Here is a 72,089-nt window from a genome sequence, read left to right on the forward strand (position 1 = left end):
ACACAAGTATAATGCTCACACAGGTTTTCCATACACTTTCATCCCTAGTACATACATATACTTTTCTTACAGATTTTACAGTATAAAAACATTAGAAAACATAGTAAAAGAACATTGTTGTCGACGCGTTTCGGTGCTTAGTCGGATAAGACACCTTCTTCAGGACTAATGATTAAAACTTCATAAATCTAAAAGAAACATATTTGACATAAATTAATACAAAATATTTGAGGATTTGTTCTTTTTACACACAGAAACATATTTATCTCACTATGTACAGGGTCATGGCTATTAGTGGTCAAAGTCTCTTACTTTTCACGCTTTTTGATTTGCTATACCAGTCTTGATCCTGGAGCGAAAATATCCTTTAGTTTGAGTATCCTCCGTTTGTACAATCTAGAGGAACTAAGGTAACAAAAACATTCCATGTTACATACTACTCTTTGTGTGGTGCGTATATTAATGAATTAAATATGGAAATGCTTACTTGGTAACAACGTGGTATACCGGGAGTATAGATGGACATTCCTCAAGGCGCCTACTTTTTGTATAGGTCGGCTTGGGTCATACGGGGGCCTTCTTGTCGGTCTATTGCTTGTTTTAGGCAAACTTCACATCTATAGATAAAAAGTAGCAACAAAGAATTTTGCCATGTTGAATATATGGTAAGTGTGTAACTGCTATAGTCTGATACTATCCAGCCCGTGTTGTAAACAGGCGCGTATCTATAAGGAGGTTGTTACACATGAGTTTGGACTGGGTTTTGTAAAGCATTGACTTTGACTAGTGCTCCTTTTTAACAAAACCTTTATTTCATCAAGTTTGTTTAAAATTCTGGATACAGCCATAGTCTTAATAGACAGTAGGGGGCAGAGAGTTGGGTATAGCTTGGTACAAAACACAGAAATGTAACCTGGTGTTAATGGGCAACATCTTACCTAGATTAAAAATTCTGCACACAATCTGCCTGGTCTCCCTGGTCTCCAGAGTCAGTATGGAGCATGGGCACGTATTCAATATAGTGCTGCTCAGGTCCTGTTGGAGCAATATTAATACGCCTTTAGATTGAGTCGGTAGTTTTTCTGAGCTTGCCGCCCAGCCAGGTTTAAATGCGGTGGAGTGCTATATTGCTAAAGCTCTCTGGGGCTGCATTAACATGACCTTGTGACAATTAGGCTTGTGAATGAGCACACCAATCTAACAAAATTAGAGAAAATAGTGCTCTGCTTCAATGTGGCCACATAGTATTAAAACCATTATATTTTAAGGTAGATTAGGGAGGGGGACAGAAGTCCCTTTTAGCTGGGTCGCTAGCGTGAAAATTCGATTCCATATGGACAAATTGTCTCTCACCTCAATATAGTCTTGTGCGCGCGGTCTGCCTGGTCTCCCCGGTCTCCAGAGTCAGTATGGACAGTGGAGCACGGGGGCAGGATTTATACCCGCGCGAATTGGAGTAAACAGGTTGATAGATTGCACCTGTGTCCCGTTTGATCACGGGCGTGTTCCGCGCCATTTTGGTAGTTTTTCTCGGGCCGATCTAACTGCCTCGACATAGGTGTAGGACTTTATTTAGATGCCGTTCTGTTGCCGAGGCAACGTTTTAGGACACAATAACGTTATCCCGTCAGTTCGTATGTTACGTTATACTGCCTCGACATAGGTGTAGGACTTTGTTTAGATGCCATTCTGTTGCCGAGGCAACGTTTTAGGGCACAATAGCGTAGTCCAGGCAGTTCGTATGTCCCTTTTACCGTTGTGCCAGGATTATATTTTATACCTGGTACACAAAAAGTTGAAGGGGCAAAGTGCCACCGGGTTCTGTAGTTGCAGTCTTCAAATTCGCAAGTCTCATTTCGAGTACACCTTTTGTTTCAGTTTTAAGGGGTCGCGCCATTTTTGTAGTTTACAGCAGATCTCTGCTTGTTTGGAGACTACATTCAGTTTCGGGCGGTTTTTGGTATGTTTGCGTGCGCCGCCGCTAACAGTCGGCTGCGATTTTTATATAGGTGACTGTCTCTATGCATTGATCGTTTGTTAAATGCCGTAAAACTTGTTGCCTTAAATTGTTTTCTTCAGGACTTTTAGGAACAGCACATGTTGAATACTCTTCAATGAAACTCATCACTGTTTCATCCGAATCTGATCCAAATTTGGGTGCATCTTTAATCCACAACAACATATGTATATGAGGAGCACCTCTCGCTTGATACTCCTTTCACCAAAGAAATCCAAAACCTCTCCAAGAGGAGGATTTTTTTTATTGGTAATAACAGACATCATAGCTTCAAATCTATGATTGAAATATCTGCATACATTCACTGGATCCAAAGAACACAGTTCTCCTGGTGTTTTCAATTCTATATTTTGTATATTAGCATTTGCCTCGCGTAGAAATTCAAGTAAGTCGTCCCATGCATACTCAGCACAGCTAAGAGTGAGGAACCATGTAGGAGTTCCTAAGTTTCTTAGCATACATTTCAATTCCCCATGACGACGGTACCAATACTGGGTTGTACCACGCTGACATGCCATGAGATTGATTAGATGAGATTCCAAAATATTATCTTGCAGATTGACTTTTTCCATAAAGTCCCTTGCCGAAACATTTTGCAGATGTGCTCCACTTTTCAGTATATGATTTACTGCATATGAAAGTCCAGACACGTCACTTTCATACAGTAGATGAAACAAATATGGAGTGCATTGACGAAACCTTGAATCTTCAGCATATAATCTTAAAGTCCGGTATACAGAAGCAGGAATTTGAACTGGTCGATCGTCATATCGTCCACCTCGACCTGTTGGAAATAGCTGTGGAAAACAACGAGCTTCCAAACTTTCTTTCCATACACTAATGGGACTTCCTTTTGCTGCTTTCATTTGAAACAAGTCAATAGCATTCCCCATTACTTCTTTGGAATGCAAAGGATGAACAGTGTAATGTTCATATATTTCTTCACCTCTAGACACATCAACTTTTTCAATTTGGCCGACTGAACACTCACTGTCTTCCTCTGCAACTATTTCCTCTGCTTCAACACATACATGTTTGTAGTACTCATTGTTTTTGACCAAATACAACGTTGCCTTTTTGACTTTCCTAACATCCACTAAATCTTGCCAGATTTTCTTACTCTTTGTCGGAACCCCATTAAATAGAATAACTAAAGGTTCCTCTTCCACTTTTTCTACACCAATTATATCAATATTTTTCTTGAAATCTAGAGGCAAATAAACAACTCTTCCCTTTAATCCTCTCAGTAAATCTGAAGGAGGCAATTTCCCTGTCTTAGGCTCCATGCAAACAATTGCCTGAAAAGGATGGACACGTTGAATTAAAATAGATTTAAATGTATTTAAATCCATCAATTCAGAAGGAATGTCTACCAACTCCAGATTATTATAAACAGCTCTAGCAGGCATTCTGTTTTCATTTAATTTATTATAACAATATTTACAAATACACTGATCAAAACTCAAATCAAAAGAATTCTCCACCAACGCAAAATTCCTCCATTCACTATTATTTTCCATTTCACTTTTTGCATATAAATCAACTAACCTAGTCTGAATCTTATAATGAGTCCATCGACAACACACACAAGTAAAATTAGGCCTTTCACTTGATTTCAACTGAAACTTTCTAATTTCCTGGTCAAACTTTTCTGTACTTGAAATCTGTACATTGTCTTCCACATTATCTTGTATTACTGTGTCAATTTCTACACTGTCCTCTTTTTCACAAAAATAACAAATCTCAATTTCTTCACAAATCTTCTTCACATCTAATTCAGTTCCATGCAAAAGAGCACTGTTTAACTGTTTAAGCTTAAGCGCTGGACTTTTTGCAAAATACAACCTTCTTACTAATTTCCTCATTTTGTTATGATGCACTGCTAACATCCTAAAATGATGAAAAACACTCTGACATACTTTTCTAGAAAGACAAGCCAATGAATGTCCATGCAAACCTGTGTTTTCTCTCACTCTGCAAGGATCTAAGTCTTGCAATATCTTCATTTTTTGTTTGAGACTTTTCTTACTATATGTACGTAAGAAATTACGAAGCACATCGATAGAATCCTGTCGCACACTACAAATACTACTACATTTCCAATTGTACACTTGCCCCTTAGTACGTCTTCCTAAAACTTCATCACTTAATACCTCTTCTACATCTCTAGACACAAGTTTCTCTTTTTCAATCGGACAACCATGTTTCACCTCATATGCTCGACCACTGGTGTCAACTGCATGCACTAAATCATTCTCCTGGAAGTAACTCTCCTCATTAAAAAATGGCTCACAACTTGAACTATGCATCCATTCTCCAGAAACACTTTACAAAAATTAGTTCGATTAATTACTCTTTTGAATCTACTGTTTGATTTGAAAACATCAATTGTCTTGTTAAGTGTCCTAATTCTATTGATTACTAAAATAAATAATTTGTTCTTAACTTCAAAAGCTTGATCAACAATCTTCTCTACATTTTTCTTTTTCTTATAAAAAGCAGCTCTCTGTGTACCTTTCTTAATATTTTTTAATAAATTTAAAACTACCCTATTGTGAAACATTCGTTTACGTATGTCCCTAAATTAATTTTGCCTTCTATTCCTATAAATATTATTGTCTCCTGCTGCAGTAGTAAGATTTTGGGGGGACCTCTCCTTTCTCTTCAAATTTGCTGTCTCCTTCTGTAAATTCACATATACATTTTCATTTTTTTTAATCTATAAATATTCCGAAGAAAGGACTTCGTTGTCTTACCAGGAGCTTTTTTGGCATTTTTTGTAGTATTTTTTGTAGGACACTGCTTTAATTCCGTTGCTCTTTTTTTTTTTTGCATAGCATCTTTCCTTCTCCTCTGGCTTGTGGGCATTTTGCCTTAATATTGAAATGTTGATTTAAATCTGCGGTAAAAAAAAAAACACATTATAGACCACTATTATCAAATGTAAATGTAAATGTATTGCGATTTATATAGCGCACGTATCACCCGAAGGCATCAAGGCGCTTGCCTTGGGGACCCAATAAACAATATAAACACTATAATACTTATACATATAACCTTATCTCTGTTTTTTAAATGTTATTCTAAAGAAATATTTTGAGCACATGAATTGGTTTTACATTATTGACAAGGATTAGATAGTACCATTGATTCGCCCCAAAAGCGTTTTTTGAATAACATTTTACCAACACAGCGCAGGTCCTATGTACAAGCATTCAATTTCACTACTGAAACCTCACTGTTTCACAAAAAACAAATCCTCTATCTTGCAAATGTTAATAGCATGCATTATCAAAAAGCAAGACACAAACCAACAGCAAAGAAACTCAGGGCCTTATTTATGAAAGCCTTGCGCCACCGGTGCGTCATTTTTTTCCCATGTTAAAAGTGACGTACCTGCGGCAGAAGGCAATCAAAAATAAGGCCCAAATGTAAATACCATTGATTTGCTCCCAAAATCGTTTTTTGAATAACATTTTACCAATACAGCGCAGGTCCTATGTACAAGCATTCAATTTAGCTACAGAAACCTCACTGTTTCACAAAATACAAATCCTCTATCTTGCAAATGTTAATAGCAAGTGTTATCAAAAAGCAACACACAAACCAACAGCAAAGAAACTCAAGGCCTTATTTATGAAAGCCTTGCGCCACCGGTACGTCATTTTTTTCCCATGTTAAAAGTGACGCACCTGCGGCACAAGGCAATCAAAATAAGGCCCAAATGTAAATACAATTGATGTGCACCCAAAATTGCCCAAATGTAAATACCATTGATTTGCCCCCAAAATCGTTTTTTGAATAACATTTTACCAACACAGCGCAGGTCCTATGTACAAGCATTCAATTTCACTACTGAAACCTCACTGTTTCACAAAATACAAATCCTCTATCTTGCAAATGTTAATAGCAAGAATTATCAAAAAGCAACACACAAACCAACACCAAAGAAATACAGGGCCTTATTTATAAAGGCCTTGCGCGACCGGTGTGTCATTTCTTTCCCATGTTACAATTGATGCACCTGCAGCACAAGGCAATCATAAATAAGGCCCAAATGTAAATACCATTTTTTTTGCCCCCAAAATCGTTTTTTGAATAACATTTTACCAACACAGCGCAGGTCCTATGTACAAGCATTCAATTTCACTAGTGAAACCTCACTGTTTCACAAAATACAAATCCTCTATCTTGCAAATGTTAATAGCAAGAATTATCAAAAAGCAACACACAAACCAACAGCAAAGAAACTCAGGGCCTTATTTTTGAAAGCCTTGCGCCACCGGTGCTTCATTTTTTTCCCATGTTAAAAGTGACGCACCTGCGGCACAAGGCAATTAAAAATAAGGCCCAAATGTAAATACCATTGATTTGCCCACAAAATCGTTTTTTGAATAACATTTTACCAACACAGCGCAGGTCCTATGTACAAGCATTCAATTTCACTACTGAAACCTTACTGTTTCACAAAATACAAATCCTCTATCTTGCATATTTTAATATCAAGCATTTCCAAAAAACATACCACAAACCAACAAGAAAGAATCTCAATCTGCTTCCTAATTTGAATTAACACAGGTGACTTAATTCTAAAACATTCAAATATATTTCTTTACAGAGGCAGACACTATTAATTGCTTCTCAAAAAAATAAATGCCATTCTTTTACCCCAAAATCATTTTTTAAATAACTTTTTACAAAGACAGCACAAGTCCTATGTACAAGCATTCAATTTTACTACTGAAACGACACTATCTACTTCCAAATCTTCTCCATAGAGCAAATAAGTCTCTATCTAAATTAAATAAATCATTACTTACCATTACAAATGCTTTTGGAGATTAAGAACAGTGTCAGACACACACACCAATTTTTCTTTAGCAGAGCAAAAGGTATGCATTCAATACACTGAAACCAAGACTGGCACAGAAAAGCTCTAATTCAACACACATATGCCTCATTTCAACCAATCAAAACTCTTCCCTCACTATTTTCAAACCAACACCCTCCCCCCTCTGAGACCTTTCTACCTGTTACCATAGCAACTCCCTCCTAATTGAACTCTCAGGTTCAAAAGTTTATTCTACAATGTTGCAAATTAAGTCAGTAAGGATATTTGAGCTCTCAAAACACCAGCTTATCCAGGGCATTATTGCTTTAATTGACTTTTTCTTAACCATTCAAATTGCTTCTTTCACACAACACAAACATGCACCCTAACTTTCAGTTTTCAACTATCTGAATCCACCAATCATTGCTTGTGATTCAAGAGCAGGGAAACTCCACAATTTTTATTTTTGTAAACTCCTACTGTTCCAACTGCCATTTCATTCCCACACTTCATCTGACTGCACCAGAACCTTCTCTCATCATGTATTCTGTGTGGATTATTAGACATAGCTACATCCACTGGGCTCAAAGGTATGCAGCTTGCAGAACTTTTCACAACCTTGATTTATCAAATGTGGAAATTAAATGGATTGGCTGGAGAAGATTGAGATGTCACCAATTGATACCATTGGTGAAAACCTTTTTGCATCTGCCAAACCCTGACCTCTTAATAGTGCACTGTGGAGGTAATGACTTGGGCACTTTGACTGGGGTTGGTCTGGAAATGCTGTTAAAGGACACCTTTGATCAATTGATGACACTTTTTCCACAAACTGCCTTGGTATATTCCAATATATGCCAAAGACAGAAATGGAACTGGTCCAACCAATTTTGTCCACAATTTGAGAAAGCACGGAAATATGTGAATAAATCTGTTTCTGCTTACATGAGAGACTATTGAATGGGTTCAATATACAACAATAACTTGCGTTACAACATGCAAGACATCTACAGAGGAGATGGTGTGCACTTCTCAGATGAGGGGAATAGAATATTCCTCCTGAATTTAAGACTGTGCATTGGAACCTACTTGTAGGTACCTAAATCAGCCACAGAACCCAAAAGCTCTTTTCAGAGCTACCCTACCTCTGATCACTCAAAATGATTATCTTTCTCTAACTTTTTTCACTATTTTTCACCAAAGTACGCTCCCCGGTGCGCTGCCCGGTGCGCTTACCGGGCGCTCCCCACGCGAAATGTAAACATTTTTTTTTTTGGCATATATGCCCCTCCTAAACTCCCCTCAGAAAACCTAGAGGGTCAGGGGGTGTCTACTGTGCCCCTTTTTACCCATTCCCAACGTTGTTTGTCCTCCATCTTGTGTCTCAATTCGACCGAAACACAAAATGGCGGACTCCCGTAGCGCTCACGGTACGCGTACCGGGGCGCGCACCGGTGAGCGCTCCCCAAAAAAATGTGGGAAACGAAATTACATAAAAACCACTGGACAGACTTTCACCAAATATAGAATAGACCCTACTACATACCAGTCCCTACCATTTTCCCAAATGTGATGGTATTCCATTGAGCCATTTAGACTGTAGCCCTGTCTAAATATCCTGAGGTAAATTACATGACAAAAACACATATGAAAGGGTTAGAATTTTCAACCAATTAAAATGTTACTTACATTTTGTACTTTTATATACTGACATTTGATTGGTTATGTACATAAATATATATCAAAAATGAGAGGGAAGCACAGCCATTTTGACTAATAGTACCTGAGGGACATTTCAAAAGAATTTTCACAGAAAACTTCAACTGCTTTGAAAAAGGTAAGTTAATATTTTTGAAGGGGAACTATGTTGTGCACTTTAAGTTAATTTGACAAAACGTTTTCTGATAGATATATACTGTCCCTCTGTAATAGTTATAGATTGAGATAGGATTCTCTGTTGTACTTATGAATTGAGTTAGGCTTCTCTGGTATAATTATGAATTTACTTATGCTTCATCACATGCACTTTTTAATAGTTCTACTTCCTGCCTGAAACCATACACTACCCAAAAATTACTTCACTGTTAAAAACTCTGAAGTACCTGTCTGATCTTAAACCCTACAGTACCCTAACTCTACTGATATTTACAGCAGGAAAATGGAAGGAAAACAAGACAAAATTAATATTTCTTTTGAAGTTGTTGTTGAGAACAATCCAGAGGAAGATATGGATGATTTGGACTTTATGGATCAGTCTCTGGACCAACAATTACTTGACAGTGTTGAAGCAATAGAATCATTCAAACAAAATAAGGACATACCAGATGAACTAATGTTAGAAGTTCTTTTAAATTTTGAAAAACCAGAACAATAAATTTATATTTAATAATTAAAAATTGTTGGAGACATTATTCATTTTTATATGTAATTCAGGAAGTACTACCAAATGATTAAAATATAAAGTGAGACTTATAGTATACTGTGCAACTTTTTTTGTTACATAGTAAGTTTGCTCATAGTTACTTCCTTTCTCCCACTATATTATATACAATGTGTAATATACATCTTTTTTTCATCATAAGGGAGCAGGATACACTACTCATCATCCACTAGGCCTTCTCAAGAAGTGCTTAAAGTATCTGTTTCTGCTTTCTTGACAGACTATGGTATGGATTCCATATACCACAATAACTTCTGTAACATGTACATTAAATTTAAGGGACAGATTTACAAGCCCCTTTGCGTCACTTTTAACATGGGAAAAGTGACACAAAAGTGGCGCAAGGGGGTTGTAAATCTGCCCCTAAGTCTCTACATTGGAACATACATGTAGGTACTTAAATAAAAAAAAAACAACAAAAAGAATTTTTTTTTTAAAACAGCTACATTTTAAAACTGTCATTCTTTATTCCCCACGGAATGCTCCCCGGACTGCTCCCCGGTGCGCTCCCTGGTGCGCATACTGGGCACTCCCCCCGCCCTTTTATAGCCCCCACATCAAACCTAGGGGTCAGGGGGGTCTACCCTGCCCCCTTATAGTCATTTCCCCCTTTGTTTTTGCCACCTCTTGTGTCTCGATCCTACCGAGACACAAGATGGCGGCTGCTCCGGACTGTTTCGAATGTTTACAGACACACGAGAGCCAATCAGCTTTCCACGCGCGAACTCACGTAGCGCGCTGGTCAGCGCCCCGGTGCGCGTACCGGGGCGCGCTTATAGATATATATATTTTTTTAACCTAAATTACTCAAAATCCACTGGAGCACATATCTTGAGACATAGCAAAGGCACATCGGGCTACCAGTCCCTACAATTTTGCCAAGTTTGGTGGAAATCCATTCAGCCGTTCGGGCTAAAAGTGAAGTCGACCGCCCTATGGAAATTAACATGGGGAAAACACGTTTTGAGACCCCCCTTTTATCTTGGCCCCCGCTTGACGAATCCCCCCCAAACTTTGAGGGAAGGAGCGGGCCATTTTCTTGGAGAAATTCACGAAGATTCGTCCACCGGCGCTAAATAGAATGTTGCGGATTTCCTATGGAAAGTAGATCATAACTATAACTACCTACTGGCGACCGCCAGTACGTTATATATATATATATATATATATATATATATATATATATATATATATATATATTCAATGAAAAAACCATAGGTTATAGACCATATATAGTTAGGGATTAGCATTTAAAAAACCTTATTTTATTTGCACAAAACCATTGAAATTCCATATATAGTTAGAAGCGCTAACTATATATCGCGCACCCGCAATCCACTGCTGATGATGTCACATATTACATCATTCATGACATGGTCAGTGACATCACTGATGACATCACTGATGACATCTCAAATGACATCACTGATGACATCACTGATGACAACATCCAGTGACTGTATGTTTCTGTAAAGTTAAAATATGTCTTACATATTGAAGAATGAGTGGATGTATAAGTGTCTGGATGAAGGATTTAGTAGGTGCATGACTGACTGTATGAGTGAGTGATTAAATGTGTCTCACTGAGTGCATGGGTTAGTGACTAAACTGTCTTAATTTGTGCATCATTATGTCTGTTGTTCTGTAAACTGTTGCATGTGTTGATAAGTAGCTATATGAGTAACTATATGGGTTATTGATTGGTTGCCCAAGTATTTGTATGGGAGACTGAGTGTGTGTGTGGGTGGCTGGGAGGTGTATGACTCTGTGCATAGATGTGTGAGCAGTTGATTCACTAGATGTATGGTTTCAAAAGTGCATGTGGAAACAGCTGTATGGGCGGTTGACTGTGTGCATGAGTGTATTGGTGAGTGAATTGATATCTCAGTGCTACATGTCAAAGTAAGTACATATGTAAAACACAGTACATGTGAGAGTTGACATATATAAATAACTGTGCATAAGAGCCAGTGAATGTGTGAGTGGCTGTATGGATCATTGTGAACTTGTATCAGGGATTGTATAAGAGAGTTAATATGTGTTAGTATATGTTTGAATAAGTAAAGTTTGTATAACTGTATAGTTGAAGAAATGGAGGTGTGATTGATTCGTTGATTGACTGACTAGGTGTGTGAGTAACTCCATGGATGAGTGACAGTCTGTGAGTGTCTGTTTACACTGATTGTATCTAAGGTTATATTAGAGTCTGAAGAGGTTCATCGTATTATCACATGAATGATATCATCAGTGATGTGATCAGTAATGTCAAATGAGATGTCATCAGTGATGTCATTTGAGATGTCATCAGTGATGTCATCAGTGATGCCATTTGAGATGCCATCAGTGATGTCATCAGTGATGTCATTTGAGATGTCATCAGTGATGTCATCAGTGATGTCACTGACCATGTCATGAATGATGTAATATGTGACATCATCAGCAGTGGATTGCGGGTGCGCGATATATAGTTAGCGCTTCTAACTATATATGGAATTTCAATGGTTTTGTGCAAATAAAATAAGGTTTTTTAAATGCTAATCCCTAACTATATATGGTCTATAACCTATGGTTTTTTCATTGAATTTCAATGGTTTTTTAAAAGCTAATATCTGTAGCTGTACAATGTATTGTTCTTTAAATTTTGAAATATATTTTTCATGTTCTTTAGACAATTTTTTTAAAACATTTTTTTTTGTTCCGCTCCCAGTCCGCGAACCGGTCTGCTTCCCGTTAGCTCAATTTAAAGCCGCGGCTTAGTACGCGAACCGGTCAACGTTCCTTTAGCGTAACTGTTACGTTTGCATGACGTTTTGCGTTATCGCGTAATACGTCGTTGGACGCGCCAAGTTAGCGGACCCGGAAGTAGACCGGAAAGCGGAGCAAAGCGCGAAACGTAAACACAGCAGGTCATGTGACTCGAAAATAACACTTTTCATTGGTTCATTTCACTTTTGGTTTCCTAATGATGTAATACTTGGTCATGTCATATAAAATTAACACTTTTCATTGGTTTAGAATTTTTCCTTCTCCCAAATGATGAAAACCCCTCCTTCTTTCCTCACTCTGACTTTCATCTTGGTGAGAGAAAGACCTTTTTTGATTCATCAGCAATGGCTTCAATGGTTGCTTCTGCCAGTGTGCCCCCACCACCTCCTCCACCTCCTCATGGGAAGAAAAGACTACCTGCTTCACTAATTATAGAAGAGGAGGAAAATCAAGAAGAGGAAGAACAGCAAGAAAATGACGAGTTTTTGCCAGAGGAGCCCAGAAGATATAATAGGAAAGAAAATTATATCTGGCAATTTTTTAAATTTCCTGCTGACCAAAAGAAAGTAAATGCCAGATACGTCTTTTGTCGCATTTGCGACGAACGACTTTCAAGGGGCACAGACAAAAAGTACAGTTTTGGCAATCATACAATGCACAGGCACATGAGTCGATGGCACCCTAACAATTACAGCAATGCACAACTTCGCGACCAACAACAAAATCCGCCAGAAATGGCAAGAAGATCTGTTGTTCAGGAGGTATCGGGACCGGAGGCGAGGGAGGTGATCCCGAACATCCAAATCAACATGGGAGAAGTGAAGCAAGTCTGTGTGTGGTGCAACCAGACACTTTGCTACCGCGAAAGTAGCATTACCCTGATAATGAGAGCCATCACCAATCATGTGTGCCCAAAACGCCCCAAAAAGTAAATTCTTTTTTTTTTTGTTGCTCCTGTTGAGCCGTCTTCGATGAATCATTTTTGTTTCCCCCCTCCCCCCCAAAAATAAAAAAAAATACAAAATGTTCAGAAAAAAACAAAAAAATATCAAAAATGTTCAGAAAACTAATAAAAAAAATTTAAAACAACAAAAACAAAAAAAAACAGTTCTTTTCAGAACTACCTCCCCATTATTAAAAAAATTGGTAGAATTCTTTGAACTCTGCCAAGCTCTATTTCTATTAGTTCGCTACCAGTTCGCACTCCGGTACGCGTACTTTGAGCGTACCAACAATTTTTTTTAAAAAAAGGAACAGTAAGTATAAGGAAAGGAAACAGACAGTTATGTTACAAAAAAAGACAATTTTTTACATGGTCAGTGACATCATCAGCAGTGGATTGCGAGTAACAGTTTTTTCTGTTTACTTCCTATAGTTGTCTTTCTTGTAACATAAATGTCTTTTCCTATCCTTATACTTACTGTTCTTGTTTTTAAAATTTTTGGAGATCATTCAGAAACAGTAACATTAATAGAGACAGAATTAGTGAATAATAATGAAGAAGTATGAGAAGAGAGGGACTGAGAAAAATACTGGAAGGAATAGAAAAATTAAGTAATAGAGAAAGGAAGGAGAGAAGTAGCAAACACAGGAAAGTAAAGATTAAAGAAATGAAGCAGTAGAACTATTAGATGTTAAATGTGATAAGTTAAATGATTGAGTGAGGGTGACGATAAGGTGTGTCCTCTCTAAAAGTTTGTTTAAGGTGAACCGTACTCTGGGTTGCATATCAAATTTATGCTTGTTGAAGAATACAGACGAGATAATAGATGTGAAGACCTACCATTGCAGTAAAACATGCCCATTTATTACATCAATCATAACATAGTCAGTGACATCATCAGCAGTGGAATGTAGGTTAAAAAAGTAGAAAACATTTACCTTAAAATTCATGTTAACTTTTCAAGCAAATTTTTCATACATTCAATCTGTAAAAGAGAGAACAAACATTTCCAAAAATATTAAAACATGTATTTAAAAATTAGAAAAAAGAAGGGAAAAGGTTCAAGAAGAAACAGTTTTTAAACAACTTTGACATTTACAGAAACCTCTACTTCCCTACGACCCCTACACAATCCTAAAGATATTTATTTTAAAAAAACAGTATCTTCATGCTGATGAAATGAGGCCTATTTTGAAACATGATGCTTCTTTTGCATTGCTTATGTCTCACAATAGTGATGCAATAACAGCGCAAAAAAGATGTAAAGCCATCATAAAATTGTAAAACATTTTAAATGATTGTTTTAGGATGCAAATAAGATGTGTGCTTTCAAGAGCTTTCTTTGAGGTGAGGCCTATTTCTTTTTTTTAAAAAAAAACAATACCTAGAAGTACAGCAGTGTAAGCATTAAAATTGACACTTACAGAAGACTCTGCTTCTCCATATCTACCTCACATTTCTAAATATATATCATAATTTCAAAAAGCATAACATTAATTATACATGTTAAATGGTTTATTTTTGCTGTTCTCAGAATGTATCAAATTTCACTTAAATCAGTGACTTGAAGGTATTCATCATGTAACAGCGGGAAAAAAAAACACAATCAAAATGACTGTGTTTAAAAAACCCATACAACCTTCGAAATCTGATTTCAAAACTCCTTAAAATTAACTTACTTTCAATGACGTCGAACGATCTCCTATGAACAGCATCCACTCTGTTGTGCTACAAATATTTTCAGCCCGCCACTTTCTGAAAGAAAACCTCCATCGATACGTAAAATATGTTACATAGAAAAAAAGACTTCTCCCATTATATCACATGTCTCCACTAGGCCAAATCATGTTGCCGCGATTCGCAAGTCTTGTTAATCTTCCAATCAAATCCCGACATTTTCTATTTTCGCAACTTTCAAAAATAAAATATTTGAGATTATTTACACAATCCTGGACTACTAATAACTTACTCTTCTTTGTCACTCATGTTCTCCTTTTCCTATGACACTGATACTGCTTACTATGAAGCAGACTTACTTGCATTAGGTTTATATAGTTGGATTTTTAATCTAGACAGCATTGCAGACTTACATTCCCTCTACTTAAAATTTTGGTTTTAAAAACACCAGGTAAGAATTTTTAAGGTCAAACGGCAATTTTTTTTTGAACGTTACAACGGAATCATTACAGAATGACCAGCCGTTTCCAGACTTTAAGTAAGCTGTATAATGTCCTGATGTTGTTGATGGACCATCGTGATAGATAATTGCTACAGTAACAAAAGTCCTCCCTGATATTGACAGCTGAGAAGCTACAAATTTTTTTATTAAAGTTGACAATTTTGATCCATCAGGCCTACAACGTTGGATCATTAAAATGACATACTGGCCATATCTACGTATAAATAATGTTGACATCATATCACATTTACATTGGCTACACTCCATGTTGTGATCCGCTGCATTTACTAGCTTATTAAAGGAGACTGATTTACTGTCTGGCAAAGTTAAATATATAAATCTTTCTGAGTCTACACTAGTAGTACTTGATACCATACAGTTCTCGCAGTCATGCTGCCATTGATAAGAAAGCCCAAACAGGTGATCTACATCTACACCCTCAACTTGCAATATATCAAGCATATACATTAAAAACTCCTGACAATCTTGCTGATTATTTTCAGAGAAGTCTGTTTGACCTGAACATTCATCTAACAGATAACGAAGTTCAGACACACTTTCTACTTTTGTTCGATCAGTGCTACATTTCTCGAAAACAGAATTCAACAAACAGCATAAAATTTGTTCAGAATTCAACAGAATCTGTTCTTTTAAACTCTCTAGTGAAAAGAGAACATTAACCACTACATTTGCATAGCAGTTGACACCAGAACTGTTTTCAAATTGAAAACCAACAACATCTTCAACAGAATCCACTTTCTTTCTGCTAACAATTTTCGGTTCATTGACTTTTAGTCTTTTTGCAACAACCTCCCTACTATTACTGCTATTTCTACGTTTGCGGCCTACCACACATTTCTCAAACAAAGGATATTGAGGCAAATGTGGCGCATACTCTCTTCTTAACCTATTGTATTCCTTAACACAATCTAGATCCGCACAAATGTTTGTGACATCACAGTCAATCAAGTACAATCCCGATAAAGTTCTAACTCGTGACAATGCCACATATGCCATACCCTCCTTGAACACAGAACTGCCAATATTCACCAATGCACAGTCTACACTTAAACCTTGCGATTTATGGATTGTCACCGCATATGCCAAGCAAACAGGAAACTGTTTACGGCGAACATATAAATCTTTAACAAGCAAAAACCTAGCAGAACAACGACCAATTTGCTGTACTTCCTCAATGCCATCAAATTTAATTTTTAAAAATTCTATTCCATCTCTATTTCTGTATTTCTCAAAATCAACAACATTACCCATTGATCCATTTACCAGACCTCTTTCTACATGTAAATTCCTTCTCAAAATAATTCGGCAATTTAAACACACATTCAAAGTCTTTTCAAAACCCGCTGTTTTAGATATAGTCTTCTCTAATGAATCCAATTTTGATTTCAAATTGTCTGACAAAATAATTGTTGATCCCATATGCTCTAATTTGTCGATAGCTTCAAGTTTCACAATCTCTTGCTTTTCTAAATTCAACATTTTGTTGTTGAAGATGGCACATTCTGCAAGAGTTGGCATGAGACATATCCCGGATTTCTTCTCAGTAATTTTCTGAAAAATATTCTCAGGCACAATCTCTTGTTTGGGATATAAATTTGACAGTAATCGTGCATTTAAAGCTTCTTTCCCATGCTCGGTCACTTTTCCAATTCTAATATCTTGTAGAATATTCTTGTAATCTTCATCCTTTGCCTGACGCATATTTTGATGCAGTTCTGCATAATTGAAGTTTAACCATATATTGACGTTGCCAATGCTCCCTAGGCACTTCCTGGTATCTTCATGCGTGAGTATTTTGAACACAGGTTGACCTTTTACTGGTGTCAGCTGCAGAAGATCTCCGAAAACAATGATGTGTTTCCCACCAAATAACACATCATATTCAGTTTTAAGTACTTCTTGCATTCTCAAATGCACAAAGGCAAGCATGACATTGGAAACCATGCTTACTTCGTCAATGATAAGTAGTTTCATTTTCCTCAAGACTCTTGAAACTTCACAGCAAGCATCTCCAGATAACTTGTTGTATTGTAATTTGTTGTCATGCTCCACCGGCAGCATCAGTAGACGATGCAAAGTAATACCTTTAATGTTATGTGCTGCCAGTCCAGTAGGAGCGGTGACAACACAAGACAGCGATGACTCAGTCCTTTCCTGCAAATAACAAGAGATTGCTTTAATGAGGAAACTTTTTCCAGTTCCCGCTTCTCCACTCACGTACAGTCGGACAGGCTTCAACGATGTACATGAGCACTTGTTCTTCTCATGACTTAATCCGTGCTCAATTTCCGTGGTAACTTCATCATATATTTTCCTCTGCTCAACGTTGAGTTGTTTTTCCAAGTCTTCTAACTTAACTGAATCCTCCTGAGCATGTGCCATGGCTCTTTCCACTTCATTCATAGCAGTGGCAGCTTCATTTTCGATAATAGGTCCTCCAAGTGGATCTTGACTCAATGAAACAGAACTCTGACTGTCCTGAGAACTGTCTCTGGCAATCTCGGCTGCAATCGTTGCTTCCTGCTCAATTTCCAAAGTTAGCATTTCTTGATATTTAGAAAAAGCAGGACATTCTATGGACTCCTTGGCTGCATTGAAAGAGTCTTCGTAACAGAGGAAATCTCCAAGCAGTTCCTCTTCTGCACGCCAAGGCTTGAAAAGTTGCAAAAGTGCTAAATAAAAAAACTCCTTTTTTTCTGGAGATTCACCACTCAATTTTCGATGGTTTACTAATTGGCATTTTCTTTGCTTGACCAGGCATCCCTCACTTCCAATTACAGCATACACTCCTTTCTCAATATCTTCTTTGATGTTCCTCTTGAATATATAATTTTGGAGAACCTCATATAGACAAACATTCTCAAGGTGACTGCTTCGATTTGGATAATATGTATCCAACATGTTGGTCTTCAAAATGTCGGTACTGTTTGGTTCCTTTTCTGCCAAATACTCAATTTCCCGGACAGGTTTTAGAACTCGATTTCGCGTTGCAGCAAGACCAAGACTCGCCCAAACGAGACTCCTGGATTTGGCATAGAGACTTGCTGAAGACAACCGGTCAGAACATTCGTAAGCTCCGATTTCTCGATGCGACAACATCTTCAGACTGAAACTGTACAACTTCTTGCTGAGGCTCTTTTCATGAGAAATGTCCTCCCACATATCCTTCAGTTCGGTCTTTTCTTTTTTGGTGATGTAAGATGTCACATACCGAGCCACAGCCATACAGTTGTCAGCCACAAACTGTATATCCATGTTAGCATTCCACATGGACAAAATCACTGGGTTGTAGTCATTGATGTACTTGGACTCTTCGTTCCTTTTCAAATTGTATGTATTCTTGGGTGATTTCCTCGTCACATTATGTCGCAGCGAAGACATCAAACTGTTCACTCTTCCTTTAGAAATCACCGGTCGTGGAAAGTTGAAACGACAATTGGTGTAGAACTTGTCCTTGTTTCTGAATTTACGACGACAGTACTTTCCACAACGATGGCTTTGGAAACGTAGAACTTGTTCTCTTAGACTTTTCTTCTCTGTTGCGTTTGGAACAGCACACGTAGAATACTGTTCGATGAAATTCATCACTAAGTCATCCGGATCTGTTCCAAATTTAGGTGCATCCTTGATCCACAACAACATATGTATATGAGGGGCACCTCTTGCTTGGTACTCCTTTCTCCAAAAGAAATCCAACACCTGTCCAAGAGGTGGATTCTTTTTATTTGTAATGAAAGACATCATAGCTTCAAATCTATGATTGAAGTACCTGCATACATTGACTGGATCCAAAGAGCACAGTTCTCCGGGTGTCTTGAATTCGATGTTTTCAATGTTACCATTTGCCTCTCGTAAAAATTCAAGTAAGTCTTCCCAGCCATACTCGGCACAGCTCAGAGTGAGGAACCATGTTGGAGTTCCTAAGTTCCTCAGCATACATTTTAAATCACCATGACGACGGTACCAGTACTCATTAGTACCACGCTGACACGCCATGAGATTAATTAAGTGAGAATCCAAAATACTGTCTTGGACATTGACTTTATGCATAAAGTCACTTGCCGAGATGTTTCGCATCTGTATACCACTTTTCAAGATGTGGTTCACTGCATATGACAGTCCAGACAGATCGCTTTCAAACAGGAGATGAAACAAATAGGGAATGCATTGCCGAAACCTAGGATCTGCTGCATACAATCGTAAAGTCCGGTATTCAGACGCAGGAATTTGATGAGGTCGCTCATCATATCTTCCTCCTTGCCCTGTGGGAAATAGCTGTGGGAAACACCGAGCTTCCAAACTTTCCTCCCAAACACTAATGGGACTCCCTTTGGCTTGTTTCATTTGAAACAACTCAATAGCATTCCCCATGACTTCCTTGGAATGCAAAGGATGAACACTATAATGTTCATATATTTCTTCACTTTTAGAGGCCTCTACTTTCTCAATTTGGCCAGCACACAAATCGCTATCCTCTTCATCACTTACTTCCTCTTCTGCAACATATACATTCTTATAGTACTTATTATTTTTCTTCAAATACACTGTTGCCTTTTTGACTTTCCTAACATCCACTAAATCTTGCCATATTTTCTTATTCTTTGTCGGAACCCCATTAACCAAGATAACCAGAGGTTCCTCTTCCACTTTTTCTATTCCAATTGTGTTAATGTTTTTCTTCAAATCTAGAGGCAAATAAACAACTCTTCCCTTTAATCCTCTCTGTAAATCTGCTGGAGGCAACTTCCCTGTCTTTGGCTCCATTCTTACAATAGCCTGAAAGGGATGGATACTTTGAATCAAAATAGATTCATAAGTATTTAAATCCTTCAATTCAGAAGGAATCTCAACCAATTCCAGATTATTATGAACTGCCCTAGCAGGCGTCTGGTTTTGGTTTAATTTATTACAACAATAAGTACACACACGTTGATCCGATCCCAAATCAAAATAATTTTCTACCATCAAGTATGTGGCAAAATCCTTCCATTCACTATTATTTTCCCTTTCACTTTTTGCATATAAATCCACTACCTTAGTCTGATTCTTATAATAAGTGCGTCGACAACATACACAAGTGAAATTAGGCCTCTCACTTGATTTCATCTGAAACGTGGCAATTTCCTTCTGAAAATTATCTGTACTGGAAACCTGTACATTATCTTCCACATTACCCTCTACTTCAGGGTCAATTTGAACATTCTCATCTTTATTACCAAAGTAACAAAACTCAATTTCTTCACAAATATTCTTCACATCTATTTCAGAACCATGCAAAAGAGCAGCACATAATTGTTTAAGCATAATTGCTGGACTCTTAGCATAATACAACATTCTCACTAATTTTCTCACTTTATTATGATGCATTGCTAGCATCCTGAAATGATGAAAAACACTCTGGCATACTCTCCTGGAAAGACAAGCCAGTGAATGACCACGCAAACCTGTCATTTGTCTCACTCTGCAAGGATCTAAATCTTGCAACAACTTCATTTTCTGCTTCAAACTTTTCTTATTAAATGTCCGTATAAAATCACAAAGCAAATTGATGGAAACCTGTCGCACACTGCAAATAGAACTACACTTCCAAATGTACACAGGACCCTTAGGACGTCTTCCTAAAACCTCATCACTTAGCGCCTCTTCTGTCTCTGTTGTCACAAGTTGTTCTTTTTCAACTGGACAACCATCCTTCACTTCATAAGCTCGACCACTGGTGTCAACTGCAAACACCAAATCATTATCCTGAAAATAACTCTCTTCATTAAAAAATGCCTCACAACTAGAACTATGCATCCATTCTCCGGAAAAAACTTCACAAAAGTTAGTACGATTTACTACTCTCTTCCATCTACTTTTAGTTTTGAAATCAGAAATTACCTTGCTTAGTTTCCTAATTCTATTGATTACCAAAATAAACAACTTTCGCTTAATTTCAAAAGCATGATCAATAATTTTCTCTACATTTTTCTTCTTCTTATAAAATGCCGCTTTCTGTTGGCCTTTTTTTTTAATATTTTTCAATAAATTAACTATTATCCTATTACGGAACATTCGATGTCGAATGTCCCTAAACTGTTGTTTCCTTCTACTATCATGCACAGAGTTATCTCTTCCTCTACCAGTAACATTTTTGATGGGTCTCTCCTTTCCATTTAAATTGCTTTTCTTTTTGAGGACTGAAACATATTTTGGAGAAATACTTTTTTTATGACAAATATTTCTTAAGAATGATTTCGTGCTCTTACCCGGACCTTTCTTGGTGTTTTGACAAGTATTTGGGGAAGAGGACTGCTGCAATAAAACATCATCCTGCTGTCTTTGACGTTTTCTAGCCTTTCGTATTCGACTTTTGGAAGGCATTTTCCAAACTATGAAAGAATCTGCAGTTGAATCTGTGGAAAAATATAATATAAAATGTTATTAACCACTATTACCAAACAGTAAATAAATAACAGTCATCTAAAACTTAATGCCGTACTAATTATTTAACATAGCAAATGTTTTCCACCAGCACTGCATCACAAAAATGACACTCAATGGTGCAAAAAAGGCATACAACACTCATAAATCACTCCCTAATATTTTAAATCATTAATTCAGGATGACGATAAGATGTAGCCTATCTAAAGATTTGTTTAGGCCCTGATCTTTAGACTGGGGTAAATGTGTGTCATTGATCCACATTCAGTCCATCACCTGTTTTGTTTATTTGAGGTGAGGCCAACACATGGTTGCAGATAAGATTTTCACTGAAAAATATCAAAATAAAAAAACATGTGAAGGCCTACCAATGAAGTAAATCTTTAATTAAAAACCAATACATTTCTGGAAATATGCACTACTAGTGCTTCATAAGATGTTTTGGGTCATATTTATAAGGCATTTGAGTATCTAGTATGCTATTTTTCGTTCTTCCTGGTGCAAATTTATTGTAAATATGCTCCCACCTGCGGTTGGCAAATTTAGATTTTGATTATGGGAGTTAGATAGGCATGTTAATAATTTCCCAAAAATGGTGTATAACCCCAAACAACCTTTGAAGCAAATGCTCTTAGCCATGTTATCCACCTCCCATTGGATAACATGGCTAAGAAGTGCTCAGGGCCCCATGAGGAACGCTTTCCATTTAAAAACGGAAAAATAACATCAAAGACACTAAAATGCCTTCTAAATATGACCCCAAACAACCTATGAAGCTCTAACAGAACATATCCTGAAATGTAATTGATTTCAAAATTCGTTTTTAAACACAGCATATAAATCAATTGTATACCTGCATTCATGGAGAAATGACTAAAAATGTCCTTGAGACACATGAAAGTGTTTTCTGGAATGCCCTAGCACCATTTTTGGGACACTATTAACATGGCTACGTAACTCCCATAATCAAAATCTAAATTTGCCAAGCGCAAGTGGGAGCGTATTTACAAGACACTTGCCCCAAGAGGAACACTTTCCATTTAAAAAGGGAAAAATAACATCGCAGAAAAGTCAGCAATATTCATGCACTTTCTAGCAAATGCTCTTAGCCATGTTATCCACTTCCTATTAAATAACATGGCTAAGAACTGCTCAGGGCCCCATGAGGAACGCTTTCCATTTTAAAAGGGAAAAATAACATCAAAGACACTAAAATGCCTTCTAAATATGACCCCAAACAACCTATGAAGCTCTAACAGTACATATCCTGAAATGTAATTGATTTCAAAATTCGTTTTTAAACACAGCAAATAAATCAATTGTATACCTGCATTCATGGAGAAATTACTAAAAATGTCCTTGAGACACATGAAAGTGTTTTCTGGAATGCCCTAGCACCATTTTTGGGACACTATTAACATGGCTACGTAACTCCCATAATCAAAATCTAAATTTGCCAAGCACAAGTGGGAGCGTATTTACAAGACACTTGCCCCAAGAGGAATACTTTCCATTTAAAAAGGGAAAAATAACATCGCAGAAAAGTCAGCAATATTCATGCACTTTCCAGCAAATGCTCTTAGCCATGTTATCCACTTCCTATTAAATAACATGGCTAAGAACTGCTCAGGGCCCCATGAGGAACGCTTTCCATTTAAAAAGGGAAAAATAACATCAAAGACACTAAAATGCCTTCTAAATATGACCCCAAACAACCTATGAAGCTCTAACAGTACATATCCTGAAATGTAATTGATTTCAAAATTCGTTTTTAAACACAGCAAATAAATCAATTGTATACCTGCATTCATGGAGAAATGACTAAAAATGTCCTTGAGACACATGAAAGTGTTTTCTGCAATTCACTAGCACCATTTTTGGGACACTATTAACATGGCTAGGTAACTCCCATAATCAAAATCCAAATTTGCCAAGCACAAGTGGGAGCGTATTTACAAGACACTTGCCCCATGAGGAACACTTTACATTTTAAAAGGAAAACATAACATCTTAGACACTCAAATACGTTATAAATATGGCTCAAAACAACCTATGAAGCTCTAGCAGTACATATCCAGAAATGAAATTGATTTCTTAAATCGATTTTAAAAGCAACATCTCTGTTTCAGCTTACATAACAGACCATAAAATGGGCTCCATGTACCACAATAACTTGTGTTACTGCATGCCAGAATGTTACACCAAATATGCAATTACAATTTCTCTATGAAACTAATTCTATTAGTATATCACTAGAGACAAAACCACATTTTATAAACACAGCTTTCTTCATCATTTTCTCCTTAAATCATACTATTCTCTATCTAAATTAAATAAATGTTTTCTCACCTTAGCAAATATTTTTTGAGTTTTGAAAACAGTCTGAGAAATACACCAAATTGTCTTCAGCAGAAGAAAAAGGATGCACTCCAAAGGCTGCAGCTATTGAAAGCACAGAAATACAGATATTCTTTTCACATATCTCTCATATTAGCCAATCATACCTCTTCCCTCACTTTTTTCAAATCAAAACCCTTCCCCCCTCTGCCCTGTCTGCCTTGTATCCATAGCAACCACCTCCTGGAAGACCTCTCATGTTTGCAAATTCACACAACAATGTTTCAATTGAACTCTGAACTCTCAGTGCACCTGCGTATCCAGTGCAATCTTTCATTAAAAGTTTCTTCCTTGACCATTGAAATTACATCTTTCAAAGAACACATCCATGCACCCTAACTTTCTGTTTTCAGAAATGGAAATGCACCAATCACTGCTAATGAATCATTAGCATTGTAAATCCACAGTTTTTTTTCTTTAGAAACTCCTACTGTTTCAACTGCCCTTTCATTACCACACTTCATCTGACTACAGAACAACCTTCAGCCACCATGTTTAACGTCTGGATTGTTGGACATAGTTACATCCACTGGGCTCAAAGGTATGCTGAGAACAGAAATTTACCTAACCTCAATTTACAAGATGTGGAAATTAAGTGGTTGGGCCAAAGAGGATTAAAATGTCACCAATTGATACCATTGGTGAAAACCTTTATGCATTTGCCAAAACCTGACCTGTTAATAGTGCACTGTGGAGGTAATGATTTGGGCACTTTGACAGGGGTAGGTCTGGAAATGCTTTTAAAGGACACCTTTGAGCAATTAATGGCACTTTTTCCTCAAACTGCCTTGGTATATTCCAATATATGCCAAAGACAGAAATGGAGGTGGTCCAACCAATTTTGTCCACAAATTGAGAAAGCGAGGAAGCATGTAAACAAATCTGTGTCAGCTTTCATGAGAGACCATGGAATGGGCTCTCTGTACAACAATAACTTGCGTTACTACATGCAAGATATCTACAGAGGAGATGGAGTTCACTTCTCAGATGAGGGCAACAGAATTTTCATTCTGAATTTAAGACTGTGCATTGGTACCTACTTATAAGTACCTAAATGTACCATAAACCCAAAAGCTCTTCTCAGAGCTACCCTTCATCTGATCACACACTTTTATTATTTTTTTTCTAACTTTTTTTCTGTAATTTTCAACAAACTACGCTTAAAGAGCGCTATCCGGTACGCGAACTGGAAGCTAACCGCGCAAAATTTCAAAAAAAAGTTTTTTCTTCGCAAATATAGTCCTCCTCAGCCACCCTCAGAAAACGTAGGGGGGCAAAATACTTGTACGATGCCCCCTTCTACCCATTCAGAACATTATTTACCCTCCATTTTATACCTTGATTCGACCGAAACACAAAATGGTGGACTCCCGTTACGCTCCAAGTACGCGGACCGGACCGCTATCCGGAAAGCGGTCCAAAAAAAGGCGGGAAAGTAATTTACAGAAAAACGACTAGAGACACTCTCACCAAATATAAATTACCTCATACTACATAACAATCCCTTTCATTCTCACAAATTTGATTGAAATTTCATTTAGCCATTTAGCCTTTAGACCTCTCCAAATACCGTGAGGTAAATTACTTCACAAAACACATCTGAACTGTTGGAATTGACAACCAATGAAAATGTTACTTTCATTTTCTACTTTTATTACCTGACATTTGATTGGTTATATACTTGAATATATATAAAGGAAGAGAAGAAAACACAGCCATTTTGACTACTACTTCTTGTTGTACAACACCTTTTAATAGCTTCCAAAAACTTCAACTTCTTTGTGAAGGTAAGATATAATTTTTAAAAACGAAATATATTGTGCACTATAACTTAATATAATAGAATTTTTCTGCTACATATACACTATCCCTCTGTAGTAGTAATGTATTTAGATAGACTTCTCTGTTATAGTTATGAATGGAGTTAGGCTTGTCTTGGTTAAATCACATACACTTTTTTATAGTCCTATTTCCACTCTGATACTATACACTGCCAAAAGATAAATTCACTGATAAAAAATGACTATCTAAAATTAATCCCAACAGTGCCCTATCTCTACTAATATATATTTTCTTATTCAAAATTTCAGGCAAAATGGAAGGCGAACAACAAATTTCATTTTCGATTGAACTGAAGGAGAGCAGCCAAGACAAACTTGATGACTTTATGGATGACAGTAGAGACCACGAACTTCTACAATGTGTTGAAGCAGTAGACAACTTGCTTGAAAATGAAAAACAATTACACCCTATAATAAATTATGACATTTCTGACAATGAAATGTTAGAAAATTTAATAAAGTATGAAAAACAATGAAAATAACAAAAATAACTTTAAAAATAAAGACAACAAAAAAAAAAAAGAAAAAAAAACAATTAACATACAGTCTTTGAAAAGTGTATCATTCTATTATCCTTATAGTATGCTGCCCAGAACGCTTTCCGGTTCGCGTACTAGACGCTCATCGCGAAAAAAAAAATATATATATTTTTTTGGACCCTGCTGGGCCCTTTTAAAAACACCACATAAAACCTAGGGGGTCAGGGAGGATCTACTATGCCCCCTTATGGAAATTTCCCTCTTTGTTTTGGCCTCCTCTTGTCTCTCGATCCTACCGAGAGAGAAGATGGCGGCTGCACCGGACTGTTTAGAATGTTGACAGACACCGAAGAGCCAATCAGCTTTCCGTGCGCAAAGTTCCGATAAGCGAAAAGTACGCGAACCGGATCGCTGCCCGGACCGCTGTTACAGATATATATCTTGATTTAAACGTTAATTTCTCAAAATCCACTGAAGCACATATATTGAGACCTAGCAAAGGCACATCGGGCTAACAGTCCCTACAATTTTGCCAAGTTTCGTGGAAATCCATTCAGCCGTTCGAGCTAAAAGTGAGTCCAACCGCCCTATGGAAATTAACATGGGAAAAACGCGTTTTGGGACCCCCCTTTTTTCTCAGCCCCCCCTTAACGAAACCCCACCAAATTTCCAGGAGCTGCTCAGAAACAAAATGTGCCATTTTCCAGAAAATTTCAGCCAATTCCGTCCACAAACGCCAAAGTTATTAGACATAGAATTTTCAGAAATCCCATAGGGAAAAAATCCTAACTATATATACCTACTGGCGACCGCCAGTAGGTAATATGTATATATATATATATATATATGTCAACAGAAAGCAAAGTAGAGCCCACAGCTTCGGCATCCTTGCACACTGACGCTTTATTTGGTCTGATCAAGTGGCAGCTTTTTAACAACTCTTGTCTCCCTACGCGTTTCGGCGCCATGCGCCTTGATCACAGGTGAGTTGGTTTCGTGATTACAAAGTCCAAATGGTCACATGGTCTCAGTTGCGGACCACCATACCCAGAATGCACCATTATTCAAATTTGGCAGCATGGCTAGTTTGTTACAATGTTATTGCTCATTCGCCAATTTCCATGTTACCGCTTGATGCAGAGTGGAAAAATCAATAGCAAGTGCACTTTGCTGCCACAGTCCCGAAAATCCGTGTATGCGAGTGAAAACACGAAGACTGCCAGAAGGAAGGAACCCCTCCTTCGTCTCCCTTTCTCGAGTTCACGCCAAATACTCATGGAAGTCCTGTGACTTGCGTGATTCGAGCGCGTCATGCCCCCTCCATAAACATTCCTCACATTGTTCCATTTTACCGGGGGCCTCCAACACTGCAGGGACGGGCTCACAAACAGGAATGGAAATCCTGAAAAATTTTCAACAGAAACAGAACGCGTAGGGAGACAAGAGTTGTTAAAAAGCTGCCACTTGATCAGACCAAATAAAGCGTCAGTGTGCAAGGATGCCGAAGCTGTGGGCTCTACTTTGCTTTCTGTTGAAAATTTTTCAGGATTTCCATTCCTGTTTGTGAGCCCGTCCCTGCAGTGTTGGAGGCCCCCGGTAAAATGGAACAATGTGAGGAATGTTTATGGAGGGGGCATGACGCGCTCGAATCACGCCAGTCACAGGACTTCCATGAGTATTTGGCGTGAACTCGAGAAAGGGAGACGAAGGAGGGGTTCCTTCCTTCTGGCAGTCTTCGTGTTTTCACTCGCATACACGGATTTTCGGGACTGTGGCAGCAAAGTGCACTTGCTATTGATTTTTCCACTCTGCATCAAGCGGTAACATGGAAATTGGCGAATGAGCAATAACATTGTAACAAACTAGCCATGCTGCCAAATTTGAATAATGGTGCATTCTGGGTATGGTGGTCCGCAACTGAGACCATGTGACCATTTGGACTTTGTAATCACGAAACCAACTCACCTGTGATCAAGGCGCATGGCGCCGAAACGCGTAGGGAGACAAGAGTTGTTAAAAAGCTGCCACTTGATCAGACCAAATAAAGCGTCAGTGTGCAAGGATGCCGAAGCTGTGGGCTCTACTTTGCTTTCTGTTGAAAATTTTTCAGGATTTCCATTCCTGTTTGTGAGCCCGTCCCTGCAGTGTTGGAGGCCCCCGGTAAAATGGAACAATGTGAGGAATGTTTATGGAGGGGGCATGACGCGCTCGAATCACGCCAGTCACAGGACTTCCATGAGTATTTGGCGTGAACTCGAGAAAGGGAGACGAAGGAGGGGTTCCTTCCTTCTGGCAGTCTTCGTGTTTTCACTCGCATACACGGATTTTCGGGACTGTGGCAGCAAAGTGCACTTGCTATTGATTTTTCCACTCTGCATCAAGCGGTAACATGGAAATTGGCGAATGAGCAATAACATTGTAACAAACTAGCCATGCTGCCAAATTTGAATAATGGTGCATTCTGGGTATGGTGGTCCGCAACTGAGACCATGTGACCATTTGGACTTTGTAATCACGAAACCAACTCACCTGTGATCAAGGCGCATGGCGCCGAAACGCGTAGGGAGACAAGAGTTGTTAAAAAGCTGCCACTTGATCAGACCAAATAAAGCGTCAGTGTGCAAGGATGCCGAAGCTGTGGGCTCTACTTTGCTTTCTGTTGAAAATTTTTCAGGATTTCCATTCCTGTTTGTGAGCCCGTCCCTGCAGTGTTGGAGGCCCCCGGTAAAATGGAACAATGTGAGGAATGTTTATGGAGGGGGCATGACGCGCTCGAATCACGCCAGTCACAGGACTTCCATGAGTATTTGGCGTGAACTCGAGAAAGGGAGACGAAGGAGGGGTTCCTTCCTTCTGGCAGTCTTCGTGTTTTCACTCGCATACACGGATTTTCGGGACTGTGGCAGCAAAGTGCACTTGCTATTGATTTTTCCACTCTGCATCAAGCGGTAACATGGAAATTGGCGAATGAGCAATAACATTGTAACAAACTAGCCATGCTGCCAAATTTGAATAATGGTGCATTCTGGGTATGGTGGTCCGCAACTGAGACCATGTGACCATTTGGACTTTGTAATCACGAAACCAACTCACCTGTGATCAAGGCGCATGGCGCCGAAACGCGTAGGGAGACAAGAGTTGTTAAAAAGCTGCCACTTGATCAGACCAAATAAAGCGTCAGTGTGCAAGGATGCCGAAGCTGTGGGCTCTACTTTGCTTTCTGTTGAAAATTTTTCAGGATTTCCATTCCTGTTTGTGAGCCCGTCCCTGCAGTGTTGGAGGCCCCCGGTAAAATGGAACAATGTGAGGAATGTTTATGGAGGGGGCATGACGCGCTCGAATCACGCCAGTCACAGGACTTCCATGAGTATTTGGCGTGAACTCGAGAAAGGGAGACGAAGGAGGGGTTCCTTCCTTCTGGCAGTCTTCGTGTTTTCACTCGCATACACGGATTTTCGGGACTGTGGCAGCAAAGTGCACTTGCTATTGATTTTTCCACTCTGCATCAAGCGGTAACATGGAAATTGGCGAATGAGCAATAACATTGTAACAAACTAGCCATGCTGCCAAATTTGAATAATGGTGCATTCTGGGTATGGTGGTCCGCAACTGAGACCATGTGACCATTTGGACTTTGTAATCACGAAACCAACTCACCTGTGATCAAGGCGCATGGCGCCGAAACGCGTAGGGAGACAAGAGTTGTTAAAAAGCTGCCACTTGATCAGACCAAATAAAGCGTCAGTGTGCAAGGATGCCGAAGCTGTGGGCTCTACTTTGCTTTCTGTTGAAAATTTTTCAGGATTTCCATTCCTGTTTGTGAGCCCGTCCCTGCAGTGTTGGAGGCCCCCGGTAAAATGGAACAATGTGAGGAATGTTTATGGAGGGGGCATGACGCGCTCGAATCACGCCAGTCACAGGACTTCCATGAGTATTTGGCGTGAACTCGAGAAAGGGAGACGAAGGAGGGGTTCCTTCCTTCTGGCAGTCTTCGTGTTTTCACTCGCATACACGGATTTTCGGGACTGTGGCAGCAAAGTGCACTTGCTATTGATTTTTCCACTCTGCATCAAGCGGTAACATGGAAATTGGCGAATGAGCAATAACATTGTAACAAACTAGCCATGCTGCCAAATTTGAATAATGGTGCATTCTGGGTATGGTGGTCCGCAACTGAGACCATGTGACCATTTGGACTTTGTAATCACGAAACCAACTCACCTGTGATCAAGGCGCATGGCGCCGAAACGCGTAGGGAGACAAGAGTTGTTAAAAAGCTGCCACTTGATCAGACCAAATAAAGCGTCAGTGTGCAAGGATGCCGAAGCTGTGGGCTCTACTTTGCTTTCTGTTGAAAATTTTTCAGGATTTCCATTCCTGTTTGTGAGCCCGTCCCTGCAGTGTTGGAGGCCCCCGGTAAAATGGAACAATGTGAGGAATGTTTATGGAGGGGGCATGACGCGCTCGAATCACGCCAGTCACAGGACTTCCATGAGTATTTGGCGTGAACTCGAGAAAGGGAGACGAAGGAGGGGTTCCTTCCTTCTGGCAGTCTTCGTGTTTTCACTCGCATACACGGATTTTCGGGACTGTGGCAGCAAAGTGCACTTGCTATTGATTTTTCCACTCTGCATCAAGCGGTAACATGGAAATTGGCGAATGAGCAATAACATTGTAACAAACTAGCCATGCTGCCAAATTTGAATAATGGTGCATTCTGGGTATGGTGGTCCGCAACTGAGACCATGTGACCATTTGGACTTTGTAATCACGAAACCAACTCACCTGTGATCAAGGCGCATGGCGCCGAAACGCGTAGGGAGACAAGAGTTGTTAAAAAGCTGCCACTTGATCAGACCAAATAAAGCGTCAGTGTGCAAGGATGCCGAAGCTGTGGGCTCTACTTTGCTTTCTGTTGAAAATTTTTCAGGATTTCCATTCCTGTTTGTGAGCCCGTCCCTGCAGTGTTGGAGGCCCCCGGTAAAATGGAACAATGTGAGGAATGTTTATGGAGGGGGCATGACGCGCTCGAATCACGCCAGTCACAGGACTTCCATGAGTATTTGGCGTGAACTCGAGAAAGGGAGACGAAGGAGGGGTTCCTTCCTTCTGGCAGTCTTCATGTTTTCACTGGCATACACGGATTTTCGGGACTGTGGCAGCAAAGTGCACTTGCTATTGATTTTTCCACTCTGCATCAAGCGGTAACATGGAAATTGGCGAATGAGCAATAACATTGTAACAAACTAGCCATGCTGCCAAATTTGAATAATGGTGCATTCTGGGTATGGTGGTCCGCAACTGAGACCATGTGACCATTTGGACTTTGTAATCACGAAACCAACTCACCTGTGATCAAGGCGCATGGCGCCGAAACGCGTAGGGAGACAAGAGTTGTTAAAAAGCTGCCACTTGATCAGACCAAATAAAGCGTCAGTGTGCAAGGATGCCGAAGCTGTGGGCTCTACTTTGCTTTCTGTTGAAAATTTTTCAGGATTTCCATTCCTGTTTGTGAGCCCGTCCCTGCAGTGTTGGAGGCCCCCGGTAAAATGGAACAATGTGAGGAATGTTTATGGAGGGGGCATGACGCGCTCGAATCACGCCAGTCACAGGACTTCCATGAGTATTTGGCGTGAACTCGAGAAAGGGAGACGAAGGAGGGGTTCCTTCCTTCTGGCAGTCTTCGTGTTTTCACTCGCATACACGGATTTTCGGGACTGTGGCAGCAAAGTGCACTTGCTATTGATTTTTCCACTCTGCATCAAGCGGTAACATGGAAATTGGCGAATGAGCAATAACATTGTAACAAACTAGCCATGCTGCCAAATTTGAATAATGGTGCATTCTGGGTATGGTGGTCCGCAACTGAGACCATGTGACCATTTGGACTTTGTAATCACGAAACCAACTCACCTGTGATCAAGGCGCATGGCGCCGAAACGCGTAGGGAGACAAGAGTTGTTAAAAAGCTGCCACTTGATCAGACCAAATAAAGCGTCAGTGTGCAAGGATGCCGAAGCTGTGGGCTCTACTTTGCTTTCTGTTGAAAATTTTTCAGGATTTCCATTCCTGTTTGTGAGCCCGTCCCTGCAGTGTTGGAGGCCCCCGGTAAAATGGAACAATGTGAGGAATGTTTATGGAGGGGGCATGACGCGCTCGAATCACGCCAGTCACAGGACTTCCATGAGTATTTGGCGTGAACTCGAGAAAGGGAGACGAAGGAGGGGTTCCTTCCTTCTGGCAGTCTTCGTGTTTTCACTCGCATACACGGATTTTCGGGACTGTGGCAGCAAAGTGCACTTGCTATTGATTTTTCCACTCTGCATCAAGCGGTAACATGGAAATTGGCGAATGAGCAATAACATTGTAACAAACTAGCCATGCTGCCAAATTTGAATAATGGTGCATTCTGGGTATGGTGGTCCGCAACTGAGACCATGTGACCATTTGGACTTTGTAATCACGAAACCAACTCACCTGTGATCAAGGCGCATGGCGCCGAAACGCCTAGGGAGACAAGAGTTGTTAAAAAGCTGCCACTTGATCAGACCAAATAAAGCGTCAGTGTGCAAGGATGCCGAAGCTGTGGGCTCTACTTTGCTTTCTGTTGAAAATTTTTCAGGATTTCCATTCCTGTTTGTGAGCCCGTCCCTGCAGTGTTGGAGGCCCCCGGTAAAATGGAACAATGTGAGGAATGTTTATGGAGGGGGCATGACGCGCTCGAATCACGCCAGTCACAGGACTTCCATGAGTATTTGGCGTGAACTCGAGAAAGGGAGACGAAGGAGGGGTTCCTTCCTTCTGGCAGTCTTCGTGTTTTCACTCGCATACACGGATTTTCGGGACTGTGGCAGCAAAGTGCACTTGCTATTGATTTTTCCACTCTGCATCAAGCGGTAACATGGAAATTGGCGAATGAGCAATAACATTGTAACAAACTAGCCATGCTGCCAAATTTGAATAATGGTGCATTCTGGGTATGGTGGTCCGCAACTGAGACCATGTGACCATTTGGACTTTGTAATCACGAAACCAACTCACCTGTGATCAAGGCGCATGGCGCCGAAACGCGTAGGGAGACAAGAGTTGTTAAAAAGCTGCCACTTGATCAGACCAAATAAAGCGTCAGTGTGCAAGGATGCCGAAGCTGTGGGCTCTACTTTGCTTTCTGTTGAAAATTTTTCAGGATTTCCATTCCTGTTTGTGAGCCCGTCCCTGCAGTGTTGGAGGCCCCCGGTAAAATGGAACAATGTGAGGAATGTTTATGGAGGGGGCATGACGCGCTCGAATCACGCCAGTCACAGGACTTCCATGAGTATTTGGCGTGAACTCGAGAAAGGGAGACGAAGGAGGGGTTCCTTCCTTCTGGCAGTCTTCGTGTTTTCACTCGCATACACGGATTTTCGGGACTGTGGCAGCAAAGTGCACTTGCTATTGATTTTTCCACTCTGCATCAAGCGGTAACATGGAAATTGGCGAATGAGCAATAACATTGTAACAAACTAGCCATGCTGCCAAATTTGAATAATGGTGCATTCTGGGTATGGTGGTCCGCAACTGAGACCATGTGACCATTTGGACTTTGTAATCACGAAACCAACTCACCTGTGATCAAGGCGCATGGCGCCGAAACGCGTAGGTAGACAAGAGTTGTTAAAAAGCTGCCACTTGATCAGACCAAATAAAGCGTCAGTGTGCAAGGATGCCGAAGCTGTGGGCTCTACTTTGCTTTCTGTTGAAAAATTTTCAGGATTTCCATTCCTGTTTGTGAGCCCGTCCCTGCAGTGTTGGAGGCCCCCGGTAAAATGGAACAATGTGAGGAATGTTTATGGAGGGGGCATGACGCGCTCGAATCACGCCAGTCACAGGACTTCCATGAGTATTTGGCGTGAACTCGAGAAAGGGAGACGAAGGAGGGGTTCCTTCCTTCTGGCAGTCTTCGTGTTTTCACTCGCATACACGGATTTTCGGGACTGTGGCAGCAAAGTGCACTTGCTATTGATTTTTCCACTCTGCATCAAGCGGTAACATGGAAATTGGCGAATGAGCAATAACATTGTAACAAACTAGCCATGCTGCCAAATTTGAATAATGGTGCATTCTGGGTATGGTGGTCCGCAACTGAGACCATGTGACCATTTGGACTTTGTAATCACGAAACCAACTCACCTGTGATCAAGGCGCATGGCGCCGAAACGCGTAGGGAGACAAGAGTTGTTAAAAAGCTGCCACTTGATCAGACCAAATAAAGCGTCAGTGTGCAAGGATGCCGAAGCTGTGGGCTCTACTTTGCTTTCTGTTGAAAATTTTTCAGGATTTCCATTCCTGTTTGTGAGCCCGTCCCTGCAGTGTTGGAGGCCCCCGGTAAAATGGAACAATGTGAGGAATGTTTATGGAGGGGGCATGACGCGCTCGAATCACGCCAGTCACAGGACTTCCATGAGTATTTGGCGTGAACTCGAGAAAGGGAGACGAAGGAGGGATTCCTTCCTTCTGGCAGTCTTCGTGTTTTCACTCGCATACACGGATTTTCGGGACTGTGGCAGCAAAGTGCACTTGCTATTGATTTTTCCACTCTGCATCAAGCGGTAACATGGAAATTGGCGAATGAGCAATAACATTGTAACAAACTAGCCATGCTGCCAAATTTGAATAATGGTGCATTCTGGGTATGGTGGTCCGCAACTGAGACCATGTGACCATTTGGACTTTGTAATCACGAAACCAACTCACCTGTGATCAAGGCGCATGGCGCCGAAACGCGTAGGGAGACAAGAGTTGTTAAAAAGCTGCCACTTGATCAGACCAAATAAAGCGTCAGTGTGCAAGGATGCCGAAGCTGTGGGCTCTACTTTGCTTTCTGTTGAAAATTTTTCAGGATTTCCATTCCTGTTTGTGAGCCCGTCCCTGCAGTGTTGGAGGCCCCCGGTAAAATGGAACAATGTGAGGAATATATATATATGTATGTATATATATATTACCTACTGGCGGTCGCCAGTAGGTAGTTATAGTTAGGATTTTTTTCAATGTTAAATCTCAAAATTCTATTTGAAATAACTTTGGCACCGGTTGACGAATCTGCTTGAAAATTTCCTGAAAATGGCCTCGTCGAGCTCCGGTCCTTCCTTGAAAGTTTGGGGGGGATACGTCAAGCGGGGGCCGAGATAAAAGGGGGGTCCCAAAACGCGTTTTCCCCATGTTAATTTCCATAGGGCGGTCGATTTCACTTTTAGCCCGAACGGCTGAATGGATTTCCACCAAACTTGGCAAAATTGTAGGGACTGGTAGCCCGATGTGCCTTTGCTATGTCTCAAGATGTGTGCTGCAGTGGATTTTGAGTAATTTAGGTTCAAAAAAATATATATATCTATAGGCGCTCTCCGGTGCGCGCACCGGAGTGCGCTCCTGGCGCGACACGCGACTTGTGCGCAGAAAGCTGATTGGCTCTTGGGTGTCTGTAAACATTCTAAACAGTCTGGAGCGGCCGCCATCTTGTGTCTCGGTAAAATCGAGACACAAGGGGTTTGAAAAAAAAAGGGGCAAATGACCATAAGGGGGAAGAGTAGACCCCCTCTGACCCCCTAGGTTTGATGTGGGGGCTAAAATAGGGTCCTGCGGGGCATTACATTTTTTATTTTTATTTTCGTTTTGCGCGGGGGAAGCGCATGGTACACGCACCGGGAAGCGAAGCACGGGGAAAATCTAGGACCATATTTATGAAGGCCTTGGGCTGCCAGTTTTGCGCCGCCTGTGCGTCAATTTTTGTGACGCACCAGCGGTGTAAAAAAATGCGCATTGTTACGCTATATTTAAAAAGTGACGCATCTATCTAGATGCGTCACTTTTTAAATATAGTGCAACGAGGCACATTTTTTTACACTGCTGGTGCGATGCGTCACTTTTCTGTGCGCACTCCTTATGACATTCCAGATGTGTCATATTCAATGTATGACGAATCATGTTGCAAGGAGTTACAGATACGTCAGTATTTCTGACATATCTGTAAACATGAAAGTGACGCGAGGCAGGCGCAAGATTTTGACGCAACAGCATCCTAAAAGTGACGCAGAGAAATCTCATAGATTTCAGTATGTCGTTATTACCAAGCTTTTTGCGGGGGATTGCCCCCTCTGCATACATTATACCTGACGCAGATATAATGTGGCGCAGAGTTTTAAAAAGTGACCCATGTACCTAGATGCGTCACTTTTTAAAAATAGCGTCAGGTATAATGCATGCAGAGGGGGTGTTCCCCCGCAAAAAGCTTGGTAATAACGACGCAGTGAAATCTTTGAGATTTCACTGCGTCACTTTTAGGATGCTGTTGCGTCAAAATCTTGCGCCTGCTTCACAGCAGACCTTTCACATGGTGCTTTTTCCATGTGAAAGGACACATTACTGGAGTTGCGTCACTTTTGTGACGCACTGCAGCAATGCGTTACTTGGAATGTCATAAGGAGTGCGCACAGAAAAGTGACGCATCGCACCAGTGGTGTAAAAAAATGCGCCTCGTTGCGCTATATTTAAAAAGTGACGCATCTAGGTAGATGGGTCACTTTTAAAAATCCTGCGCCACATTATATCTGCGTCAGGTATAATGCATGCAGAGGGGGTGTTCCCCCGCAAAAAGCTTTGAAATAGCGACGCAGTGAAATCTTTGAGATTTCACAGCGTCACTTTTAGGATGCTGTTGCGTCAAAATCTTGCGCTTGCTTCACAGCAGACCTTTCACATAGTGCTTTTTCCATGTGAAAGGACACATTACTGGAGTTGCGTCACTTTTGTGACGCACTCCAGCAATGCGTTACTTTTGTGTTTACAGATACGTCAGAAATACTGACATATCTGTAACTCCTTGCGACATGATTCCTCATACATTAAATATGACATATCTGGAATGTCATAAGGAGTGCGCACAGAAAAGTGACGCATTGTACCAGTGGTGTAAAAAAATGCGCCTCGTTGCGCTATATTTAAAAAGTGACGCATCTAGGTAGATGGGTCACTTTTTAAAATCCTGCGCCACATTATATCTGCGTCAGGTATAATGCATGCAGAGGGGGTGTTCCCCCGCAAAAAGCTTTGTAATAGCGACGCAGTGAAATCTTTGAGATTTCACTGCGTCACTTTTAGGATGCTGTTGCGTCAAAATCTTGCGCCTGCTTCACAGCAGACCTTTCACATGGTGCTTTTTCCATGTGAAAGGACACATTACTGGAGTTGGGTCACTTTTGTGACGCACTCCAGCAATGCGTTACTTTTGTGTTTACAGATACGTCAGAAATACTGACATATCTGTAACTCCTTGCGAATTGATAAGTCATAAATTAAATATGACATATCTGGAATGTCATAAGGAGTGCGCACAGAAAAGTGACGCATCGTACCAGTGGTGTAAAAAAATGCGCCTCGTTGCGCTATATTTAAAAAGTGACGCATCTAGGTAGATGGGTCACTTTTTAAAATACTGCGCCACATTATATGTGCGTCAGGTATAATGCATGCAGAGGGGGTGTTCCCCCGCAAAAAGCTTTGTAATAGCGACGCAGTGAAATCTTTGAGATTTCAGTGCGTCACTTTTAGGATGCTGTTGCGTCAAAATCTTGCGCCTGCTTCACAGCAGACCTTTCACATGGTGCTTTTTCCATGTGAAAGGACACATTACTGGAGTTGCGTCACTTTTGTGACGCACTCCAGCAATGCGTTACTTTTGTGTTTACAGATACGTCAGAAATACTGACATATCTGTAACTCCTTGCGAATTGATTAGTCATATATTAAATATGACATATCTGGAATGTTATAAGGAGTGCGTCCAGAAAAGTGACGCATCGCTGTTTTCACGTAGCGATGCGTCACTTTTCAGAAATGAGGCCTCCAGTTTATTCACTGTGTCACCTCTACGACCCTTTCTTGCGTCAATACGTCCCTTTTGCATACATTACACCTGACGTAGGAATAATGTGGCACAGGGGTTTACAAAGTGATGTATTTACCAAGAAACGCCACTTTGTAAATATGAATAAATAAGGTGCATTTTTTATTGGAATGTTGTGTCACAAAAAGTGATGCTTTGGTGGCGTTAAAGTGACGCATGTCTTCATAAATGAAGCCTTCTACCTTCAACTCCAGCAATGCATCTTTTCTTATCCTTCAACACTCCTGTTCTTTTTCAACATTTTCATTGAATATCAACATTGCCCATATTCACTCTTCTTCTCATAACTTTCTTTTCTAACACTCACCTTCTTTCATTCCTCCTACTTCACTTCTTTTTTCCTCTCATACCTTTCTGTTCTTTCTTACTCATTCTCCTTTGAATTATCAATGCACTATATTTCACTTACTCTTCATTTTTTTAAGAATATAGCTCTTTGATGAGAATTGGAGGTAGTTCTGAAAAGAACTTTTGGTTTTCTTCTTTTAACTGAACAGGAACAAAAACAGGGAATGGAAACTGCTCAACAGGAGCAAAAAGAACAAAAAAAATTAGGGGTGGGAAGGGCAGCGATGGTTCTCCAATGCTCGAACCATGAGCTGGACACTTTGCACCCCATAGGTGAGGAGTTGATTGCAGTATCTGCATCTGAGGACACCATGGTTAAAAGCAGGTTGTATGTTTGGCACCTGCTCCTGCGATTGCTCTCTCCCAGAAGAAGTTGCTCCTCCGGTTGATGTAGAGGCCCCATCTCTGGGAACCTCTTGTGTCAGAGCCCTGACACTTTCCCGGGCAAAATTCTGGGGGTGCCTCCTCTCCACATGTCGGATCATCGTAAAGTTCCCAAAAGAGTACTTTTTTTGGGGGTCACCCCGTGACAGGACCTGTTTGCAGATCCTGCACTCCACTTTTGGTGCATTCACTTTCTTCTGGTCAGCTGGAATCTTAAAAAATTTCCATATGAAATGTTCCTTCACCTTTGGGGTAGGAGGCTCTTCATTGATGAACTCAGGTTCATCCTCACTGCTGGATTCTCTGGCAGCCATGGTAAATCACAAAAGATCCAGGTACAAAAAACAGGTCTTTCAGTCACAAAAGTGAAAGAAGAAGTGAAGGAAATGGGTGGGGATTTCATTCATTGTAAAAAAAAACTGTTAGCAACCAATGAAAAGTGTTATTTTAGGGTCACATGACCCGACGCGTTTACGCTGCGCGCTCCGGAGCACTTCCGGGTGCGTTTACGCAGCGCGATCGTAGGCGCTTCCGGGGCGCAAACGTGGCGCGATCGTAGGCGCTTCTGGGTGCTTTTACGCGGCGCGAACGTAGGCGCTTCCGAGGGCACTTACGTTGCGCGCCGAAGTGACGTCATCAAACTTTTACAGAAATGCATAATCATTTTCCTTATAAAAAAAACCTGATTTTATTAGTATAGTACGAAATGTTTTGCATTACTATTAACTTTTCATTCATATTTTTTTTCACGAACGACAGTAGCGCTCTGGGTGCGCATTCAGGTGAGCTCACCGGAAAGCTTACTGGAGAGCTTAGCTGAAAGCTTCCCGGAGCGCGCACCCAGAGCGCAAAAGAAAAAAAAATTAATTAAAAAAAATGAATACTTATAAAAAAACAGCAAATTGTAAAAAAAAAAAAGGTTAGAAACTCGATATAGAAAGGAATTAGCATTTAAAAAACCTATGAAATTCACTGAAAAAACCATAGGTTTCACACCAGTTATAGTTAGGAATTAGCATTTAAAAAACCTATTAAATTCACTGAAAAAACCATAGGTTTCACACCAGTTATAGTTAGCTGGAAATTTTACTGATATAAAACCATTGAAATTCCCACGTTATAGTTAGTTGGACTCACTATAACTTGCGCGTGTAATGCACTGCTGATGACGTCACATATTACATCACTCATGACATGGTCAGTGACATCACTCATGACATCACTGATGACACCATCCTTGTGAGAAAGTGACAGATATCATTTCAGTGTAATGTAACTCTTGAAACACATATTCAAAAATAGAAACTAACATTTTCAAAAAAATGGAGATACCTATACCAGTTACAACAACCAATTCAGTAATTCCAACATTTATATACACATCCACTAATTCACTAACAGTTCTATATAGTCACTCGTATATATGCTTACTGATTATATATAGTGATACAGCTATACATCCTATTATATACCGACAGACATCCAAAAGTAAATCACACACATATTCACACTTGGAAATAAACTAATAAACATCCATTTATTTACATATACAGATATACACACACTAACACCTTACTTCTAAGTAAACTTTCAGTTACTTACTCTTTTAAGCAATCACTTATAGAAACACATACTTATTTAAACAGGAACTCTTTCAATCTCTCACTGTCACATATACTCAGTTATATATATCAATACTTACATAAACTACATTAAAACATATGTGGTTACTAATAAACACACTAGTGAAGCAGGTATTCACTTACTAACACACACATATACACACTCAGCCATCCATACAGTCCTGCACATCCATTAAGACACTTATTTAAACATTTATTTTTCCATCAACCTCTACATATACATATATAAAACATATTTATTTTTTAAAAAGACACACATTCACTGAATAGTGTCATCAGTGACGTCATCAGCAGTGCATTACACGCGCAAGTTATAGTGATTCCAACTAACTATAACGTGGGAATTTCAATGGTTTTATATCAGTAAAATTTCCAGCTAACTATAACTGGTGTGAAACCTATGGTTTTTTCAGTGAATTTAATAGGTTTTTTAAATGCTAATTCCTAACTATAACTGGTGTGAAACCTATGGTTTTTTCAGTGAATATATATATATATATATACATACATACATACATATATATATATATTTATTATATATATATATATATATATATATATATATATATATATATCATATATCACATTGCTGTTCTCTGCAAAATAAAATTTCTTCACCTGATTCTGTGGTCCGTCTCCTTCTCTCGCTCGCATTGCAGGATTGCTTGCCGGAAGTGGTGTGGAGTTCTTCGAATATATGGAAGGAGTAACAGGGACAGCTTCGGCATCTGTTTTTCGTCCAAGGTATTGGAAACTCCAACCCATCGTATCCCTGTCCAGTAGCAGCTGCTGCACATACAGTCCGTGACTGCACGGAGGAGTTTCAGGACACTGTTTCTGTTAAATTCCAGGCTCGAGAGGAAAAGGATTATTTCGTTTGAGGCGTAATGGGGGCCAGAGGTGAGGAACTTTTCTTCAGAGATTGCGCTTTCCAGAGCACAAGAACCCCGTTCCTATTTGAATCCAGGACCCAATGAAGGACACTTGCAACAGGTCTATGTCATGTTCCCAGCTTGCCGTGAGAGGAGCATTCTGGGCACTGTAGTTTGCTGATGCAGCTACAGGGAGCTATACTGACTTAAACCGATGCACCTGGGTTGTCCACTGCTGACAGAACGAGGGGAGGTATTTAAAGTGCCCTGGCGTGAAAAGCAATATCTAAGCAGGCATCTGAGGAAGACATGTTGAAACGCGTCATGCCTATGCTATTTTGAATTAAAGCACTCACCTGGAATCCCCGCTGTGTCTCTCCAGTTCTATCAATTCTTGGAACGTTTGTGGTATATATATATATATATATATATATATATATATATATATATATATATGTATATATATATATATATATATATATCCAGGAAAGTCGCCTCTAGAACAGAAACGACGGGAGACTCAGCGGGCAGTACTCAGGTAGGTTTATTAATTCAGAATGGTGTTGGCATGACGCGTTTCGGAGTAGTGTCTCCTTCATCAGATGCCTTCATTCCCCCAAACTGGCACCAAATGCATTCCCTCATTAATATTCAAAGTGCATCCTCCCCATTGGTGGTGACCCAGGAACTGCAAGTTCCAGCATCCTTCGTGACGGATGATGGAAAGGGCTGTCAGAGTCCTGAAAATAGTTTCCTGGGGCTGAATAACCGTTCTGTGCTGCCCTACGCCTTCTGCAGCCTACGTTTTGGGCGTATCTGGGAAACGCCGTGCCAGTGCTATATATATATATACATGTGACCAAGAACAACTTGTTGATCGAAACGCGTTATCTCTTGACTTTTGTGCCTGCCGAATAAAGAACTTTTCGGATGAACTGTGGGCTTGTCTGAATTCAGTGGATTGGATTCTGTCTTTGCATATATATATATATATATAGATATGTAGTTTGAGTAATACGTGATGTATGCAAGGATAAAGAAGAAGATTAGAAGTATGATAAGTAGCTAAGGGTGTTTTCTATTAACAGCTGCCATAGAAACAGAATCATTTAATTCAAGGTAGAAGAGATGAGATACTTTAGAAGTTGCACGAGGAAAAGGCACCAACAGGTGGCAGTCTCTCTTTCTTCCCCATCCCCTTTCCCCCTCTCTGGTGCTGGTAACAGAGCTTAAAAATTGTTGCTCGCAGTGGACGTTGGGATTTGGGGAATAATCATCTGCTCCAGTGGAAGTCTTGGCATAGGTATGTGATGCCTGACAGATTGAAGTGCCAAAAAACCTTAATTCCACTTGAGCAGAATGACTGAATGGACAGATGTTCAGGCCCTAGCTACAGTATTGAATGGAATACAAAAGCAGTTGAGTGATGCAATGGATGAAAATAAAACCCTTAGAGAAGAATGTAGGAAATCTAGTCAGGGAGTTAGTTATATTCGCCAAAGAATAGACGAGTTGGCAGCAGGTACCACACCTTTAGCTAAGGATTCTAAATCGCCGCATTTTTCCCCACTACATCTACTAGTGTACTCTCTACCCGAGCAATACACGCAATATCACCCATAATTCCATTGGCAGCTCCAGAGAGGTTCAGTGGTGATCCAAATAAAGCGCACATTTTTCTTACCCAGTATTCCTTACATTTTTTAATGTAGACCTCTAATGCTTACTGAAGCTCAATCTAAGGTGGACTTTATACGGTCTTGCTTGAGTGGAAATGCAGCTGCCTGGCCTATGCCTTTTGTCACACATAATGACCCCATTTTACATAGTTTTGACATTTTTAAAACTACATTTCTATGTATTTTTGATCATTGATCTATATTTCAAGCCACAGACAACAAGCTTTTGGAATTGAAGCAAGGCAATATAGATTTGATAGAATACCTGGCTACGGTTAATAAATGAATTGTAGAAAATAATTGCCCTGAAGCTAAAAGGACAGCAATATTTTATAGAGGTTTAAAAGATGAACTTAAGGATTGATTGGCCCACATTCCAAAGAGACCCACAGATGTTTCAGAACAAATTGACTTGGTTTTGCAAATTGATCAGCGATTGAATGAATCAAAAAGTGAATGAAAAAGAGATTTCTGCCCATTTCCTCCTCATTTTGATAGAATGAGATCTGATGCTCACAAGACCACGGAATCCTCCCCGGGTGAAGAACCCTTGCAAATTGGGTCAGTTTGAGGACCTTTAACAAATGAAGAGCGAGAGAAATGTAGAGTGGGAAATTTATGTATATACTGTGTTAATCCTAGTCATTTGGATAAAGGATGTCCAAAGAAGCCTAAGAGTAATCAACAGGGAGAAGATACGTTCCCTCAGTAGAAGGAGTTGCTCTGGTGGGTGCTTCAGACAAGACAACTCCAGAAGATTAGCAAGTAGTCAATACTCTTCAGTCATCTGTCCCTCATCTTACCATCTCCTGTATAATAAGATTTGGAAAATCTGAAGTGAAGGAAATATCTGCTATGATTAATTCAGGAGCCACAGAGAATTTTTGTGACATCAATTTTGCAAGAGCCCTAGGATTTCACTTCCTCAAGAAAGACAAGCCAATATCCATTTAGTTGTTGATGGAACTAATCTTTCATCTGGTTCATTACTGTTAATGACACAGAGTCAATTTTTCTGGTGTGTCCTGATAAACATCAGAGTTTGATACAGTTTATCTCAAAGATGCACCTCAATTTTAATTTGATCTGGAATTGCCTTGGCTCACTGAGCATAATCCAAAGATTGATTGGGCTAACAAAACAGTGGAAATGAATTGCAAATATTGTATGAGACATTATCACCATTTGGATTTTGAAGAGCACAAGATCTCACAGACAGTAACTTTAGCCAGTCAATCTCAGCTTTTTGCACTTTAGAGTTGCATGATATTCCAAAAGAATTCCAAGATCTAGCTATTGTCTTTGATTAAAAAGGAGAAAAGTTACCCCCACATCGGAAATATACTTATAAAATTGAATTGGAGCCTGCAGCCGCTCTGCCATACATGCTCGTACTGAAACAGAAAATCTCTATCTAAAAGAATATCTGGATTAATATTTGGGTATCAGACTTATTCGCCCATCTCAGTTTCCAGTCTCCTCTCCCTTATTCTTCATCCATAAAAATGAAAGAAAACTCAGAACTTGCATAGAATATAGAGCAATAAATCAAGTAACAAAAAAGAATCGGTATCCTTTGCCATTACTTTCTTAGACCAAGTAAAATGGGGAAGAGTTTACACAAAATTTGATCTGATGGGAGCTCCCCATCTGGTGAGGATTGTAGAAGCAGATAAGTGGAAAACTACCTTTAGGACACAATTTGGATTGTTGGAATATCAAGTTATCCCTTATGGATTGTGCAACTCTTCAGCTGCATTTCAACATTTTGTGAATGGGGTTTGAGGCTGTTTTTGGATTGTTTTGCCATTGTATATATAGATGGTATTTTAATCTTCTCTGCAAATTTGGAGGATAATGTCTAACATGTGAGTGCCATCCTTAAGAATTTGTTGTAATGTGTTTATGTAAATTTGGAAAAATGCTGTCGGGTGGAATCTAGAGGGCAAACCAGAGCAAGGGTGCTCCCGGTTTTTTAGCGACAGAGTGCTGATCCCTTTTACAAACTACACGAGTAGTCCACTTGACAACTCGTTCGCACAGTAAGTGACTGGCGGGACTAATTTAAGACGACTTTTTGCTCCCTCTGCTATAATCACGTTTTCATTTAAAATTACAATTTCGTGAGGAGGATTAAAAATGATGCCAATGTAGTAGGAGGTCTAAATTATTTAATGAAACTTTCCGCGATAAATTGTTCCCCTTTTGAAACTACTGCAGTAGTTCTTTTTATCGCACAGACGCACAAGAAGTGACACTAAAAAGCCGCGGGAACTTTCTTAGACACCAGATATACGCCAACGCATATAAACACCGGGACCTACAGGTCCGTCAATATCCCGATGAAAAGAGTATCGAGTGGAGCAGGGAGGCCGTATTTCCCCGATCAGGTAAGCAAAGATAGGAATACTGTGCAAAGGGGTTTTTAGAAAATTAGGACTGAGGGGGCGCGCTGCCTGGGTTAAAACGTTACAAGGTGTGTGAGGAGCAAGAGTGTCGTTGTGTAGTGCGTAAAGAGCAGACGGCAAAACACCCTTAACCGTCCAAACAAGTCAAGAGACAAGGCAATTTGACAAAAGTAAGCTCTCGCAACTACATGTGTGTTCATCAAAACAAGGTACAATGACCAAAAGTAAAAAAGAAACGCAGAAGCAGGTTCTTTGGTGTAATACTTCTTGTCACAGCAAGATGTTTAATTCTCTCCAGACTTGAGAATAATATCAATCGCCGACACGTGTTTCGTCGTGTACGGTTGAGTCAACACGACTCTTCAGGGCTGGTAATACAAAATAATGTAGGCAAGTTGTTATCTAAACATGTTTAACTTGATGCTGCATATGGTGACAATTGTGCAACCGACATGCAGTTGTGACGTGCGTATTGTATCGCACATGGTTGGTGAAATTTGGTGAAGATACTTGCATACTCGGGCAAGTGATCGGTCTATGGTGCTAATGTGCACGTAGTGAGTGAGATGGAATTAAAAAGACCTATGTGTGGTCATGAGTCACTCGTACACAGTGGTCCTAAAAATTAGAGGGTGTCCGTAGTGGTGGTGAATAAAACGTGAGATGTCAGACATCTTTAATTCTAATACATAAGTGAGGAGGTATTTGTGTGGCCTCATGACGTGGTAGTGACAAAGGTGCCTATATAGGGTAAAGACCCAGAGAGCACAATTCATGCAAAATCTTTTAATCTATGGATGATAGGTATTACCTTCCACTCCAATTCCACTGTGTGGTTGGAGTAAGTCTGGGTCTTTAAAAGCTCAGTTTCAAGCTATATAAGGTAAGGACGAAAAAGAGAAAAGGGAACTCATAAGGAGGCTTCTAAAGGAAGAAAATGCTTGTAAGACTAAGTCGAGTCTCGGGCAGCAAAACAATCTTTTTCTTACCAATGGGTATTCTGTATGTTTATGAAACAGTCGATGCTGATTGAGAAAGTGATCAGTAGCAGTATATGGATAGAATTATTGTATCCCACTGGTAATTTCGAATTGAAAGTGTAGCGCTATATAAAAAAGATAAGGGAATCATGAGTTTCTGTCATATAACGCTAATCTGTTACTTTAGACAAAGTTTGCTGGCTATAGAACTCTTGAAAAATGCTAACCCAGTCGCTCTTAAAGGATAAAAGTTAAGAATGCAAAGGGTTACCTGTGTCTCGCTATGCTGTAAGGCGGGGAGCCGGGAGGGGATTCTTTCGTAGCGCCAAAATGAGGAAACGAGTACGTGACCTCTGCGGTGGTGTGCTGGCGAGTAAACACAAAATCATAGTAAGATAAATGTCCAAGGGACATGCGTTCAGAGCACTGCGCACCCGACGCTTACTAAGTAAGACGCGGGTCCGTGGTGTACCGCACAGCGGTAGAGAAACTCGCACTCACCCGCTGCAGGCAATCCCTCCTCTGTTAGTTCCCGGCGGTCGTCTCTCGTGTACGAACACGTGACCCCGGGAGAGGAGGGATTAAATAGGATTGGTAGACATGGAAGACGTACTCCATTGCGATGCGTGTATCAGCGCCATTACTAAGAGGGAAATCGTATGAGAAAAGGAGGACGTCTGTGTCTTACTTGATTGAAATGAAAGTCCTTGTCCATTGTTACAATACCTGACCATGGTGTAAAAAAGAGGAGCAAATGTAGTTCACTAAAGTGTTAGTGAATTACAACATCCCGCTGCTTGCTAATAAAATTCATTACTTCTTATTTATGTATGGGAATAGAATTACAAAATCGATAATGGAAACAACCATCAAATCCCTATGTCAGTTGTTATGTGGACATAAAATTCTACAAAAACGAAGAAGAAAAGAAACTGTGACGTTGAGCATGCGGGGCCATGCCTGGGTGTGGCTGGATTATTTAGATATAAGGTGCATAGTCGAAAGAAAGTGTGAAAAATTGTGAGAAAATGTGAGAAAAAAGGGGGACACATCATACCCCCGTACATTTAAAAGTCTATACACATATTTGAACAAAGTCTTCAAATACAGAAGCGGGAATCAGAAAATGTACGTAAACAAAAAGGTTGCGAATCATAGACATTTGTCTGTACTGACAGACTTTGTAACAAAAACATTTAGCCCTATGATATGGTACAATATACATTGTTGTCTCGATACATTAAAACACAGAAGTAGAATACATTTAACTCCTAGAGAGAGGAAATCTCTCATATTATCATCTGTTATCCTCATAATAAAGTTCAGAGTTATTGGCAAAAATTCAGTCAGTGTGCACCAAGGATCCCCCCGGTGAGATTCTAATCTCCAAGGAAATATTGGAGCTCAGAATTGTAGTTAAGCCCATGTTCTACGCTACGTAAGCGCATGATCCATGTTGCCTCCCTACGTCTGAGCATCAGTTCACGGTTGCCCCCTCTGATATTGAGGGGAATCAGATCGATCCCAAAAACACGTACTTTAATGTCGTCCTCATTGGGTTGACACTCTGCGACATGAAGGGCTACCGGGTATCTGGGGTCCCTCCTTTGTATGGCTCTCATATGTTCAGCTATCCTCTCTTTGAGAGCCCTGATGGTACTCCCTACATATATCTTGCCACATTTGCATTCGATGATGTACACTATAAACTTGCTGAGGCAAGTAATGTTGTGTTTGATCTGATAGACCATTCCATCATGACCTGCAAAGTTTTTTGTGCCGTGTTTGCCCCATATACACATAGAACAGAATCCACATTTGTGGAAACCAAGGCCCCGAGTCTGAACAGACATTGGAAACTTCTATTAGAGGACCCCACACTGAAGGAATTTATTCCAGAGAGACCTTCCATCACCTACAGGAAAGGTTTCACTTTGAGAAATAAACTGAGCCCTACCGTTCCCCCAAATACCACAGTACAGAACTGGCTATCCACACGGGGCCTTGGTTTCCACAAATGTGGATTCTGTTCTATGTGTAAAGGGGGCTTTTCCAGAACTAACTACTTGGCAGTGGGAGCATGAAATTCAAAGAGCCTATCGTTTCCCATTTTCTAAAAGGGGCCAGGTTGGAGCTCAGGGCGGGCGCCCGAGGGCATTGCTAATCTTTGTAGGGAATTTCCTCTTGCGGCAGTTGATATTGGATAAGGCTAAGCCTGAGACTAGACGTTCATTTAACAATGTTACTTTCTTTGCAAGACCCGACTTCTGCCATGCCACAGTTGAGCGCAGATGGAGGCTGAGGCAGATGATACCGCTTATTCAGGCCCTGGGTTCTGAAGCTTATTTGTTATACCCCGCTAAATTGAAAATAGTAACTAAAGGCCAGTTTAAATTCTTCTTTTCTGAGATTAAGGCGAAGGCATACATGACGGAAGTTTTGGGGTATAAGGAGAAATAAATAAGATGGTTCTGTTGATATTTGGTACGGTGGTGGGGAGGAGTGGCGACTGCTGCTTCCCTGGCGTTCACATATAGGTCATGAGTGACCTATTTGCCTGTAGGGGGGTGGGGGAGGGATAGCACGGGGGGGTCAGGGGAGGGGGTGGGGGGGAGAAGGGGGGGAGAAAATGGCACACATCGTATACACAGAGATACATTCTTAGGCAACTACAGTTCCAAAATAAATGGTGGAAGAAGGGAATAAAGGATGAAAAAGAGAGTTGGAATAGCAAGTTTTTGACGTTTTTTAATGGCTCGTCGTATTATCTCAATGAATGTTTGTGGTCTTAATGATCTTCAAAAAAGGTTACGTGTTTCAGCATTTTGTAAGTCAATGCACCCTGATTTGATTTGTCTGCAGGAAACTCATGTGGAGGGAGGTAAGGGTTATTTGTTGGAACAATTGGGTTTTAAAGTATTGGCATTTACTAAACAAGCCTCAAAAACACGTGGGGTAGCAATCTTGGGAAGTGGGAGGGATTGTATTGCGGTTAGGAGTAAAGAAGACACATGGGGAAGATGGGTTATCGTAGAAATAGATTTCAGAGGAACTAGATTTACATTGGTTTCTGTTTATGGTTCAACGTGTGATGAGCCAGATATATTTCAATTTCTGGATCAGGAACTATCGACCTGGGTGGAGCCCATTGTTTGCTGTGGGGATTTTAACATCAACCGCCCTGCCAGTGTTGAGCTGCAACTGGGCCATTCCTATATTGGGCAGAAGAAGAGGGTCCATAGGGCCATAGTAGACATGGCTGTGCATAATGCTTTATCGGATGTATGGGCTAATCTACACCCGTTGATTGATGGTGATACTTTTTTCTCTGCACCAATTACAGTCAGGTTAGATTATTTTCTAATCTCCAATGTTTTGCTTTCAAATGCACAGATTAAGAAGCTGCCCCGCTTGGTTTCAGACCATAACCCACTGTTATTGACAATTAGCTTAAGTGGTATAGCAAGAAAAATATATAAATGGACATTCGAGAGAGCCTTACTAAAAGATGAGGACTGTTGTAAACATATGGCAAAATGGATTAGTGAGTTTTGGCTTAATAATAAGGGAAGTGCTAGTAGTGGTAACATCTGGGATGCCTTTAAAGCAGGAATAAGGGGGGAGACAATTAGCTTTTCAACATTCAGGCAGAAAAGAGAAAGAGAGAGGCTAGAACAGCAAATTAATTCGCTCCTGACTGCAGAGGCAGAACTGAGCAGATTAATCACGAGTGGTTGCTCGCTGGAACAACAAATTTTGGAAATCATGGTGTTAAAGGCTGAAACTGCTGAAAGGATTACTAATAAAACTGCAGCAAAATATCTTGCTAAGAAGGAACAGGTGTTTGAGTATAGTGAAAGGGTGGGACATATTCTTGCTGTCAGAACTAGACAAAAAGTTACTGCAGGGGATATCAAAAATATGGTAGATGATTCAGGTAATCTGATCTCGGACTCTGCAGGTATAAGAAATGAATTCTGGAAATATTATACAGGATTGTATGACGCAGAAGCTGAGGTGGGCAGGGATAAAATTAGAGACTATTTAGGAAATATCCAATTTAATGAGCTGGAATTGGAAGATCAAATTAAATTAGACTCTGTTATAACGTTAGAAGAAGTGACGTTAGCCATATCAGAACTCCCGTCTTCTAAGGCTGCAGGTCCGGATCTTATTCCGATTGAATTTTATAAAACATTTTTTTCAGCTTTGAGATTGGAGTTATTGGACACTCTCATACAAGCTCAGAGTGAAGTTTCGGTTCCAAACTCATGGGGGGGCACTGAAATTATAGTGATCCTGAAAAAAGGCAAACCATCTACTGCCCCTGGGTCATACAGACCTATTGCTTTAATGAATGCGGATGTGAAACTGTATTCAAAAATTTTGGCAACAAGATTGTCCACTGTTATAGATAAATTAGTCTCCCCAGTTCAACACGGATTTATCCCTAGGAAGGGTACTACAACACACGTTAGGACAGTGATTACCTGTTTTGATGCTATGGAGATTGCCGGCGGCCCTGTCGCAGCTCTATTTCTTGATGCCGAGAAGGCTTTCGGCAGGGTCGCATGGGAATATTTGTGGGAGGTGATGAAATTATATTGCTTTGGTGTTAATTATATTAGAGCAATTCAGGTATTATATAAGGCACCAACGGCCAGAATTAAAATTAATCGAGATCTAACTGCGGCAGTACAGATAAAAAGAGGTACAAGACAGGGCTGCCCCAGTTCCCCTCTCCTCTTTGCACTTTATATGGATCCATATTTACGTTATCTTAATTTTAATCCTAGTATTCCCCCCCTTTGTTCAAATGGGCTAGAAGTTAATGTGTTGGCGTACGCAGACGACGTTGCTATAATCACTCCAGATCCATCTAAGGCAATTGGTGAGATCGAGTTAGAGGCCCTTAAATTTGGCATAATATCTGGATATAAATTAAACAGTGCAAAAACGCAGATTATAAAAAATGCAATGGTTCAATGCAATGACTCACGGGTGGTTTCTGCAGCAGTTTATTTAGGGGTTGAAATCTCGCCTAATCTTGATACAGTGGTAGAGCGTAACATCTCCCCTCTAATGAGGAAAGTAAGTCTAGATCTGGCCAGAATAAACAATCTTAGACTCACGTTAGTGGGCCGCACTAATGTCATTAAAATGCTTATACTCCCCAAATTTCTTAATTTTTTTCGTACGATACCCCTTATGTTTGAATCGATCTGGTTTAATAAGCTGGAGTCGATTCTAAATAAATTTATCTGGTCATATGGAAAGACCAGATTTTATGACTTTACCAAGGGCTAGTGGAGGATGGGGGGTTCCTGACTTTAGGTTATACTACTGGGCCTCTGTACTTCAATATACCCAGGGTTTGATAGGAGCATGTGAAGCAGATTTGAATGTTAAATCCTTTTCAACTATCGTATATTCTTTTGTAATGGGCTCAGATACTGCAAATGCTTTCTTAAACTGCGCTGATTTTTCCTACTATAAACGAACGCGCTTTAAGACAGTTATTGCTGCTTACAATATCTGGTCAGTGGTAGCAAAAAGATGCGGATTGGGTAGATACAATAGATATACCAGATTATATAGGAATAAGACCCTACCATCTTTAATTTTCTCCGATGCTACAATGGCAGAATGGGATATGAAAGGAATCAAAAAAATAGGAGATCTGTTGGGTGTAGACGAAAAAATATTACAATTTTCAGATTTGATGTCAAAATTCAACATAACAAGACATAGTTTTTTTAAGTATTTGCAGATCAGGAGCTTTTTCAACAAGAAAAAAGGAGGCGAAGGTGGATTTGGAAAAAATAATATTATGGAATCCATAGAGCAAGACGGGGTGTGCTCTATTCGCTATTTTTATGCCAGTTTAGCAGAATTAAAGGATGACACTGAAAAATTTGGTGATAAATGGGCAAGGAAATTAGGGATACAGAGCCAGTTTTTCCTGAACTCGTTGGAACTAGGATGTTCTGTTTTGCGCTCTGCCTCGCTCCAATCTCAACACTTCAAAACTTTATACCAACTCTACCATACACCAGATCGCATTGCACAGTGGGGTGGGACTACAGGGATTACTTGTTCTCGCTGCAGTGCACCGGCAGCAGATAGCATTCACATTTTTGCGCTGTGCCCACAGTTAAGCATGTTATTGAAGGGTATTGAAGAATTTATGGGTCACACACTTGGTTTGAATGTGATTTTAACACCAACTATTATTATGTTAGGGGTTAGGGGATTTGATGGTGACCATTATGAATTTTTATTTTTAGCAATGGCGGTGTATAGGTTATTAATTGCTAGAGCTTGGCGGGATCCCTTACCTCCCACAACACAACAATGGATTGCTTTATTATTGGGGACTTTCAACCTCGAAAAGGGCATATATGCTAGGAAAGGTAAAAGGGCAAGAAGACTGGGTATGAAAATATGGGAACCAGTTCACCGTTGGAAAGAGAGACTAAATGTAAACTGTGGATGATTTAACAATATTTTTGTTTTTCCCTTTTATATGCTTTGTCGGTTGCATGGAGGGAAAAAAGATTTGTTTCACGATATACAGTACCTCTTGACAGTAGTTTTTTTGTTTGCTTAATTTTATGTATACATATTATGCATTTTGTGTATGATGTGTGCCAAAAAAATTGTTTTATCTTACAATAAAAATATTTAAAAAAAAAAAGTTAAAACAAAAGACAAAATCCTAATTTAGGACAAAATCCTAATTTAAGACAAAATCCTAATTTAGGACAAAATCCTACCTTAAGGCAAAATCCAAATTTAGGACAAAATCCTAATTTAAGACAAAATCCTAATTTAAGACAAAATCTTAACTTAAGTCAAAATGCCTTCTGTGAATACCAAAAGTAGTAAGTTTAGGATTTTGTCGTAAGTTAGTTCTGTGAATCGGTCCCCTAGTTCCTAAAGGTCCCATAGACCGTTTTTCTTTCAAATTTCCAGATGTGATCCTTTTCGAAGTTTCAGTTACAGGTTCTCTTATTTGAAGATCCATTAATGAAATGACTGAATCGCACTCACTAAACTGATCATCAGATATTATTATCTCTTTTCTCTGAATATTCAAAGGAATTGTTACTTCTTGAAGCTTTGGGCAGCCCATTTTATCTCCATATATCGGGATAACAGGACCTATAGTCACTGGTACTATCAAAGCTTCAGTATTTAAATTCAATTGACTTTTTTCTGTACTGTTTCCTCCCTAGTTTTACTTAAGGCTTATCTCCCATTATCTTGAAACACACTTTTAACAGACGTATCATGTAAAATTTGAGGAATTAAGGGAGTTCCATTACCGGTGTTTTGGGGTGACTCTACTGGGTCCTTCTTGATACGGTGGAGGGTTTTTAGTGAAGATATCCTACAACAACTCATCATCTGATTCACCATATCCTGTCAAATGTATATGTTTTGTTTTCTCCTTACACTTGCTTCCTGACTGTTCCTCAGCCATCAACACTGAATATAAACCTACTGATACCATATCTCTTCTCCATTGCTTCATCTGACCTTCGCGCGACTCTCGCAAATATCTGGGAAAACATCCTCTATGTGTCTTACCACCCCTGCATTTCTCTCGTTCAAATGACTCAGTATCCCATTCTTCTAAAGCCTTATACTGAGTTAACCTAGGTCTTGGTTCCAAATCATTCATTCTCATCCTCAAATTCTGAAGAACTCTCCCATTAAATGTACCATATTCTGGAAAAGCTAGAACTCCATCATGTGTTGTATACTCTCTCCAATTCTCCAACCATACACACGTGTGATATCCTCTTTCCATCATCATAAAGGAAGCTGGCATCTTAGGAGGCGGAATAGGAATTCCCTCTCTAGTCAACACAGGCTTATCTTTCTTAAAGAAATTCTTAATTTTCTTTATTAACAACATTTTTCTCTTTTCCTCATACATTCTAGATGAATGATATATGAAAGAATACTCCGTAAACCCTTGAACTCTACTATCTGTGCGACTCACACCAGCAGTCAAATCAGAATACGACATACAATTCTTTTTCAGCCAATCCTAATGCAGCTTCTATCTATTTAATCAATCAGACTCAGGCTCACGCTCGTGGTCTGACCAATGCCAGCTCGGCCTTTTATGACATCAGTATTGCTCCTCACTACTGACCCCTCCTTTACAATCTGCTTCTGTCTCACACCCGCTGTTTCAACCAATCCCAGCGTGGCTCTGTGTGACGTCAGCACAACTCTGGCAACTGACCCTCCTTAAACAAGGTAATGTATAAACGTATTTCTTTACTTTTCTTAAAATAAAATCCGTTAGTAACAACATAAAAACATTTGCTTCTCTGCCTGTTCCACTAAACAAAGGATAGGCCTTCAATTTATTCTGGAGTCTCAGAATTGCTCCTCTTATTCTGCGAGTAAAATCCCTGTTTACACTTCATTCAAGCTCGGAAGAACCTGTTACTCCTTCACTGTTACCCCTACTGGGAAATAAGACCAAAGTTTCACCAGCGAACCCTCTGCTATCACGCACAATCTACTTTTACACGAAATAGTCTCTAGTTTAATACAGCCAGCCCTACGTAGCTTCTCACTATTCCAACAGATGAGGAACCTCACTGCAGTGTGGCTTCTGTCACCACCGCTATTCATTTCCCCTGGATTTTCTGGAAAAAATAAAACAAGACACTAACTCTTTTGTTAAACAGAAAATCAATAGTCAATATTCAATATTTATCACCAAACTAGTCAACAATAACCATCCTCTGCTACCAGAAAACTGATCCAGCAGCATACCAACAACAATAGAAACTCCACTACCATATACTCACCTGGGTCCATAAACACTCACAATGGAGTAAACCGCAGTTTTCAAGATTAGTTTTCAAATACTTCTAACTAACCTTTCACTGATCAAAAAGTTCTTTCCTCTGGTCGATGGACCATTAGTTGAACTAGTTGATGGTGAAAATTACATAAGCTGACTTTTCTTTTTCAATGTAAAAAACCACAGACTCTGGAACGTTTTAAATTTTTATCTAAATTTCAAAAGCATGTGAACCATCTCAAATACACAGTGCAGTCACCATCATTCTTAGGAGAGAAAATTCAATTTATTAATCAAACGAATACTTTGGAATCATGCAAGGATCAATGCTCAGAAAGGGTGAGGACAGAGAGAAAAGAACATCTGCAAATAGCGTGGAAATATATTTACCAACTATGGTGTGATGACCAACCCCCTGGCCAAAGTGCTGGTAAGAGTCCCCCGGGATAGATCAGGCGACAAAGACTTCAGGACAGGAATCAGGACAGGATAGATGACCTCTCTAGAATACCGACGGTTGCGACACACCCCTTTCTGACACTCTCTTCCTCCTCGAGATTCTTCAGCGATCTTCTGTCTAACCCAATTAGATTAGGATAGAAGGTTCTTCCTTCGGTTTCTTCATCAGCATCTCTCCCAGCAGCATCTCCTGCTCACAGCATCGGGACTCCCGAATCCAACTAACTAACTGAAGCTATCTCAATTATACCTTTCGTTCTACATGTTTCACCCATTAATGTTTCAATATCGTAAAAATACTATATCTGATTGGTCAGGCAAAGGGGAAGATCACAACAACATGCTTATATATTATTAAATTCAGTTAAACCATTGTTCACAAACCCATCCCCTTAATTTTTACTCATAATTTTATTTCACACCCGCTTTCACTTTTATTTGCAACAAAATTGTATGCAGTCTAAACACAAGTCCACATCGTTGAATTTTTCACCTTCTGTTCACAGTCTAGGACACTTTGCGACCTTGGCTTTCATTCAACTTCCAATTTATCATTCCGGGTTAACTTTCAGTAGTCATGCGCGGTTGTCATGTGACTCAGTTTATTTCAAATATTCATGAGAGGCCCATATATGCTCTAGTGATAAAGTCAGAAAGACATATGATACTTTAAAAAATAAATGGTTTCACTGTATACCACCCACCTCTACTCTATCCCAGTTTACTTATTAGACTTATCCCCGCGTTAGCTTTAGTAAAAACTACTCAATTTAATTCAAACAAGCAGATGCTAAGCACGCAAGTCTTCAAGACTCGATTTTAGTATCTTCTACTCATGCGCAAGAATTTCCCTCCAAGTGACAGCTCGTTATACTACGTAGATGCAGTTGACGCATGCACAGGAAAGATTTCCGGTTTAAAAGCAGTTTTAGTCCTTCGTTCACGTTAGTAAACACATAAGCAAGCTTCACTAGCCCAAGTATGTGTGTGGTGCACATTAGTTTTACACAGAACTATTTTAAAAACTTGTTAGTGAGTTAAAGGAGCAGATTGCTTCCGAGAAAGTCTCTTTTCTACGAGTCCTTGCTCCATCAACTGCTTGTGGCATCGTGATTCCATTATAGAGACCCCCTTCCCGTGTGACCCCGGTGTGTGTCTCCTTTGTTACGTCACGGAAGCCCGGAATGTGTACCGCCACCTCATTGCAAGGTTAATTCAGCTGGCTAAACGCAGAGTAGCGTTGCATTGGGGACGAAAGACAACGCCCACTAGCAAAGCCTGGTTGTCTGACCTCTCATAGTGTGAGGAACCATTAACCAAATTCTGGGACCTTATGCTACCAAACACCAGCCCTAAAGACATTTGGGAGCCCTTCACTTCATACCTCCGACAAAGAGTCACTGATGAGACAGACACACCTGACCCTGTAGATCCCAGCACCCAGGGTGCCTCTTCGGTATGACCGCCTGCCGGGCTTTGATCTCTAGCCGCTATTCTAGATGTGTGCTGTATGGTCTGAATAAGTGGATTGACCAATATTGTCTGCAGTTGTCTTATTGTCAATTGTGATATGTGCGTAAGGTGTACAGCTCACTTTGGTGCTCGAAACAACAATGTAATAAGACACTGTGCTGCTAACCAAGTAAGACCCTGTTGGGTGTACTCTACCTGGCCTGAATGTCTTTTTCAGGTAAACAGCCGTCGTAATGGCACTGCAGTGTTTTGACCGCGGTGCCATTACGACGCGTCTTTTACAATGCAAGTCGTTACCATGACTTGCACTGGAGGGCGCTCTAGACTAAGGAATAATAGATTTACTATTCCAACACCTTCCCTACTGTACGTAGGCTGGAGTTGGAATAGTAAATCTTACTTTTCCTAAGTCCAGCACCCTACAGCGCAAGTCGTGGTAACGACTTGCGTTGTAAAAGATGCGTTGTGATGAACAGCGATCTTTTGGACCACGTTGTAACATCATACAACCTCTTTTTCAAAGCTATAAATAAAGTTCCACAAAAAATATTGGTCATAGGGTGGGCTTCTGGGGCATTTGGAGGCTTGGGTAATAAGGTATGTGCCCCTGGGAGGTGGCGGTCCCCGGGGCAGCGAGGATGGCTATACGGCCTCCCCTGCTTTACTATTTTTTCTTATTACAAATTGAGCCTCTGGGAGGTGGCACTCCCCAGGGCAGTGGGGTCTGCGAGGCCACCCCAGAATAATTTTAATTAACCCCAGGAGGTGGCGGTCCCCGGGGCAGGGGGGCGTGAGGCACTCCACATAATTGGAATTATCCCCATGGAGGTGGCGGTCCCTGGGGCTGTAGGCAGACCCAGTGGGCCTGCTCGCATTCATAATTAACAATGCCCGCAGAGGTGGCAGTCCCTGGGGCTTTGAATAGCCCGAGGAGGAGACCCGTACATCCCCCTCCTATATTTAGCATTTGCCCCCGGGACCTGGCCCACCCAGGTGTTATTCCAAAGCAAGCATGGGAACCCGCACTTCCTTTTTAAAAGAAATGTTGCCACAGATCCACCCGGGAGTCCGCGCAAAATAAATAAAAGAAAATGCTTCTTTCCCCTGGCGGGTTCCCTCATTGACACCCCCCACCATATTCGTAGGTCAGGGAATTCATACCATGCCCCCTTTTCTTTTTACTTTTTTCTGGGAATCGGCCTCAAGCCGAGTCTCAAGATCGATGCCAACACCTCCTGGTTAAAGTGTTGTCAGCCAGTTACATTTTAATAGGATTTTCGAGTCAACTGCAAGGACTCGCGTCCCCAGATATCTACATTTTTTAAAGATAAATATCTCAAAAACTACTGAATGGATTTTCACCAAAACACAAAAAGCATGCTTTCTGGACCAACATCTAGCTTTCTGCCAAATTTGGTGTATTTCAGTGCAGCAGTTTGACTGTGGTTGTGTTAAAAAAAATGAAGAATCCCCATAGACTCAACATGGGGAAAACGCGTTTTGGGACCCCTTTTTTTCTCTGCCCCACTTGATGGATCACCCTGAAACTTTTAAGACAGCAGCTGAACCAACAATGGGGAGATTTGTGAAAATTTCATGGAGATTTGTCAAGCGGCTCCAAAGTTATTGGCATAACAAAAAACTCTTTTCCTATGGAAACTTTGGTCCTAACTAAAACTACCTACTGACTTTTGACAGTAGGTAATATATAATATATATTATATTATATATATATATATATATATGTATATATATATATATATATATATATATATTCCAAACAGTCCACTCCAATTGCGGCTAGACAAACGACCAGCACACCATGCCTTCAGTATTAGCAAAAGAGTTTATTCAAGCCCCTACCCCCACAACAGACGCGTTTCGCCCGGAGGCTTCGTCAGTGTTCACCCGTGTAACTTTTCCAAACGCCATTTAAAGCCCACATTTCATCAACACAAATAATGGTATGTTGTTGTTTCTTACATTGTGTGGCGGCCATCTTATAGTGTGCAAATGCGCAACAGTATGACATTTCATGGCAAAAATTCGATAAAAGTGCTCAGTGCTAAGTGTTTAAAAACCATAGGGTGTTCAATGAAATACATTTTTCAAAAGTGCATGCAGGTATAAATTCAATGGCAAAACATTGTTGGTTGCTGCCTAGTGTATAGTTGGATTCTATTTCATTTGAAACTCTGTTGTTAGTCTACCTAGGCAGCGTTGTGGCCCCACAATTGTGCCCTGAATGGGCTATTTTACCCTCTCTCTGTATTTCTCATTTTTGCTTGCTGCCCTGGATGGGCTAAGGAGAGGGAGGAAGGGGGGGCAACAGAATGTTACAGTATATGGATGTCAGAGTGTTGACTGGAATGCTTGAAAATATGCTACATTGCGAGGACTGAGTGTGGAGATATTGATGCAGTATACAGGTCTTATTCCAGGTGTATCCACATCTCCTCGTTGTTGTTAAGACCCCAGGGGACTCTGGTCTTTAGCCCAATTATGTATCTTGACTCTAGGGTCCGGAGTCTTTTTTCTCTGTCCCCACCCCTTTCATTTCTTTCCACTTGATCTATACAATAAAAGCTCAACAGATCCCTGTCGCTTTTGTGGAACTCCGCGAAATGTCTCGCTACGGGGTAGGCCTTGTCCCTGTTGGTGATAGCGCGAAGGTGTTCTAAAATACGCATTTTTACAGGCTTGATCATACTCCCTATATACCGTTTTTTACAGGGACAGGTAAGACAGTAAATGGTATACTCAGAATTGCAGTTGAGTAATTTTTTGATACATTTGTCGGGTACATTCTCGTCAGTTTTCCCTGGGTAAGTCTTAGTAGTCCTACTATTCTTACATGCCTTGCATGATCTGCATGGAAAGAAGCCAGTGGATTTAGTAATGTGGACAGGTTTCTTCCTCTGTGGGATAAAATGACTCTGGACAAGGTGATCCCCCAGGGATTGGCTCCTCTTGTATGTCAAGATTGGTCTTTCAGGGAGGATTTTGGCCATAACCTGATCTGTTTTAAGGATATGCCAGTTCTTCTGGAAAATGTGCATAATCCTTCCTGATTTGGAATTGAAGGTGGTAATCATTCTGGGATTATCCTCTTTGTTCACCCTTTGCTTTGGTATCAATAAGTCATTCCTTTGTATTTTGTTAGATTTCTCTTTGGTATTAGTTAATGCGTTTCGAGAATATCCTCTAGTCTGGAACCTTAATTTGGCATCTTTCTTCGCCCGAATGTACTCCTCCTCAGCCGAGCAGTTTCTTTTCAGGCGAAGAAATTCTCCATATGGTGAATGAATGAATGAATGAATACCTTCTTCTATAGTGCATGGCTACTCTTGAGCATCCCAGCGCTGTAAGACCAAGGGAACAGGAAGACACTATTGAAACAAGTGTGTCTTTAAACGCTTCCTGAAAGCGAGATGATTGGACTCATGCCTGATGTTATCTGGGAGTGCGTTCCATTCTTTAGCTGCATGCACAGAGAGCCGGCGGCCACCCATCCGCGCCAGCTTTATCCTGGGAACCACCAGCAAGTTCCGCTGGTTGGATCTCAGAGATCTCACTGATCGATGGCGACAGAAGAGGGGATCCAGAATCGGCGGTCCAGCGCCATAGATGGACTTATGCGCCAAGCACAATGTTTTGAAAGTAATCCTTCCCTTGATGGGCAGCCAGTGGAGGTGTTGAAGTGCGGCTTTCGCTGAGCATCTTTTGGGGACTTTCATGAGCAGCCGAGCGGCACAGTTCTGCACAGATTGCAGAACTTTTATGGTGCCGACTGGAGCTCCCATATAGACGGCGTTTGCATAATCCAGCCGCGACAAGATCAGCGACTGGACCAACAATCGTCTGGCTTCGAATGGCAGGAGGTCTAGGACTTTTTTTAAGACTCTCAACAGCCCGTAGCAGGTAGCAGCTACCTTTTTAGCCTGATAGTGAAAACTAAGGGAGGAATCTAGCCAGATCCCCAGGCTTTTTATGTAAGTCTTGGGTGCTGGGGGGGGTCCCAGGCAGTGAGGCCACCAAGGGTCCAAATTAATTGGGGCTTTGTAGCCCAGAAGCATAATGTCAGTTTTAGTCCCATTTAGCTTCAAACAGGAGGAGGTCATCCATTCCAGAACTTTGGTGAGACACGGGGTCAGATTATTGATCCCCTGATTTAGGGCATCGTTCCTCACCAGGGATACAACCAGCTGCGTGTCATCGGCGTAGGTAACAAGTTGGATTCCCCAGGGAAGAACCACCTCAGCCAAAGGTCTCATATAGATATTAAATAGAGTGGGGCTGAGGGAAGATCCCTGGGGAACGCCATGATTCAATTGCAGCTGGCTGGATGACACCTCTCCCTCAAAGACGGAAAAGCTTCTTTCTGATAGAAAAGAATGGAGCCATTTGATGGCCATTCCGGAGACCCCTGTGAGACGCAGCCGATGCAGCAAGAGAGAGTGGTTTACAGTATCGAAGGCTGCGCTGAGGTCCAACAGGACCAGCGCAGCACATCCTCCTGCATCAACAATGCCCCTAACTGCCTCCACTACCGCCACCAGAGCTGTCTCTGTACCTTGTTTTGCTCTGAACCCTGTCTGGGTGGAGTGTAATCCATCCGTGGATTCAATAAAGGACGAGAGAACCTGGTTGACATGTTTTTCAGCTATTTTACTGATGGTAGGTAGAAGAGAAATGGGCCTGTAATTGGCCAGGTCTTCAGGATCCAAGTTAGGTTTTTTTAGCAAGGCTCTGACCTTAGCCTTCTTCCAATTAGGGGGCACAACACCGGAGGCCAAAGATGCATTGATGACCTGCCTTATCACAGGACACACTGTCCCTGCTACCTGTTTCAGAGCTGCCGGAGGTGCAGCATCTACCGGGGAGCCTGATTTAAGATTGGCCAGGAGACTTTCTACTCCATCCAGATCCAGAGGTGGGAGGACTTTAAGATCTGCAACAGGATTAGGGTCTACTTCCTGGTCCCTCCTTTGTCCGCTCTCCCAATTATCTGGGGAATCTATCACTGGTGCAAAGCCGGAGTAGATATTCGACACCTTGGATGCAAAGAAGATAGCTAACTCCTCACAGTGTTTCTGTGGGTTCAAAACAGGGCTAATAGTCCTGGATGTATTGGCTAGGGATTGAAAGATTTTAAAAATTTCCCTGGGGGCGTTAGCTGCTTCCGCAATTTTGCTCTGGTAGTAGGCGGCCTGTGTTGTTTTTAATAGGTTTTTGTATGATCTCAGGGATGACCTGTATTCGTTTTTCGCGGCGACTGCGTAGTTCTTTCTCCACTTCCTTTCCGCACGTTTGCACAGTTGTTTGTGTTCCTTAAGTTCCTTGGTATACCAGGGTTGTTTGTTGGGGCCCTCTCTGTGCAATAGATCTTTTTTGGGCAGAATAGGGTCTAGTGTGGAGTTGATCCAATGCTCAAAGGCTTCATTGGCAACAACCGGATCCTCATGGGGGGCGGGCGGGCAGCTTTTCAGGGCTGCCTCCCAGTTTTTAGCGGGTAATCTAGACCATACTCGACTGACCTTCTTTAAAATAGCGGCCTTGTGGGTCTGTGTTACTGGGGACCACCTAAAGGATAGTAGTGCATGGTCTGACCATGGTACAAAGCTGGGCTGACCACACTCTATGTTTTCAAGATTAGTAAAAAAGTGGTCTAATAGATGGCCGCCAGTATGCGTGGGACTAGTCACAATTTGTTCCAGTTGTACCACTCTCAGGGTATCCAGTAGACATTGTGATGACACGGCATTGACTTCATCCAGGTGAATGTTAAGGTCACCCAAGATGGTAAAATTGGGGGAACTGCTGATGGAAAGGGAAATCTTATCTAACAGATTATTGCAGATTATTGCAGAAGCATATGGTATGCTGCCTACTAAGCATTTGGGATGTTGGCTTGCTGCATGTAGGACAGCATTACCGGCCGTCGGTTTTCTATATAGCCTGGTCTGTATTGCATCGTTTGCTACATAGACCTCCAGATCGAGGTAGTGTACCATGGTGTCACTTATCTCATGGGTGAACTAGAGGTTCCAGTTGTTTTTATTCAATTCGGCAATGTATTCCTCGGCCGAGGATCTACTGCCGCGCCACACCACAAACAGGTCGTCTATGTACCTAGTCCATAGAAGAATGTTTTCTGTCCAACGGTCGTTTGCCATCCCCCATGCCTCGTGCTTCTCCCACCAGCCTACGAAAAGATTCGCATAGCTGGGAGAGAAGCACGAGCCCATAGAAGTCCCTCTAACCTGTCTGTACAATTGTCCTGCAAACAAAAAAATGTTATTGTTGAGACAGAAGGTTATTAATTGTACCAGCATTTCATTATGGTCACGATACTGGATGTGTTTTTGGTCTAGAAACCATTTAGTTGCAGAAATACCGTGATCATGTGCTATACAGGTATACAGGTTGACAACGTCCAGCGTAATCAAAAGGAAACCAGATTCCCAGGGAATGTTGTTGATCAACCGAAGAAAGTCCTGTGTGTCCCTCACATAAGAGGGGAGTTCTTTAACAAAGGGTGCGATAAAGCCATCGATGAATCTGGAGGCATTCTCCAGTAAGCTGCCAATAGCCGAGACTATCGGCCTCCCAGGTGGTCTAATGGGGTCTTTGTGGACTTTCGGCAAATGGTAGAATGTTGGGATGATCGGTGCGTAGCATTGTAAATATTGGAATTCCTCAATGCTTAGCATTCCATTAGTCCTCCAAAATGTCAGCAATTTGTTGTATTCCACAATGCTCTTGTTATACTCCTGTCTGTTGATGGTTTCATAACAGTCTTTGTCCCTCAATTGTCTCAGAGACTCCTCCTGGTACTTCTCCTTTGAGAAGATTACGATATTACCACCTTTATCGGAGGGTTTGATTTCGATTGTGTCATCATTGCTCAGGGATTTGATCGCTTCCCATTCTTTTCTAGTTATGTTTGATTTTCTCATGTCAAGTTTTTCTTTGGCCAGTTTTTCTAAGTCCAAAAGTACAGCATCATTAAACACATCTATCGCATCACATTGTGTTTTGGGAAGTTTCCTCGATTTTTTCTTCATGTTACTCGGGTCTCTTATTTGTTTGCATACACTCTGTGAAGTTTGGGCATCTGTGTCCAGGTCATTTGTTGTCTCGGGGGCAAAGTCGTTCAATGTTTCCACCAGTTGTGTTAGTGTGGATGTGTCATCCCCATCGTTGTGTGATGTTTCATTGCTTCCATTCGTTGGGTGTAGAGCGAAGATTTTTTGAAATTTTAGTTTTCGAATGAATTTAAAGAGGTCGATTTTTGTGTCTACCAGGTCAAAGTCATTCGTGGGGCAGAAACTTAGGCCATTTTTAAGTATTAGTTCTTCATCTATTGTTAGGACTCTTGATGAGAGGTTTATGATGGTTTTATCCTCTATCGTTTCGTGCCCTTGGATGCACTCCTGGTTACTCTTGGAGAGGCAGTAGCCACATTTCCCCCTCTTGCCCCTCCTCGTTTTCCTCTTTGATTTGGGGGATGACTGCGTTGTTGTGGCCTCTGTCTGGTTTCTTTGATTACGGTAAACTCGTCGAAAAAAAGCATCATCTTCATGTTCTTCGCTCCCGACATTTCTGTCCCCACGTGCCCCTGCTCGTTCCTCATCAGAAAGTTCAGATTCTGAAGTTTCCGCAGTGTTTGTTGAAGGGGCTCCTTGTGCGAGCCGTTTCCTGGTAGCATCAAACTTGCGTGCAAACGTTAAGATTCGCCCAGATCTATAATCCTGTTCGTCTCTTAAGAATTTATTTTGTTTCCTTTTTCTGATGCCAAGTTCATATTCTTTGACTCTCTTCATCATTACGCTTCTAAGTTCTTCACTGGTTTTAGTGTCTTTTTCATTTGAGATGGTTTGTTCCAGGTCTGCTATTTCCTTTAGAAATTGTTCTCTGTCTATCCACGCGTATTTTATTAACATTTTTACCATTCCTTTGGCACTTTCTGCTGTATATTCTGCCCATTCTCTTAGTAGGGCTGGATTGGGCTTTTCATAGGATGGTACCGTGTAAATTCGCAGACCTCTTGGAACTCTGTCACAGTCCACATAGCGTTGAAGGGATATATATATATATATATATATATATATATATATATATCAATCAAATCAAACACTTCACCATTCCGGCAGAAGAAACGTAGGACACAAAAGGGTTTTCACTGGGGTTCGAACTGCTTTTATTCATGTAACAACTCTTCTCCGCACTCGATCTTATGCGGTGTAGCCCCGCCTCCCTTTTGAAATGAGGCTCACCTGCCCTTGACTTCTCTTCATGCCTTTTCAATCCCGGGGACTACCAGTCCCACAATACTGCATGCAGATGTCGCGTACTTGTGGGAAGCTTTGGCAAAATGTTTTTACTCTCCATGTGTCCCCTTCTCTTGCCCACTGAAATCCTGCAAACATCAGTTGAAGACGCTACTTCGCAATAGCGTCTCATTGGGAAGTCCCAACCCGCCGTTCTCACAGCAGCCTCGGTGCCTAGCAGGTTTCCTATGGTGGATCACAAATTTTTCCGATCCTTAGGTTACGTCAGTACAATGTTCCCATGTTTTGTGACCTGCTTTTCTGAGAGGGTCCTCATTGCGCACCACGGGCAGCGCGTTTGATATCAAATCAAACACTTCAACATTCCGGCAGAAGAAACGTAGGACACAAAAGGGTTTTCACTGGGGTTCCAACTGCTTTTATTCATGTTCTTCGGCACACCGGTTTCAGCGTCTTGCTTTCGTCAGTGCCAGCAGTCTTTACCAACTCTTCCCCGCACTCGAGCTTATGCGGTGTAGCCCCGCCTCCCTTTTGAAATGAGGCTAACCTGCCCTTGACTTCTCTTCATGCCTCTTCAATCCCGGGGACTACCAGTCCCACAATGCTGCATGAAGATGTCGCGTACTTGTGGGGAGCTTTGGCAAAATGTTTTTACTCTCCATGTGTCCCCTTCTCTCGCCCACTGAAATCCTGCAAACATCAGTTGGAGACGCCACTTCGCAATAGCGTCTCATTGGGAAGTCCCAACCCGCCATTCTCACAGCAGCCTCAGTGCCTAGCAGGTTTCCTATGGTGGGTCACAAATTTTTCCGATCCTTCGGTTACGTCAGTACAATGTTCTCATGTTTTGTGACCTGCTTTTCTGAGAGGGTCCTCGTTGCGCACCACGGGCAGCGCGTTTAATATCAAATCAAACACTTTACCATTCTGGCAGAAGAAACGTAAGACACAAAAGGGTTTTCACTGGGGTTCGAACTGATTTTATTCATGTTCTTCGGCAGACCGGTTTCAGCGTCTTGCTTTCGTCAGTGCGAGCAGTCTTTACCAACTCTTACCCGCACTCGATCTTATGCGGTGTAGCCCCGCCTCCCTTTTGAAATGAGGCTCACCTGCCCTTGACTTCTCTTCATGCCTCTTCAATCCCGGGGACTACCAGTCCCACAATGCTGCATGAAGATGTCACGTACTTGTGGGGAGCTTTGGCAAACTGTTTTTACTCTCCATGTGTCCCCTTCTCTCGCCCACTGAAATCCTGCAAACATCAGTTGGAGACGCCACTTCGCAATAGCGTCTCATTGGGAAGTCCCAACCCGCCGTTCTCACAGCAGCCTCGGTGCCTAGCAGGTTTCCTATGGTGGGTCACCAATTTTTCCGATCCTTCAGTTACGTCAGTACAATGTTCCCATGTTTTGTGACCTGCTTTTCTGAGAGGGTCCTCGTTGCGCACCACGGGCAGCGCGTTTAATATCAAATCAAACACTTCACCATTCCGGCAGAAGAAACGCAGGACACAAAAGGGTTTTCACTGGGGTTCGAACTGCTTTTATTCATGTTCTTCGGCAGACCGGTTTCAGCGTATTGCTTTCGTCAGTGCCAGCAGTCTTTACCAACTCTTCCCCGTACTCGATCTTATGCGGTGTAGCCCCGTCTCCCTTTTGAAATGAGGCTCACCTGCCTTTGACTTCTCTTCATGCCTCTTCAATCCCGGGGACTACCAGTCCCACAATGCTGCATGAAGATGTCGGGTACTTGTGGGGAGCTTTGGCAAAATGTTTTTACTCTCCATGTGTCCCCTTCTCTCGCCCACTGAAATCCTGCCAACATCAGTTGGAGACGCCACTTCGCAATAGCGTCTCATTGGGAAGTCCCAACCCGCCGTTCTCACAGCAGTCTCGGTGCCTAGCAGGTTTCCTACGGTGGGTCACAAATTTTTCCGATCCTTCAGTTACGTCAGTACAATGTTCCCATGTTTTGTGACCTGCTTTTCTGAGAGGGTCCTCGTTGCGCACCACAGGCAGCGCGTTTAATATCAAATCAAACACTTCACCATTCCGTCAGAAGAAACGTAGGACACAAAAGGGTTTTCACTGGGGTTCGAACTGCTTTTATTCATTTTCTTCGGCAGACCGGTTTCAGCGTCTTGCTTTTGTCAGTGCCAGCAGTCTTTACCAACTCTTCCGCGCACTCGATCTTATGCGGTGTAGCCCGCCTCCCTTTTGAAATGAGGCTCACCTGCCCTTGACTTCTCTTCATGCCTCTTCAATCCCACGGACTACCAGTCCCACAATGCTGCATGAAGATGTTGCGTACTTGTGGGGAGCTTTGGCAAAATGTTTTTACTCTCCATTTGTCCCCTTCTCTCGCCCACTGAAATCCTGGAAACATCAGTTGGAGACGCCACTTCGCAATAGCGTCTCATTGAGAAGTCCCAACCCGCCGTTCTCACAGCAGCCTCGGTGCCTAGCAGGTTTCCTATGGTGGGTCACACATTTTTCTGATCCTTCGGTTACGTCAGTACAATGTTCCCATGTTTTGTGACCTGCTTTTCTGAGAGGGTCCTCGTTGCGCACCACGGGCAGCGCGTTTAATATCAAATCAAACACTTCACCATTCCTGCAGAAGAAACGTAGGACACAAAAGGGTTTTCACTGGTGTTCTAACCGCTTTTATTCATGTTCTTCGGCAGACCGGTTTCAGCGTCTTGCTTTCGTCAGTGCCAGCAGTCTTTACCAACTCTTCCCCGCACTCGATCTTATGCGGTGAAGCCCCACCTCCCTTTTGAAATGAGGCTCACCTGCCCTTGACTTCTCTTCATGCCTCTTCAATAATATACACTATGACAAGCCCTTGAAGGTATGTGGCACATGCAAAAAAGGCAAGGAGGGCAATAAGCGACTGAACGAGGGCTTAAACTAAGATTCACATGAATAATTACCTCCGGTGAGGAAATGGATGATGTCAAATATTGTTGAACACCACACCTGCAATGCACTGCTTATGACCCCACATATTACATCACTCATGACATGGTCAATTAAATCACTGACCACATCACCCGCAAAATTACTAACAAACCCACTCACACCCCCTTAGAACCGTTTTTACACCTACTCCCACACAACCATCACAAACCCATTCACAGACCCATGCCAGTACTTACACACCACTCACTGATTCATAGATCTACACACATAACGCCTTCTGCGGGAGCTGGGATTGCTTTGACACAGAGGGAGTTGTTAATTTTTAGGTCCTTCTGTGCGAAAGCAATTGTGCTCACTTTCAACAAGCAAGAGCATTTTGTATGCTCTCTCTTGTTGAAAGTGAGCACAGCTTGTTATGGCTTGGCGGCAGCGGTAAAGCTAGCATCAAGCCAGAGAAAACAGCTATGTTCCGGGGTGGGCACCTTGGGACATAACACGCACCGGCCCTTTGGGGGGCGGTGGCGGTCCCCGGGACTGTGGGTTGGCCTTGCAGGTCCCGCCACATTTTTAATATTCATTGCCCTGGGGAGGTGATAGTTCCTGGGGCTGCGAGTGGGCCGAGCGAGCCCCTTCGCTCTTCATTAATTAATAGCCCTGGGTAGGTGGTGGTCCCTGGGGCTGCAGGGGGGGGGGCAAGCGAGACCCTGCACTTCAATATTTAATATCACAAGGGAGGTGGTGGTCCGCAGGCACCAGTGGGGTTGAGAGGGCCCCCCTGCATTTGTATACTATAGTGCCCCAGGAGGTGGAGTTCCCCGGGGCACATATTATTACTGCCCTGAGGAGGTAGCGATCCCCGGCCTGTGAGGGAGGACATAGGCCCCCACATTCTTTTTTAATTAAATAATGTATGTGCCCATAGGAGGTGGTGGTTCCATGAGCCCCCTTCTTGATTACCCTCACTCCCCTGGGATTTGGCCCACCCGGGGGCTTTAGAATCTACTATTTAGTTAAATATCTCAAAAACTACTGAATGGATTTACAACAAATCACACTTTTTGGGCCAACATCTAGCTTTGTGCCAAATTTGGTGTAATTCTGTTCAGCGGCTCGTGCTGTAGTCGTAAAAATTGAAAAATCCCAATAGACAGAACATTGGGAAAACATGTTTGGGACACCCCTTATTTCTCTGCACCCGCTTGACGGATCATCCCAAAACTTTCAACACAGCAGCTGAACCAAAAAGAGGAAGTTGTGTGAAAATGTCATGATGATTTGTCAAGCGGCACAAAAATTATTGGAAACTATATATATATATATATATATATATATATATATATATATATATATATATAGATACAGTCGCCAGTAGGTAGTTATTTTTTTTGCTAATAACTTTAGCAACGTTTGTCAACTCTTCAAAAACTTTTCAAAAGTAGTTTGCCACACACTCCAGCAGCTGTTTGGAAAGTTTCTAAGTGGTTCATCGAGATGGGGTCAAGAAAAAAGTGGGGCGTCCCAAAGTGAATTTTCCTCATTCAATTTCTCATAGTGATTTTGGACATGTCTACAGCCTGAACTGCTGAACGGAATGAAACCAAATCAAATCAAAATTAACTTTATTCGGGTTTCAATATGAAAGCCACAAAAGTACAAATTTAAACTGTAAAAAACACTGATTAAAAAAGATGTTTTAAAAAGTACATAATATATATTAAAAATTTAGATCACTGTATACTGTGCAATGCATTTACAAGAGACTATGTTAAGACGGGTTATCAGAATGCTCATAAGTTCATACGGTGTTTAAGGCACACTCTAAGGTAGTGTGCCACGGATCTTGAGACTAGTGGATTGTCCAAGAACTGTAATGCCAGGAATGCTGGGCGACATCTTCTGACCTTCATTGCTTTTAGGATTGGTAATATCCATTTTTTCCGGAATGGAGTGTAAAAGGTACAGAAGAAGAGAACATGGATTGTGGACTGGGAAGAATTAGAGTCACAGGGGCACGCTGTTGTAATATATGTCCAGTTGTTTTGGGTGGGGAATGAAACCATAATGTGGAAAAGATTGAACCTGAAACGGGTTAACAGTAGCTTTTCAAAATGTGTCAGGTCTTCCTGTAAATATGGTTGTAAGGATGGAACAGTTTGTATCAAGAGGCTGTGTTGTACTGACGATTTACCTATTTCTGTCATCAGTCTTAGTTGGTTTAGGTGGGACAGACATATCTTTTTTAGTTCCTTTTTTGCTATGTCTGTGACTGATTGTGGGTCAGTAAAAAACCTCAGTAGGCCAATATCTGTAAGGAAGGTTTTTACATATTGAAGCCACCTAATCTTTTCCATGTGTTCTAGGTTCATACAGTCCTCGATGATTGCTCTTGTGAGTGTACATTCTTCCGTTGCCCATATTCTGCGCCATAGCATTATGGGTTGGATCTTGATAAGATCTGAGATGTATTCTAGTCCAAGTTCTAAATGGCATCCAAAGGTGGTCGTACTCTTGGGGACTGCTAGTAAAAATTTGAGGAAGGTGTTTTCGATCTTTTGAATTTGTTCAATATTTGCCGTTCCCCAAACTCCTGCTCCAAAGATGGCCGTAGTGATGCATTTTGCGTTATAAATCTTTAACATCTCTGCCAGGGGTTTTTTCCCTAGGCGGAGAGAAAAGGCTTTTAGAGTGCCGACTGTTCGTATGAGCGATAACTTGCGGGAGTTAATTGCGTCTTTCCATTTGAACTCCTCGTCGATGGTGATACCGAGATATGGGTAGGTTTTTGTTGTTTCGAGTGGTGTATTATCTACTAAGATTGTTTTCGTCCTTTTCCCTTTACTGCCGACATGCATCACGAAAGTTTTCTTTATATTAACTTTCAGGTTGAGATTAGTCATGAAGGTACAGTAATTGTTTACAGCTCTCTGCAGCTGAATTGGAGTTCGGGCAAGAATCACCGCATCGTCGGCGTATAGCAATGCCGGTATTGGACGCCGTCCTGCTGTTGGAAAGTCTTTTGTACCCTGCAGCATTGCTGCCTCTAGTCCATTTGTATACAGCGTGAATAAGAAGGGGGCCAGTACACACCCCTGCCTGACCCCCTTCCGTATTGGGAAGCTGTCTGTGAGTTGTCCTTCCAGCCCGTATCTTACCTTGCCTGTGGCATCAGAGTATAGCTCACGTAAAAAGTCTACAATCGGGGGGTCAATCCCCATGTCCAGCATAATTAGCCATAATTTTGTATGTGCCACACAGTCAAACGCTGCCGTAAGGTCAACGTAGACCAGGTGAAGACTAGTTTTTTTGACAGTTGTGTATTTTGCAGCCAGTAGGGTTAGGTTCAGAACTTGGTCCACGGTGCTCAGACCAGCCCTGAACCCATACTGAAGATCTGAAAGGACCCCGTGTTCCTTCGACCACTCCTGTAGACGATCGAGAAGGATCCTTCCTGCCATCTTACCCACAGAGTCCAAAAGTGAAATGGGTCGGTAGCAAGAAGGACTGTCTCTATTTCCTT

Source organism: Lissotriton vulgaris, chromosome 3_1 (genome assembly GCF_964263255.1).
Source record: "Lissotriton vulgaris chromosome 3_1, aLisVul1.2, whole genome shotgun sequence".
NCBI classification, from domain to species: domain Eukaryota; kingdom Metazoa; phylum Chordata; class Amphibia; order Caudata; family Salamandridae; genus Lissotriton; species Lissotriton vulgaris.